General features: G+C 47.5%; 1 protein-coding gene and 1 long non-coding RNA gene across 2 annotated transcripts; both read left to right on the top strand.

Annotated features, from left to right (window-relative positions):
• Nucleotides 1–24,855: 24,855 nt before the first annotated feature.
• Nucleotides 24,856–46,188, top strand: tshz3b (teashirt zinc finger homeobox 3b). Its single transcript, XM_085907584.1, has 2 exons — nucleotides 24,856–24,926; nucleotides 41,214–46,188. The coding sequence occupies exons 1-2, from the start codon at nucleotides 24,887–24,889 to the stop codon at nucleotides 44,738–44,740; spliced, it is 3,567 nt and encodes a 1,188-aa protein (XP_085763710.1). The 5' UTR covers nucleotides 24,856–24,886; the 3' UTR covers nucleotides 44,741–46,188.
• A 1,948-nt stretch (nucleotides 46,189–48,136) lies between these two features.
• Nucleotides 48,137–65,356, top strand: LOC147059745 (uncharacterized). Its single transcript, XR_015065717.1, has 4 exons — nucleotides 48,137–48,177; nucleotides 62,523–62,671; nucleotides 64,919–64,987; nucleotides 65,152–65,356. It is a non-coding gene; the product is annotated as an uncharacterized LOC147059745 (long non-coding RNA).
• Nucleotides 65,357–72,089: the final 6,733 nt, after the last annotated feature.

Below are 72,089 nucleotides of genomic sequence, written 5' to 3'. Positions count from 1 at the left end.
TGTGTAATAATGAATTCCTGTGGCGAAGCGAGTGGGAAGACGGCGTGACCGTCACGCCGCTGCCTATTGAGCGCTCGCCTTCATTGGTTCCGGCCGGCCGCGTCGCTGAGGCCGCTATTGGCACCCGGATGGCGCTTTGGGTGGCGGGGTCGTAGCACGGCGACAGGGGACGCTCCTCTTTTGATTAATTGAGCCCCCCCCCGCTTGATTAATGCCCGGTCTTGGGCACTTTAAGAAGACATGCAAAGAAAATATGATGGGACCAATCTATCCGGCTATGAGTCTGTTGTGGGCTCAGCACACCAATCCGGCAAAAAGGAGGATGCATGAAGTCACACGAAACTCAAGATTAGCTTTAGCATCCCACGGGAAACACCCTAATCATACCTGAGTCTTCAATTCTGTCTGACTTTAGCGCTTTTTGCTAACTAGCATTAATTGCTGTCTGCCGAGTCATCATTTGACGCAGTCGCCGAAGACCCGGCGGTACCCGGTCCCGCCGCCCCCCCGCCTCAGGTGGGTCGGTCCCGGCGCGACAGCCTATCGCGGCGTGATTTATGGCGGCTAGCGGCGGCGGCTAATGACACCAACGCTCCACTCATTGATTTGTATGAATGCCCTCCCCTCTTCATCTATCACACTTTAATGGCGGACTTTGCAACGTATCATCATCGACTGGCTGCGTGGCAACGGTGGAGGTGAAGGGGGGGGGGATACAAGTTTCACGTTACCCTCAAGGGCCGACTACAAACACACACGCACACACACACACACACACACACACACACAAACACACACACACACACACACGCAGGTCCAAACCACAAGCTCCTCTGCTTCATGGAAATGATGCTTTGCTCAACAAAGCAGATAATAGCTTCACTCAGCAGCACTTGTCTATGTGGACCGTCAACACACGTGCACGTACACGCAGGCACACGTGCACACATGCTTGTGTCAATGTTCTCATTTGACGCTCATTCAAGAAAACGACTGTTACTACTGATAAAAAATAATGATCATTTTTTTTCACCATTTTCCTTTTTTGAAAATAGTTTTTCCATTTGCTTTTTTTATTTTATCTTTTAATCACACATTCTATTTGAGATATTTCCGTCATTTAAAGAAATATTCTGGCAATTTTAAATTTAAAAAAAAAATGTTTTTTTGTAAACTTCACTTTTTGAAACACATTACTCATTTGACCGTCCAGTATTTTTGCACTTTTCATCATTTGAACTCCAATGTTAATTCTTACACTCGGTTTTTCATTCACCTTTTTCAAGAATCGATTTTTTTTTCCATTTTCATCATTTCTAGCAAATTCCTAAACTACTTTCTGTAACCTACCTTTTCCCATTAAAATGCAAACAGAAATCCATGGACACAAAACATGCGGAAACAGACCAACACATGCACGCACCAACCCATAATGATAAACGGCTCCAGATTTGAAGATTCCCATTTGTAATTTTCTGAGTGAAGAGGCAGGACGCAGGCGATTGATCAAATTGGGCAGCAAGTTAACACTCAAGAGCCGACCCCCCCCCCCCCCCCCCCGCCCCCTACGCACACGCACGCACACACACACACACCAGGTTCTTTTTTTTTTTTGTTCTCTCAGTTTCTCTCTTTTTTTATCCAGTCCCTCTTGAATTATTCAAGCAGATTTATAAATGGTCACCTCAGTGGCAAAATGGCTGGCGACCCGAGATAGATAAAAACGAGTGGCTTTTGCTGCTTAACTGATATTCCACACACACAATGGCGTGTTTTCATTGGTCGGGGCACATACGACATTCATATTATTGGAAAGAAAGTCTTTGGACAACTTTCCTTTGTGTGGAGAAGAAAAGTCAAGTCAACAGATTTGCACCAGACGGTAAGTAAAAAGCGGGCCTCTCATTACGAGGGCCCGAACGTTGTTTGTCTGGGCCGCCGCCTTTTTTTCTCCGTCCGCTAGCCCGCCCGCCACCTTGTTAGTGATGTCCGCCGGCGCTAATTGGCAGCGTCTTGCTGCTCTCACGCTGGCAGAGGCTTAAATGACAAACGCTGCCACGCTCCTTCCACAACCTGAGAGGAAAAGCTGTGACGTCTCGTTATCGGGAGGGTCGGGAGGCAGCCTACAAGGTGGTGGTGGTGGTGGTGGTGGGGGGGGACACTGAAGGGCAATTTGTCCATTTAATCAGGAGCAGATTTTGGAATATTCGGCCCCCGAAGACACTTTCACTTAGCTGCATGAAATTTGCATGACATGTCCATCATGAATAGAACCACAAAAAAAGTCCCAGTAAGTCATGACCAAAAAGACACAGGAAGTCAGCCATTTTTTTTTAAACCAAAGTGGGCGGAGCATTGTGACAAAATGTTATGATTCGTGTCAGCAAATCATGCCTCAATTGCAGTCGCGGAAACATTTTGAAAATGTAATACATAGTGACGTGAAACCGTGTTGACAAAAAAAAAAAAAGCCATGTCAGGGAATTTCCCTAACCCTTAACCTAATTTTAACTTAACAAGGCCAATGGCACTAAATGGAGAACATTGCTGTCATTGTTTGCGCTTGGAGATCGAAGAGCATGTTTGATGACACTTTGCTTCTCTAAAGTTGCAAAATTTGAACCATGACGAGACCTCGGTTGAGTTTGGAGGCCTCGGACAAGCGAGGTCCACCGAGCCGTTTTGAAACTGCGAGTCAAAAGTCTGGAGTGGCCACGGACACGATGTTGTCCCCTCCCGACAATTTGACTTGTAGATGCGTGGGGGGCGGGGTCACGACGCGCCTCTGATTCAGGCAATTAGCCGGCGACTGGAGACCACGGCTGACATTTGGCCATCAACGTGGACGCCGTTGCCGGCTGCGCTAATTAGCCGAGATGGAGTGAGACGCATTTGCGTGAAGATGATCAAACCTTGGGAGGAGATGCGCGCCACCATTAGGAAGATAGAGGCGACTTACGTACTATTCCAAAGTTACTGTGTTTTTGTTTTGCGCCACGGTGAACGGGTTAGCTCCAAGATGGATTTAGGCTTCCTTCTTGGGCTGATGTTGTTCCTCCCGGGCCTGCGACCGAGGCACACGTGCGCTCGGGAGATAGCCCGGGATAAAATATGTATTGGTTTCCAGAAAGCAACGTCCCCCGAGCGCTTTTGGATGACAAAGCGCGGGCGATGCTGGAGATTTCAACGCAACGTTGTTAGCAAACACAAAGCGCCGGGCCGCCGCCGCCGCCACCGCCGCCTTGCCTTCTGGGCCAATCCCGTTTAGCGCACTCAAACATCCCCCTTATTCTTTTCTGCGGCTGATTTCTTCTTCTCCGTTTCACTTGCTCTTCTCCTCGGCCCGCTGACAGGCTGCCGGCGGGAAGAGAGCCGCATTAATTAAGACGGTGCCAGCTGTAATTTTCTGGGGAAGTAAATTTGCGCACAACTAAAGGTTACGGGGACCTTTTCACTGTCAGAATTTACTACAGCCTGTGAATGTTAATGCAGCTAATGAAGACATGCTCTCGCTGGCTGAACTTAAAAAACTAGCACTGCCACGAGGAGGAGGAGGAGGAGGAGGAAGAAGGCAGCGGGCCAAAGAAGACGAGGCAGGAGATGGACAAAAATGGAAGCTCAAGAGTTATACACAAGTGCATGGATGTGTTCCTTTCACCTGGCTAAAGACTATTTATCTGTTTGGAAGGACAAAGGACTGTAAAACACAGGTGTCAAATTCGAGGCCCGGGGGCCGGATCCGGCCCGCCTCAACATTTTATGTGGCCGTAAAGGCAACTCGTGTGTCAACTCAATGTTTCTTGTTACTATACCAAAATTGTAAATTGTCTTCCCTTTCAATAACAATGAGATATTGCAACCCCCAAAAAACTGTTGGCATTATTGGCCCCACGAGGTCTACGATGTGGCCCGAGTTTGACATGCTGTTGTAAGAGCTCGAGCAAGGAGAGATTAAAATGGAGCGACTGGAACGTGGACCAACAAGGGGGGGGGGGGGGGGGGGCGGAAGAGAAAACTATAACAAAAGGCAACGACGACACATTTGAATCATGGGAAAGAAAAGGCAACGAGAAAAGACAATATCAGCCAGTTGAAAACGGAAGCGGCAGAAACTTGATCGGGGAGCCTGGGACTGCACAAGGAGAAAATACCAGCAACGTAATAGCAGAATAAAAAGACAAGAGCAGATGGTAACAAAACAGAAGAAAAAGAAATAGCAATGACAACACCTGTTGGGAATACAAAGAAAGTGCAAAAAGAAGACACCAGCAGCTCTGCTTGGTGCATACACTAGGAAACAAAGAAAAGCACAAATACAAATATAAAAAGAAATAAACATAGCAGTTGGAAAAGGACTGTGCTGTTGTTTTTCCTCAAACTGGTAAAAGTGTTTTTGTTTTGCTTTTTTGTGCGTGTGTGTGCCTGCACGCTGCACGTTGAGGCCTTGAAAAAGCGCAGGACGTGGCAAAAATAATGTGGGCTGGGATGGGGTGGGCTGGCTGACGAAGGAGAAGGGCAGCGCGAGGAGCGCATCAATGACAAGGTCGCCCGGCAAAGTCCGACTTAACCTGAGGCCACAGAATAATTCCAAGCATCTTGCAATGGCAAGTAAACGCTTTACACACAAGAGAATCTTTCCCCACAATCATGCTCTGCTTTACACCCAAAACAAAGAAGCATTTCAATGTCATTTGATATCTTCCAACCTTTCTCAAACATTGGAAGCTACTGTCCACGGCACTGCACGGATTCAGGCTTGCATGCCAACAACGGCGAGTGCCTGCCAGGTGCAAAACCTCACGCGTCACCAAATTGCAAAAATACCTTTACAATTTGTCCACAAAAACAGGAAAAATGTCAAAAATACCATAGAAGAGCATTATTGTTTGTTATTGCATTATTGCTTTTGTACAAGCTAACTCACTAAGAATGGATCAACTCACTAACTTACAATAAAACTAATCAAACTAACCAAGTCATTGTAAAAACAAGTCCAACCAGCGTGCGTTTATGTCTCTCAATGCTCCACAATATACAGATAATAAATGTGATTGTGTGTGGTTGCTAGCGGGGGTCCGCAGAGATGCAGGATGAGACGCTATCTGCTTGCTATTCATCTATTCGGACTGCCAGGGGCCATTCAACACATTGTCATACTTTACCACACGCACCTTACAAAGACAAGCCTTCTGGCCTCACTTCAACTCTGTCATGTCTGATTGATATCAACCACTCGCAGCACGTTGCTTTCCTTCACTCAATTAGTCGGAACCAGCGAGTGGACAACAAAAAACAAAACGGTCTTTAAATATCTTCCCCTCCCATCCTGTAGGCGGCGCCATCCTCAAAACGAATGCGACCGTCGCACGGATCGTCGACCTACACTAGCAACAAAGTGAACGACGAAGCCACGGAGATGGCGGGCGGGGTGTCCTCAATAAACGGGCGGTCGCGAGGGATGTTGTTAGCGTTGACCAAGACGCGGCTAACCAATTCATCAGCACCGCGTTGATGAATACAGCCGCCGTGCGTTTATCGTGGCTACCACTGATCATTTGAGTCATTATTTTTGATGAATGCGTGCTGGAAGTCCTCCATGCAAAACCGCCGTGGGCACGTGTGCATTTATCGGAGAGCCTCACCTCGCCTCGGCGTGTCGATGTGCCCGCTCAGCAAAATAAAGTGCAACTGGCGATTAAGGGAAGAAAAAGGGGGGGGGGGGGGGGGGGCTAATTTGATGACCATCACCTCTCTGGATGCGTCCGTCTTCACCGAACAACCATGATGAATGACTTTATTTAGATGCTCAATTAGCTCCGCCAGTAGAAATGTGTTTTGGGGAGGCTGCCATTAAAATACGCAGAGCTACCGGCCAACCAACCGCAATGAAACCAACAAGTGACAAAATAAAGAAAAAAACAACAAGCTAACAGTAAAACAAAACATCGAAGGCAGCAAAGCCAGCAACTTGAGCGCTTGAAAGTAAAGCGAGTCCAAATGTGCAGCCGTCATCTTTCCGTGCACGTTGGCACTGCCACTCCAAGCGCCTCCCCTGCCTTATTTTGTGTGTGTGTGTGTCACATGAGATTTGCTGCAACAAGAGTGAAAACACAAGTGTCCTCTCTGGCTGTCGCTTCCTCTTTGTTCCTCGCCGCCCGGCAAAAAGACGACAAATGGCTGCCCTGGGACGCTACCTGTGATAAAATGCTGTGACAGCGGAAATGTTTGTGTGACAAGCACTCGGCCTTTTGGAGTCCATTAGCCGCCTCCTCTCATTTGGCGTGGCAGCTTATCGCGCAGGCAGGCACAAATCGCGCATGCTACACACGCCGCCACGCAACTTGGCTTTGTGTGAAAGGTAGAAAAAGGTCAGGATGCCGACAGGTGGCCATCTTTTCATTCGCCGCTCGCTCTCGTAGATTTCTTTGTGTGTGTTTTAGAGACAGTATGAATGCCCAAGACACACTGGGTTGGGCCGACGGTGCCGACGGTGCCGACGGTGCCGATTCACCCGGGCCGGGGCCGGGCCGCCTGTGGTGATGTTTGCCCCCCCCGCTCGGCCAAACGAGCCTAACCTTGAGGGACTCGTTTGACCGGCGCCCCCTCGGCCCCACCCTCGCGTGTGCGCCACCCACCCACACCCACCAACACGCTTTAGTGCAGCCAATGCGTTGAATAATTGATGTGGAGCTTTCTGATGCGTTTGTTTCGCTGCGTGAAGCAGAAGACAACTGTCACTGCGCGTCTGTGTGTGTGTGTTTGTCATAATCAGGGTGTGCTCCCCCCCCCCTTCCCTCCTCTCCCCTGACCCATCATAGAAAACATATCTTGTCCCCTCCAACATTCGTCAGAAGTTTGGTGGTCCCAGGGAAAGCGGCGACTGACAAACGCACAAAGCCATCGTGACCGCGTCGCCTTTAGGGAGACGAGCGGTGTGTGTATGTGTGTGATGGGGGCGCCATCCTGGCGACAATAAAAAAGGAGAGAAGTTTGTTTTTCACAAAGATGGAGAGATGCTGACACATCAGCCACTTTGGGATTTGACACACAAACAACGGTGCTTGTGTGTTTGTGTTTCTGCTTGTGTGTGTGCATGTGTGTGTGTGTGTGTGTATTTCTGCTTGTGGGTGCGCATGCGCCTGGGATTCAAATACATTTGACCGCACTCACATTTCGCCACCCACGGATTTGCATAATCATAGACTTTTTTCCGTTTCATTTTCGATTAAAAATGAAATGAAATTATGAAAAAAAATATTTGCAAAAATTATTTTTGATTGTATTTTATATTATTTTTTATTTACTTACAACTTTAGATAAAAAATTCAATAAAATTATTTTGGTGGGATAATTTCTCTGCCATTTTGCATCCCCTTTTTCATCCTAAAAAATATTGCATGTTTGTCAGCATTTTTGAAAGAATCGTGCGCGTGTTTGCATTTCTATGGCCGGAAATCAAAATGCAGAGAAGTCTCGCGGCGGGCCGAGCGACATGCCAAGCCGGGAGAGGGGGCGGTAGAGGCGGCGATAACAAACATTCATCAAAAGTCCGAGCGACGCGCACGAGGCCATTCATTCCCCAGAAACATCATCAATATTGGACGTTGTTTTATGGAGAAGCCACTTGATTTTGTCCCGGGTCTTGTGCGGCTGACCGGCGCCGATCAATTACCATTGACAAGATTTGTGCACGCCGAGCAGCCCGGGCACTTTGTTTCTCTCGGCCCGAGTTGCCTTGTCGCCGAGTGCTCCATCTTCTCGCTGACTGGTCGCCGCTGCCGCGACAACAAGCGGCTCAGAGAACATATTGCTCTCGTTACGTGGAGCCGACGCCTGATTGCTACCCGCTCCGCCTTTTTTCAAGGCCTGATGGTCAAGTCCAACCACCCGTCAGGATGGTAGAACAAAACGCCGTTTAGGGACTCGTGGCTAGCTTGCTGCTTCAAATTCCAGAATTGAATCTGGGTTTTTGTTCATCGAACCAGCGAGGTTTTCGAGACACAAACGGTCTTCTGGCCCATTTCGTCGTATGAGCCCAAAGGTGGTGGCGGCAAACTCAAGTCAACAGTAGTTCGCGGTTGTTGGATTCCTCCAAAAAGAGGCTTCAAGTTGAGTCAAACTAATCATAAAACCAGGAGTGTTGCATGTCATCGTTCCATCCCTGCTAGCTTAATGCTAACACATCATCAAAAACTCCATAGACATGCGGTTATTTAAGCACACAAATGGTGGAGCAACCCCAACAGACATCACAAGCACATTCTGTGAAAAACAATTAAGGACAATCGAGGGTACATTTTTGGAGGTTATTAAGTGTAAAAGTTGAGGTTTTGTTGTTTATGTGTGTAATATACCGCCCCCAGGTGGTCAAGGCAGGCACAACGAACTGAAGTGGAGAAATCGAGAGTTGCGCGCCGCGAGCGGGAGCGCTTTGAAGTTGAGCGCAAATACGCTTCCAGCTATGAATGGGATGTGAGCTGGCATTGTGCTAAAGTGAGCCGTGAGTCATAATGTGCATTTGTCTGCAGTGAAGCAGACAGATGGCACTGGGATAACATGGTGATCAAACAAGCAATAAAAAGCAGCTTTAACTCACTTTTATAGTGGAGGTGCGGCGCAAAAATGGCATAAAACACAATAAAATCAAAGGTTAGCCTGACGCCACGCCGTAAATATGCCGCTTCCTGTTTGTCATCGCCGCTTTTTAGCACTTTCATAGTCAACTTAGCGCTTTTGCTCATCGCTCCCCCCCCCCCCCCTCCCACGAAGACAGGTTAGGTTCGTTAAAGAGAAAATTGTTGATCGTGGTTGACTTTTTAGGGTTTTTGATGTTTGCTTGAGCACAGACGCTTTGTTTCCAAAGACATTCCATTCCGTTTCAAAAAGGATGTTAGCCTCGCGACGTTTACAAAAAGGTGTTTGTCAAATTCACGGAAAGTTGACGAATTCTCGGATGATGACGTCAAGCTTGTTTCGTTAGACTCCATTGTGAAAAGTCATCTATGTTGGTTGACATGTTTAAAAAACACGCCAGTGGTTTGTGGAAGGCTATAAATCATCCTTGATTGAAATATTCAATGTCTTAAATGTTCCCAAAGCGTGGATCTTGACAAAAAGCGCCACGTTACGCCCGCTGACGAGTGAAAAGGGTCAGCGAGCGTGGCGCGGCAATGCAGCTTGGCAGGTGATTTGTTGCCGCGGAGACTAATGAAGTGGTGGCAGCGCCACCCGGCTTCTTTTGCAAGATCAATTTGGCGGCGGCGGCGGCGCAGCACGCACCGCCGTTATGAATGATGGAAACCTCCGCGGGCCATCCATACTGAGAGCGCCACGCCGGGCATCACTATGCGGCCGTGTACCTCGCCACCGCCGCCGCCTCCCACCAATCCGTGAAGGCGGGATTCAACCATCCTTCTTGTTTGCAGGAAAATGCCCTCCCAGACAGTTAGCGCCACTGCGTCAACATTACACCGTCTTCAGTTTTTACAGCTAGCTAGCTAGCGAGCTAGACCATGTCATTGAAATTGTCATGAATATGTCTTTGATGTTTATGTTCAGGGAAAAGCCTAAACGCTCTTTGATTTGATTGATGGGCTGCTTGTTTGCAAGAAGCTACATAAACAGTAGCCTGGCCTTCCCCCATTAGCTGGCGTTGTTAGCGCGCACGCGCGCACTCACTTTGATGGACTAAAACGACAGCTCAAGAGGCTGCCGCTCAAGAGGAGCTTTTAAACTGTTCATGCATAATGCGCCAGATATTTTAGTCGTTGGTGGGATAATGAAAATGAGCTAAAGTGGCACCTCGCTTACTCTGCCCCTCCCATCTCCAAGTGAACTTTAGCCCCTTCCAGTGGCGCTTTTAGAGCATCTGGGTTTGTAATGAGGCACATGCAGATTTGAACGCTAATGGCGTGTTTGTCTGCATGATTAACAGCGACGACCACGACTTTTTTACGACTACGCTGAGGCTCCTTGACGTAAAAACCGACAAAAATATCGCGTAGTCCTACCTCGATTTACGACCTTCTCGACTTTTCCAAGTCACGAGCAATCGACGAAATGAATTGTGGTCTTTTTTGGAGAGGTTGGAACCCATACGTGAAAGAGAGCCATATACGATGATACTTCACGGGAACTTTGTCAAGTGTGATGTTTGGAAAAATGCGTACATAAGATTATTTGTAAAATGGAAACGTAGCTAAGTTGTGGTCTGCTTTTTTTGCAGGATTTTATCAACAATCAATTTTCTTTGAGGTTTATGGAAATGTGCTTGTATTTCCGAAATACCAAAAATGATATCTGCGCAAACATTTGTGAGCCTCATTAAAGACGACGATGGGAAATCACATTTTGTGCAAGGTTATCGTTTGTCTTCTGTATACATAAAGGTTGTTTTTTTTTAACTAATGCTGATCTTCACGGCAACACGCATCAACAAGGAGGAAAATAATTGGCGAGGTTTTTTTTGCATTCCGATGTGGCTCATCTGAATTTTGCGTCATCTGTAAAGCTGTCACATCCGCCGCGGCCTCCCGCCGAGGGCTCGCGAGGGAAAAGTGGGCCGCTGCCATGAATACTTGCTGGAGTTTTGTGCTTAGATTACAATACAGCCCAAAAAAAGGCAAAGGGGAGGAAAATTGAGCCAACACAGCGACGGTAAGAAGAAAAAAAGACAGAGCGCGCCGTGCTTTTACGGGTAACTATTCAGATTGATGGCTTGAAGACGGGCTGGGCCGGGCCAGGCCGGGACTCCCGCGCCTCTTCTTTTATGGAAATGTGTTCAATTGAGGGAGGAGGAGGAGGAGGATGGCCTTCCTCCAAACGGCTTCGCCACCGCGCCGCTTCATCCTTCTTCTCCCGCCGCCCGAGTGTTTTCATATTTCCTCACAAGAGCAAAGCGGGCTGCGATTGCGCCGGCTAACAAATGAGCTTGATGCAGATGGCGTTCTTGTTGACTGTATTCTAGCGGCGTAGAAACTTGGATTAACATTTATGAGATGACTTGCGCCAAGTGAGCGATGCAACAAAAGGGAATTGCTTTGGTTCCCAACAGGTGGACGTTGTTATTCAACTCTGGAAGCCTTCACGGCGCCTTTGGAATTCTATTTTGAAAGTCCAACTTGCAAGTTTTGCTTCAAGCTGCAACTGGATTTTCCCAGGCACGTGTTGGAGACGTTCACAAAAGCAACAAACAAACTACACGGGTTGAACCAATAAAGATGTTTTTGGAAAGTCGGATCAAAGTCGATTTTTTGTTTCCCGGAGGGCTTTAAGTGCGTAAATTGTCACAGTTGCCATTGGAAAACGGCGCCAAGGGCTGCGTTTTGCATACTCGGCGACACTTTGAATTATTCATTGTTAACAAGTGACATTTCTTTGGTGTGTGAGTTTTGGAAGACATTGATTTCGCCTTGACAGCGACTTGAGGAGATGCAGAGTGTGACTAAACGCCAGATCACACGGCCTAAAAGCGGAAGAGTGGCACACAAACAAGGCGGGATGGCGGGCGGCTGGCTGGCTGGCTGGCTGGCTGCGGTCCACATCCACTTCCCCGTGACGTCAAACAAGACGGAGAGCGCCATTGAGTGCTCGGAGTCCGTGTATTTTTATTTTGCCTTTATCTATTATTCAAGTCCCCATGATTAATTCAGGATATCAAATCAAGATGCAGGAAATCAATCACGGCCGGCTTTGGATCTGCCTCTGGTTAGACGCGGCTCGGGTCCAGGTCCCGGGTCTCGGCCCGTGGCGGCGGCGCTGGCGCGCACTTCTGTGGGGACACGCTGAAGCACTTAAGGATGCGAGCGGGGCCATGCGGACCTACTTAGGCCGCATCCGATTGAGCGGTCGGGATCATTTTATGCGTCGCGCTGAGAGAGGGAGCGAGCGAGCCCGCGGCCGGAGAAAAGCTCGCTTAACCCTTTGCGCGCACGACAGGGGAGCTGGCCTGGCGGGCCGCCATGATGACAAATAATAAAGCAAAATTTCACTATCCTGTGAACAGATTTGTGGCATTTCCATTGATTTGAATGGGGAAGGAGGATTTCAGTGTTTTGCGTCACCGGGCGCTCATGGAACAAATCGATTGTGTTTTGCCAGGTGGTTCTGATGTAAAAATGTGGCCGACTGTGGGAAACGAGCGGAATGGAAAAAAATTGGCACCCGGAAGCACAAGACGAAGCCACTTGTAGCCTGCGGAGCAGATGTTCCGAGACGGCCCTATATCACCATCTCGGCCGCCATGATGGGGAAACCCGCCGGATCAATAACGGCGCTCAAATAACAACGCCGGGCGGAGAATGGTCAAAGCAGACGCGGTAATGTGGCGGTAAAAACCTCAGTCAGCGAGCGGTAGGAGAGGCGACGATTTACGAGAGGAAACGCGGTTCTGTATTCTCCCGGCCGGCCGGCGGCGATCATTTGTAGTTGTTAAAGTGACACGGTGTTGGTGGGCCGGGCCGGCCAGGAATGTGGGGGCCAGGCCAGGCCCGACAATTAGTGCTGCGTAGATCACAAGGATGGGAGAGGGTGGGCGACGCGCACCAACAAACACTCGCACGCTCCAGGAAGGAGGTTAGCGTATGCAGATCATTTGGCTATACACGCCGGGCACAGGATGAAAGTAAGTTTAAAAATAAAATAAAAAAAAGAAAGACCACAAAACCATGTCAATTCAACATGGGTGTGTCGACTTTGGTCTTTCCCCTGGTTTGTCCACATTGTTTCATTGAATGTGATCCTTCAAAGCGTTTCTTGGAAGCAGTCATCATTTTGCCAATGGTAGACAACAGATCAATTCATACAAAAAGAACACAGAACTTACATTCTTATGCCACATTCTCTCAATTGTTTGCACAGTCCTTGTTGTCCTCTTCTTCTTCTTCTTCTGTTTCTTCTTCTACTACTTTTACTTCCACTACTTCATCTACTTCTTGTACTTCTTCTGCTTCTTCTTTTACAACTACTTCTACTACTTCATCCACTTCTACTACTTCATCCACTTCTTGTACTTCTTCTGTTTCTTCTTCTACTACTTTCTACTTCTTCCACTCCTACTACTTCTTTTACTACTTGTACTTGTACTACATCTACTTATTGTACTTCTTCTGCTTCTTCTTCTTCTACAACTTCTTCTTCTTCTCTACTTCTTTTTGTACTTCTTCTGTTTCTTCTTCTACTACTTTCTACTTCTTCCACTTCTACTACTTCTTCTTGTACCACTTCATCTACTTTTTCTACTTCTTCTGCTTCTTCTTCTACAACTTCTTCTTCTTCTCTACTTTTTCTATTTCTTCTTCTTCGACTACTACTTCTTCCACTTCTTCTTCTACGACTGCCTCACAAAAGCAAAACATTGGAGTCCAAGTCAGTCTTACTGTTGGTGATATGCCATGTTACTGATTCAATACAAAAAATAAGTCAGTGTTACTTTTTATCTTCTCCTGCTGATGATTAAAAAAAAAAACTAAAAAGCTGGAAAGCATTTTTTTCTGGTAAAAGATGCTCGAAGGAGCTTCTCGTGTGACTTTTGTCTATTTGTCTAAACTCTATAACTGAAAATATCATCAATAAATTCATTCTTTAAATTTGATATTTATTCAATCCACAAGGTGGTGAGATATACGTATATGGACAACAGAGGCCTGCCTTCCCGCCAAGAGCAGGAAATCCAATCGGCAGGCTTGGCAGGCTTGCTTCATTTGCGCAAGTTGACGTTCCCCCGCCGCTACTGCGGCCGCCAGTCCATACGCGATACCAGGCTGAATAATTGCAGTAATGAATGACCTGCGGGCAACCGTCGGCGTCCACCCTGCCCGTCCGTCGTGCTTTCTCCATCCTCACGGCCTTCCTCCGAAAATTCCGGCGTTACCTGCGTGGATTCTTAACGCACGCTCAGCTGTCCAAAGTGTCTCGGTTGACCTTTCCCTGGCTTCTCGGCGGGCGCCGTCATCTCGCCGTGTCGGACAAAGACAGGGAAGAAAAACACTTGCAAAAAAACATCTGTTTGTCTGTATGTTGACGATACTTTCTTCTTTTCTTTTATTCGCCGTAATTGAAAAATAATTCAGGCGGCGTCGGGAGGAATCAATAAAGAATTAATGAAAGGAGAAGGCGGCGTCATTAAAGGCAATAAAGAGGGAGATGCGATGATGAAGATGGCATCACGCACACACGGATTCCAGTGTGTGTGTGTGTGTGTGTGTGTGTGTTTTGTGAGGAGGCGTCCTTGAAATCACATTTTCTTGTTTTTTTTCCATTTCTTTGCAATGCGATTAAAACCAAAATATGTGCCTGTGTCAAAATTGCCATACTCACCATAGCAGCAAAGAATAAGAATAAGAATAATACAATCTAAAGAAATAAATAAACAACAATATTTTAAAAAAGCCGCATGCAATCGGAAATCCTCCAAATTGGAACGGGGCCTTTTCCAAATGTGAATCCAAGTGAAATCTGTTCCAAACGCAGGGTAAACCCACAGATGAGATCCGGCCGGCCGCTCGGTGACGTGGACTGTAATTGGAAGCTCCAGCCTCGTCACTCCCACCCAAATCTACTGCGCAAGTCGGCCCGACTCGCTTCTGGGGCCAGATTTTACGGCTACTTTGTCTCTGTTTTTATATGGCCGTCGACTGGAGTATGATAGGCAAACTGAGAAGACTTAATAACAGGAATCTATCGGAGCTCATATTCACTCCGCCATAAAGCTGCCAGAGGAGACAATAGCGGCCGAGGTTAATGGCCGACCGGGCCGGCGAGATGATTATTGATTAGCTAAAGGTTGAGCTAATCATTAGGCTTCATCCATTTTTACGCACTCCTCGCCGTGACCTTTACCACTCGCCCCGGATTTCTCCGTACGATGATTTGATCACCTTCTTCTTCGTCTCGTCGGAGGAGGGATGGGATGGGGCGGGGGGGGGGGTGATGTAAAACAAGATGGGGAATGCCATTGAAAAGGACATCAAACGTACAAATGGCGACTTTGTAAGAGGACATTGGAATTGCAAACATACACAATGCTACCTCGGTAAAAAACTGACCGACGAAGAATCCAACAAAGACAGATGGACAAATGGCATGGCCACCCAATCCACCAACTTATCGACTTAATGAATCCACCAACCGTCCTGGATGACTTACCTAAATTTCTGAAAGCTAAAACGCTCCTCCAAAAAACATTTTCCGGAGGTAATAAAAGCTTTTCAGGGTGGCTTTTTGGGAAGTGGGAAGGATGGCGAGAAGGGCAATCATAACATCTGTATCCAAAAGGTAACGTTTACGGACGATGCTATGTTGGCACGCGCCCGCCCCGCCGCTCCGCTCCGCTCTTCTGTGTGCACTGAGAGTGAAAGCAGTCAAAATGTGAAACATCCGCTCTGAGGAAAACCTTGACACGGTGACAAGGAAATGGCTCGCGTCTAACAGCTCTATTTATTGAATGTTCCTGGCAGCGGCGGCCCTTTAAGCAAACCCAGACGGGACGCACATCTGCGCCCAATCACACGCCTCTGATCCCCTCGCCATTTCCATTTTGTTTGCCGGGGGGGAGGGAGGGGGGGGAGATGCCATGTTTATTTGAAGTAACGCTCAACTACTGAATGGCTGCATGTCCAGGGAGAGAGAAAGAGAAAGAGAGAGAGAGAGACCTTTCAAGTCCAACTTTGGAATTGGTTGACTTCCAAGTCGCAAATTTTCCCGTAGGAAATAAACCGGTCAAAAAACAGATTGACAAATTTAAGTCCGATTTGAACACTCCTAACTGTCATACAAGGACCAAAGCTTGGTGCGAACGTCTAATGGAATACTCCAGGCAGAATGATTACATGCTAACAGGTGATATGCTAGCAAGATGACCTGGCTGTGACATCGTTCAACATTTGAATGGTCACATTGCTATCGACAGAAATTTAGTAAGAAATGGAGGTCAACTGAGGATTGTGCATCAAGCCTTATTTCTTATGAAAACAGATTCATCGCTAACATGCTAGAGAGTTGCTACGCTAACTAAAATGTGCTTCTATTCGTAAGTCAGGAGCTGCGTGCCGAGAAGAAAAATGCCAACTGAATTGATTGGCGCCTTGCACTATGATGTCACACTATGATGTCACGCCATGAGGTCATTTGAGCGCTTTACCCTTCCGAAGCAACGACTTTGAACTCCGCCGAATCTAGCGGCGAGTGTACACTGCGGATGATTGAACTCATCCGCCGTCGCTTCTAGGCCGACTAAACCAATTCCGACGAGCGAGCGAGTGAGCGAGCGGTCCCCGCAAACAGCCACCCCCGCCCGCCCGCCCTCCCTCCCTCCTGTCTTTTAAATATTTCATCCCGTTGTCTTGAGCGGCTTTTGAGGGAGGAGGGGGGGGTAGACCCCGACGCCAAAGTGGAGCACAGAAGACATGACGGCGTCTGAGGCGTCAGGTGGCGATGATAAGAAGTGAAAAGGTGGAGAAGACACGGGAGTGATAACTAATGTACTTCCTGTGTACTTCCTCCTCGCCTCCTGTCAAGCTGGCCCGCCGCCACACCCGCTCTACGTCAACACACACACACAAAACTACTGTCAACCAATCCAGTTTATGGCACATGCGTGTGTGTGTGTCAGGTGGATCACACAAGAATGAATGAAGCACTTAGCGGAAAGTGACGCGTCCGCCCTCAAATGTACGCGTGTTTGGTGTTTGGTGGCGGCTCCAGGCAGGCCAGAAGTCAGGCGTGCAAATCTTGGCGGGAACAAGAACAGGTGGACGGGATGAGATTCCGCACGATATTTCCACGCCCCGTTGTGATTTGGAACACGGCGGCAAAAACACGACACAAAAGAAACGTAATCAAAGACACGGTTTGGCTCTTAACCCGTCGCCTTGTCAGGCGGCTTCCCGTGTTTAGTTACGAGAGCGCAACGTGACATCGCCGGGTCAACTCTTTGCCTTTTCTAGAGGCTACGTTAGAAATGAGAATTGTAAAGAAAAATAATGGAAGTTGTCAATGCAACGTATTTCGTATGTTTCTCAATTGGTAATACATTTTGGAATATTCCATTAAGGTAAGAGTCACTTTGTAAAGTTTGTCTGCACTTGACTCGTTAGCCTCAGACGCCACGATGTCACTCTTATTTCACATTTTGGAGGAAATAAATAACTTGCCGTGATCGAAGGGAAAGGAAAAAAAATGAAAGGGTGGAAATATCGATTTCCTGTTTGGCCTCATTTAATGTGAAATTGCATCATTCATCACTTTCACAAAACCAATAGGAAGAAAAAAGACAAAAAGGCCCCAAAAAGACAAAAGACACCTTCCATACTTTCCAGTGAATTCAACTTTGATGCACTTTAGTTGAATTCATTCTTGCCACTGAGACACAAACTCATATTTGAAATGTTTTTTGTTTGTGCCTTGAATTTGAAACTCTTGAATTTGAAAGCCTGGCTTGAAATCCCAAACATGAAGCTTAAGAGTGGTGGTCTTGTTTTTGGGACAAACCCCAACTTTGAAAGCCTCATCCTAGCTCCATGCCAGAACACTCCATCTATTTTGACAGCCGACCACTGTATTAAAATCCGCAGCCTGGCTTGAAACCCTTGAAGCACTCACACATACACACACACACACACACACACACACACACACACACACACACACACACACACACACACACACACACACACACACACTTTTTGTTCCGCTTGCCAGCCTGCTCACTGAACCTCCCTGCGTTTGTTTGACCTTTCAACTCTGAGCTCCCTCCTCAGGGGAAAATCACTATGATACACACACACACATGCACTCACTCACACACACACATTTCTTCATGTTTCCAGTGAGTGGATTTTGCCTGGCTGGTGCCTGGTGATCATCCCTAGGAACAGATAAAAGGATGTATCCCATTCGCAATCCCTGCACATGCGTGCACACACACACACACAAACACACACACACACACACACACACACACACACACACACACAGCTTAACACTTCCTGATCCTCTGTGGGGAAGAGTGACACTTGAGAGGGAAAAGCCTGGGCCAACATCCTCTAAACCTGCGATGCGTTGTCAGGGCAATGCGCCGGTCAGCGTCCGCCCGCCGTCCGTCACGCCGCTTTCCGTTTTCACGGCCGTCATTCAGCGCCCCGAAATCCCAGCGGTCCGCCGTGGTTCTCCGCCCGGTGGTCCTGCGCGGTAATCTGCGGCGGCGAGCACCATATGTGCTCTTTTGCGCCCGTGTCAGCTCAGCTCATGTCTCCGCTAACCCTTCCTCCGTTTGCACGCTCGGGGGTTGACTTGAGATTTCCGGTCAAAGTTTTTTGCGTTTGGTATTTTCGGCAGGTTGCGCCGTTGTGGGGGTGAACATAGGTGAGGTCACTTTGCTTAGAGACCACGTGTCAGGACACACACCTCCCCCCAAATATCTCAAAATGGTGTTTTAAAAAAAAAAAAGAATAACAATGATGATAATAACATATTCAATGGATTTATTCCTACAAATATTCAGATGCTTTGATACAGGCTAATATTTATGGGAAAAAAAATCCCCAAATCACCATCACACATATCAAGCTGCATTTTGATCAAATCCACCAAAAACCATCAGCGTCACACCTGCTTTGAAAAATATTCATCAGATTGTGGGCACATATTGGAAAAAAAATGCCAGAGTTCCCAATTAATACCAAAGCACATAATTGGCAAATAATCAAGCTCAAACCCTATTTGTCATTGCGGGGCGGTCCAAATCGATGCCTCGGTTAGTCGCTTCAATCCCCGTTAAGGCTTTCCCGCTCGACTGGAATCCTAACTTGACCCTTAACCCTTGTTTAATGAAACCTGGTGAGCGTTCCTTTTGTTTGTCTGTCTGTCACCCAGAAATAGACTAATGAGCAAAATGGATGGCTGGCTGGCTGGCTAGCTGGCTGGCCGGCTGGCTGTATGGAAAAGGCAAACCGTAACTTGCGAGCCATCAGCCTCGCTCCACCACGTAAATGCAGACGCGGCTTTATTAATATAAAGGCACAGCGTAATTAAAATGACAGACGCATAGCAGCGAGGCGGCGCCGAGCGGCATCTCGTTTGATTCTAACAAGCGGGCTCCTAACGAACAAGTCATACATAGGAGCCAGCGCAATATTCCGTCCTATTTTGCACACATTTCATCCTCTTGGCCCGACTTCCTCGTTAGCATTAGCGCATGATGATGATGCGGCTATGAAGATAATGTCATTTGCAGTCGCGACCAAATGAGGAAAGCGCCTTATTTCATCTGGTCCAGGTGGTCCCTCCGAGACCCCCGGCCGGCGGAACAGCCTTGCCGATGTGTAACAGTAATGGAGAGCAGCAAAGAGGTCCTCCTTAATGGCTCCCGCGCATGCCAGGCTGGATCGCAGCCCTCTCATTAACGGCACTGGACACGCTACGCTGTGCATGTGTGCATGTGAGAGCGAGCAAGAGAAAGAGAGAGATTAGAGCTATGCATGTGAGAATTGGCAGCGATAACGCAAGATTTAGAGAATAAAAGATGGGATGTCTGTGTGTGCGCTTTTACATGTCAGAACCCGTAGGCCTGTTCTTAAAGTCTACACACCCCTGTAAAAAAAAAAGAGAAAACCTTTTCACCGTTATTGTGAATGAGTATTTTTGAAAATCCATCAAGATGAAATGAAGAAATAAACAGATGAGATATTATGCTTGCACAAATGTGCACACCCTTGAATAACGGGGATCTTCAGAAATAAAAAATAAAAAATCACGTACCACTTTTTGTCCCTCTGATTAAGCGCAAATAAAGTTCAGTTCAGTGTGTGTGTTTGTGTGCCAAGGAGACATCAACATTTGCCGTTGTAAATGACTACTTGAGTGATCTCATCTCCTCTTTTGGATGTACTGTGCGTGTGCATGTGTGTGTGCACGTGCACGCCACATGAACAGCGTCTGCATGGCTGAGTGATGTTTCCTTTTTTATTCATTTTTTCTCACGCTGTAAATGTTTCCTTTCTTCCTCGTTTGCATTACAGATGTTACGTCTCTGCCCCGCATGTGTACGCGCGTGGCCGCTTTGCCGTGCGCAGGTCGGAATTTCCCCCAGCAGTCGCCATCAGTAATAGCGGCTGTAATGAGCTGCAGCTGTCAGCATGTTTCCGCCGCACACACCGGGGCACATAAAACACACAATCCGACGAAGTCGTGAGTCACTCAGCGGTGCGCCGTCGCACTTTGCGCCGTGAAAAGTCTTCACGCTGGCATCACGAAGAGAACATTTGTTGTTGTAATATGCCAAAAGTAAAAGAGCGGCTTGTGCATTTTGAGCGACATTGAAAAACGCAGTGAGCTCTTCATACATGTCCGAAATACCAACTAAAGGCAAACCTTCCTAAGTGCCGGGCTTCTGCGTGAAATGGCGTCACCCGTTGCCGTTGGCCCTCTTGCGCCCTCTGCTGTCGACCAAAATTGACGTCAAAGCGCCAATTTGTTTTCACATCGCAATCATTCCATGTTGACGGTAGCTGGGTGTCTTCTTTGGGGTTTCCCGTGGATAAATGACGCCAACCATTGTTCATTTCGTCTTTTTATTTGAATAGACTTGGACACGGTGACGTGCATTTCCAAGTTTACTCGAGATGGCTTCAACGAAACCTCCAAGCTAGAATGCAAATTCTCACGGGCTTGAGTGAATTTCCGGCTGAAAGAAACTTTGTTTTTGTAAAGTCACATTTGAATGACAAAGATGATTTTTATGATCGCGTTTTTTTAAAATTTTTTGTCCATGCAAAATGAGTTACCCACAGTTAACTGGATCAGAAGCTCAAGTGTTCACTTCCATAACTTGCTCTCCTTCCTCTCCTTTGTTTTCTTCTTGCGACGTCTTCTGGCATCCAGGTCGCCTCAAAAAGACAAAGACAGAGGAAAATGAAGCCGCCCCAGACCGCCCATTTGGACTCGACATTGTCATTATCCGACAGATTTTGCTTGCCGGACGTATCGAGGAGGAAAATTGCCATCTTTGCACCACAGCAACGCCCCCTGTGGAGCATTTTTAGCGACATTTGCCAATGGTGCCTTGATCCGAGTGCTCCAATCTGACTCCATGATCAGTACAGACCAAAGCGAGCGCCATTGGCTCGCCACGGCCCAGCTGAGGCGGCGCTCGCTTGCGGTTGAGAGCGCCGCTGACCTCTGCTGACCTCTGCTGACCTCTGCCAATGGTTATCTGCCTTCACTCTAACTTTGTAGATGGCACTTTAATTTTGAGGCGCTGTGCACGGGACAGTGATGTATAGGCTGCATCAAGGAGGCCTTAAATGAGCCCGCTCCCTGGTGGCCACAGTGACCGACCGCAACATCACATGCGTGTGTGTGTGTGTGTGTGTCTCTGAGTGTGGCGACTTACTAATAGCGAAGCAAGAAAGAAACAGGGCTGGTCAGCACTTGCCCCGCCGACCCCGCCTGCGCCGCAGCCCGACCCGACCCGGCAGGAGGCGGTGAGGACGCGGCATCCATTTTGTCTTCTTGTGACTTTTTTCTCCCTTCCTTTTTTTTTTTTCTGTAAGCCCCCCCAATCAACCGCCGTTTTAACGAGGGGAATATATTCTCGACGTACAAATTGAGGTGCCAAAATAATCGGTTGCCCTATTAATAATTGTTTTCACTTGATTTTTTTGTTTACCTTAAAATTGTCTAAATCCTCAGATTGCTTAATTTTATTTTGATATTATCATCTTGGGTGTATGTGGGGGTGTCTGGAGGGGGGGGGGGGACAAATCAAAAAACCAAATACTTAACTTTAGGCAGCCTCACATAACCAATGACTTGTTTTTTGGTTTGGTTCATGTTTCGAATATCCTTGTAGATTTTCTTTCTTTTTCTGCTCGTCTGACAGTATTCATGACTAGTTTTGTGCTTATTTTCCGGCAAGAAGAAAAATATTACAAAATAAGTGAAATCATTTTGTGTCAACAATATGTTTTTTGTCATTCTTAACAATTTAGCTTCAAAATGCAGATCCACTTTACACACTCGCACACGTTTTTTTTTTGCAGATAAGCGCGCCACAGTTACGGCGAGGATTATATTTAAGACATTGAAAGTGAATTCAAGTATTTACCCCCCCTCCGCCCTTACCTATAAGACCCCCGCCCCTCCCTCCTAGCCGGATCCACGTTCAAGTTCTTCTCTCCGGTCTCGGCACGCATCTCGGCGCAGCAATGGGGCGCAACCAACCAACCTGCGGGTTCTCACGACACGACACGACACGACACGCATGTACGAGTCGCAACGTAAACATGGAAGACATCACATGCATCACCATGTGAGCTTAGAAAAACAGAAGTGAGCCAAAAGTGGACACACACACAAGCGCAAACTGCCTGCGCCAAACACTTTAAATGTGGATCATAACGCCAATTAAAATTCATTATTCTTGTCATCAATGTATCCGCAAATAGAAGACACCCACCCACTTTGTTTACGCGACATTTAAAAAAAATAATAAACTCAAAAAATTTCTAAGCAAATCATTTTACAGAAAAAGTTGGTAAACTGAAAGCCAAATAGGATTTAGGTGACATTCTGGGCTTTTTTTTTTTTTTTATTAAAAATTGTGACATGGGTAAAACACGTCTGGCGTTTTTTTAATGACGTTAAATTAAACTTTTTGCAAGGTGCTTTGACACTCTTCAAAAATGTTGCTTTTAATATTGAGCAGTGACGTTCGTTTACTTTCAAACTGCTACTTTTAAACAGAAGTAGCAATGTTTGTCATTTTATGGCGCTTTTCTCAATCATGTCAGATGTTTGATTTCAAAGTATTACCACACGCGGACAACTTTACTTTTGACTTTTCTTTTATTTATTTCATCTGTAGTAGTATCCATGGGCGCTCGAGTTTTAATCTATTTTATTCCCACGAATGACGTGCAGGAAATAAGTCGCCAACACAATTTGGAGCATTTATAAAGACGCACGTGTGGTCATTTATTTGTAACAAATTTAACTCATAACACGAAGTGAATCAAAACTTTTTAATGCACCTTTCTTTGTAAAATATTTGCATGCACGCGGAGACCAAATTTAGTGAACAATATGCTACGCTATAATTGGAATGTTTGACGTAGTTATATTTCATTTCAAATGAACAATTTCAACATACATAAATGTTGTCTTTACCTGCAAGTGGCCGCTGCGGCTTGTTGTTCCCGTTCAAATACAAAAAAAAAAAAAACGATCAAAAATAAAAACTTGTCCATTTTGATTGATTCACGAGTCTTTTGCCGGTGCGCGTGCGCGCACCGACTCGCTCTCTCCCTCTCTCGCCAAACAAGCCAACGTGCACGCGGACGTGTCAGTCACACTGCAGCAAACTGAAAGCGTTTTGTGTGTGAGACTGTGACGTGGGATTTCTACGAGGTGGGAGGGCGCATTGTAGTATCCTGCGCGCGCGCGCGCGCGCGCGTATGTCCGTACGTGTGTGTGCGCGTGTGTATACCCGCGTGCATGTGTGCGTGTGCGCGCCAGAGAGAGACACTGATGATGGATGCGCCAATGGAGAGACGGACAGATGCTTGGGCGGATCTAACGGCGCGCACTGCTGCAGACGCGCGCACACTCGCGGCGAGATCTGCGGGGAAAACATCTTCCACGGACGGATACTCGCGGCTGCCAGCCTCCGCTACGCGACCACCGCCTACGTTCTCCAGGAACGTGGTTCGATTCCCGCAGCACATCTGGCGCGGAGGACAAAGACCAAAGAAGAAAAAAGCACTCACCCTCGCTGTCCATGGCGAGGACGGGATTATACTTCATCCTGAACTTTTCCTGGCTGCAAAAGTGGGAATATTGAGGGAAGAGAACGCGCCCCCTCCCGCCCCCCTTCCCACCACGGACAACTTTTTATTCCTCGCGTAGCTCATTTAAATATCACCCCCTCCCCAATAAGAAGAGAAGAAAGAAGAATTGCCATAAAAGAAAAGTGCCACCTCTTTTTTCTCCCTCCCGCCTTCCTTTCAAGCAGGGAGACCCAATCAAGCGCGCATCTCATCGATTCATAAGAACTAAAAAAGAAAAGGGGCGCGTGCACGTGCGGGGGGGGGCGGCACTGATGGACCCCTTGTTCCTCACATAACCTCCCTCTTCAGCCTTATCATCATCTGGATTTGAGTTTTTGTCTGGGGGTTTGTGTAAAAAAATTTTTTTGGGGGGGCTTTGAACACCTGGAGGGACACACACACGCTCCTCGTGGTGGCTCCGTTCCAGTTCAAGTAAGTGCGCGTGCGCGTGGTGGTTGTTGTGATAAACGGCGGGGGTGGGGGGCGTGGGGGTTGAGTGACAGGGAGACGGGGGAGAGACAGAGCCGCGTTACGTGCCGCCCATCATCAGCCTCGTAGAGGTTCAAGTGCCGAGGAGGCTCCACGCGCCCCGTCCGCCCCCCGTTTTCTGTTTATTTTCTCCCCTTTTTGCGCACTTTTGACTGACGCCCGTCGTTTGATTGTGTCCCCTCAAGCGCGCCTGTTGCAGAAGATCACGCACGCACGCACGGACGGACGGACGCGCGCACACACGCTCACGGAGGGGAACCGTTTAACCTCCACTCTCCCCCGCCCCCCTCCCCCGGCACCGAAGCGGCGACACGCAGCCAAGCCGCGCCGATCGAGACATCAGCCAGCCCGGAGAAGCAAGAGAGGAAGGACGCCCCCACCCCTGGTTCTCCGCTACCTCCTTTTTTTTTTTTTTTTTTTTTTTTTTTTTTGTCGACCCGCACACGCTCCATCGATGCGGGAGTCCTGAGCGAACGAGCGAGCGCCAACGAAAGGGGGAAAAGTGTAGCCCACGGGAAGCCTCGCATCAGCGGGGCCGCAGAGGAAGCGCCTTCCCCGGGGTCGGACAAGCCGACATGCCGCGGAGGAAGCAGCAAGCGCCGCGGCGCGCCGCAGGTACGCACCGGCTCGCTGGCTTGCTTTCGCACGGTCGTTTGTGCGCGTGTGTGTGTGTGTGTGTGCGTGCGCGTGAGTGTCCCTTCCGCGACTATCATTGACTTACTTTTCAGGGAGATTGTGGGGAATCCGTTTGGACTTACTCATGTCTGATTTCTTTGAGTTGAATGAGGTCTTATTTTGAAATCAGTGGCATTTTTGGAGCTGAAACAGATTTTAAAAAGAAAAGAGGAAAAATGAGCTCATTTAGCCTTTTGTGGTTGGTGTTATTGCATCTTTCACTTTCCAGCAACTTTCAACTGTTTACAGATGAATTTTAAAAGAGCCAAATTGGCTAAGCAGCTCCGTGGTTGTCTTTGAAAGAGAGTTGACTTTGCACTGAATTCAAGTCTCAGTTCAAAACACACCTATTTGACCTCTCCAAAAACTCTCGCTTTGTATATTAGTGGAGCTGAAAATGATCCAAGCCGAGAAAAGTGCTTTCATCAATATAGAATAGCGTTAGATTTTTTCTTGGTGTTGCCATTTTCGGACAACTTTTGGACTTAATTAAAGCCACACATTGGCTTACAAGTACCAAAATGTTGCTGCCTTCATGGCTGTGCTGGTGTTTTTCTAACATTTGCGTTTACGGTGTGACTTTCGGACAACTTTGGACTCAAGCGGAAGTCACAGTCAGAAGAGAGCTTTGCTCGCAAACGAGGTGTTCTAACGAGAAGTTGGAAATGGGTTCGTTGCCGCTCAATGTGCTGAAGATTTGTCAACTTTGAGTGACACCATTTTGCCACTCTTGTTGTCTGCGGCTGCGGCAATGCCATCAAACGGCTTCGTCGGCGAGCGCCTTGACGTTTCTTTTGACGGGTCTCTTTTGGCTGCCTTTCCCACAACAAGAATGAAAAATAGATTCAAGTGCTCTTTGGTTCGGGAACATGAGCAGCAGCTGGAAAGATGAAGATTTACAACAACAAAAAAACATGAGAGGTAGTCGCCGTGTCACTTTCTCATCATTCTGGACAAGATTTGAAAAAAAAAAATGAACACAAATGAACTTTGACAAATTGTCACAAAATCTCTTTTTGGGCTCGTGAGGCACCTTTGACAAATTTGGTCAAAGCCGCCTGTTGCCCAAAAAAGGTTTACTTTTTAGTTTGTGAGCAGAAACACACATGCACACTCACACGCACGCAAGCATGCACACTCACACACAGGCACACTCGCACGCACACACACACACTCACACAAACACACACACACACACTTGACAGCAGATTTTTTTGTAAGTCATCGGTCACTTGTTTTTATAGTTTCTTGTGAATTTGTTTTCATTTTGCTACATTGCGTTCATTCTATTTTTTTTTTATTTCATATTATGCCAATCGTTTATTGCCAGCTTTCATACATTCCAGTTAATTAAAAATAATTAATGCATGAATTGTAATTTTTTACTCTCGGCCCACTCGCCCTACTTCCATCCATCTCGGCACATTCTATTTTTTTTTATGATGATTTTTTTTTTTTTTTTGGAGCTTGAATACAAACTGTAGTCTCCAAAACACACACGCACGCACGCACGCACACACACATGCGCACACGTAATTACATATGTGCAGCGGTGCATGTACACACGGCATGCTGCAGTGACTTTACACTACACATAAACAAGCATGCAACACTTTTGGCGCACGCACACACACACAGGCCGGCCGGCAGGCAGGCAGGCAGTTGCGAGAGTGCTAGAGTATTGAGTATTAGGCTAATCGCGAGGCGGAACGCTGGCTTGCTCCGTCGGAGAGACTTTGCTTCATATTTGATTTAATTGTCTGCCCTCTGACAGCCACATTCATCAATGGCCCTAATGGTCAATCACGCACACACCGAGCAGAGGGCCTCGCTTGATGGCAGCGTTTTAGGGCTAATGGACGCGACAGACGGACGGACGGACGCACGGACGGCCGGATGATCATTCTCCGGGCCATGAACATTTGATGAAGATCACTTGGACATTTGGGCGAGAAATGTGTCGAAAAGAGGACTTTTGATGCCAACTGAGCCGAGGCCTTTGACGTACAACAATCTTTCTCGGGTGGAAATTTGGAGGCGTAAAATAGCAGGAAATGCCTCCAAATGAATTTTGAACCATCGTGAGCCGCAACAAAGGCAGGCTAGGCTAACGGCGAGTCAATATACAAGCAAGCGCTAACCTGAGTGCGCCATGGCGGACTCAAATTGCAGACACCCACGTCACTCACCAGCTCATTAATAAATGCACATTTCATTCTTGCTATGACTCAAACAGTCCATGCAATGTTGGATTGTAAAACTATTTGATAGCCCTGTTTCGAACCCGACTAGCTCAACTAATATGGGACGCAGAAAAATGACCGTTTGAAATGAATCTGCTGGTAAGGTGGAGGTCATTTACATTCCATAAAGTAACCCTTTGGAGCCATATAGATGCTCTTCATGATATCACCGTCCATATGCATCCATATGCCTTTTGTTGTGTTTGTCGCTCCATCCGTCTGTCTGTCCAAGTCGGCCGGCTGTTTTAAAAGCACGTGGTCAGGAAGCGCAGAAAGCCAGCAGATTGATTGCGGGAGTTAGGTCAGGACGGCAAAGTGATTGTCCTTGATTGCACATTAGAAGGAGGCGGCGTATGATCAGCGTGGCGCCAGTCAACCATCACGCAGCTTTGACGGAGATGGGCTGGAAAATCAGGTTAAAGGTTGGCCCTAAAAACTCCGCCACGTTGCCTAGCAATTTTTTGACTCACAGGTAGGACCGGGCTTCGTTTGGCGAGGTCCCGTGTTCGCCATTGTTTGAGTCGGGGGGAAAAGAGACTAGCAGTTTTCCTAAAGTTAGTTTCCAGAACTGTTTGGGCCCCGTTGCATTTTTACAAGATCCTGCTGAGTCGAGTTTCCGGTGACTCGAGCTCGTCCTTCATGACACAAAGTCAAGAGTAGATTGAGTCGTGAGTTACCATCTCGCGGTCACTCGTTCAAAGTTTGTAAGTGGATGACTAGCGATGGGTTTGGACCTGGTTCTGATGCTGGTGGGATATTCGTGATGTGGGCGCATGGACGGACGTATGTGTGTGTGTGCGCTAAATCGCAGCGGCGAGAGATGAATCATGCTGCATGCGCCTTAGCAATGCAACTCGTATCAGACAGAGCGTTAAACACACACACACACACACACACGCACAAGTTGTGCGTCTTGATATAATGCCTGGTACACAAAGGCCTCCCCTTTCTTTCCCCGTTGTGCCAATGTAGTGTTTAATTTGCGCCCCGCGTCCACGTCGGGCGCCGCTAATGAAACACGTAAACATAATGAAGCTAATTAACCTTGTTTAAAGCAGCTTGGGATAATTATTGTCTTAATTAAGAGAGTAAAAATGCCTCGAAAAGCACCAGCGTTTTCTTTTTCTTTTTAACGAGCAGCCGTGCTGCTCGTGGTTGTCGTTAGCTGTGATGTCATTAAGAGCCACGCCGTGCATCCTTTGCTGATGATGACAAGCGATCCAAATGGCTCCATTTCTTCGCAATATTCTTCCTGCAATTAAATAGACTTTTTCAAGGCCGTAATCGACTCCAAAGTGTCTATCTTGATCGCGCTGTTTTTGTTGTCGTTTTGTTTTCCCTCGAGGTTGTGGTACTTTCGGAACTTTGGGGGCGGATGATGTGCTCCCTAAATTTGCTTCCTGGGAAACAAAAACAGACTGGACAGCAATACAAGAACTTTGGGTTCTGCAATTTTTGGAAAGGAGATCCAGGATGTTTCGGGTTAGGCTCTGCACGACTATTGGATTAAACGTTTTTTACTTTCCAAAGTTGAGCTCCAGGGAGTTTGTATTTTGGGAGCAGTCCAGGCTGGTGTTTGGAATTTTGAACAAATCTGACTCTGGAAGTGAAAAATTCAGCAGGTTCGTTATCTTTTGAAGAAATCTTCAAATGTGCTTCTGGGCTCAGATTTCAGGTTAGATGATTTGAATTCCAGGAATGAAAATAATTTTTCTCAAAATGACATGGCACATAAAAAAAAAAACTTTTAAGAGACATTTGGGGGTGGAGTCTGCAGTCCTGAGCCTCACACTGAAATGATGCCCTTCCTAGGAAATCACAATGTCCCGTCACTGGTGAGATTTTCTTTAGGTACCATTGTACAATTTGAGGAGGGAGGGAGGGAGGGACATTTGTTTAGGAAAGGTGGGTATGTGCCCCCCCCCCCCTTCCCGTCCTTCCTTCAGGATAAGTGGCTGAGGGTTGGTTTGGAAGCACGCTTCCCTTCCCTTCCTGCTCCCCTCTGCGTGGAATCCATTATGTTGACAGCTGTCAATTAGAGGCGCCTTGGTCTGCCTTGGTTCCACGTTCTCGCCGCCGCTTGACGCTGTCATTTGCTCTCCCGCGTTGGCCTCGGGCGCCGTCACCATCAGCGGCAACAGCCAACAGTCAATAGCTGACACATCAGCGCTCATTCCTTAAATTGGCTCACGAGATGGCACTCCGCTTGGCTTCTCCTCCCCCACGGACAGCGTTTGGCCAGAGGATGCCGCAATGTTTTGATGACTTCAATATTTATGGCCTTAACAAGGCGCAATTTTCACGATAGTTCATTTTTATTTTATTTTTGATTTTTTTTTTCTCTTACTTTAGTTATTTTGACCAATTTCAATTTTGAACAAACCCTTTGCTTTATTTACGATTTATTACTTTTAGTGTTAGCTCTAGTTTGATATGTATTGACTATTTATCGAGTGCAAGATAAAAAATAAAGTCAGTGCGTTGTGTAGAAAGGACAAAAGGACAATTTTGTAAAGACAAAAGACTTTCTTCTGTTCAGCACCACAGAAATAAACTTTTTTTTTTTTTAAATGACCCCCAAAGCTCATGTATGACTTTATGAACATTTCTGATATAATTGCAGTATTTACATTTTATTTTATTCTGTGGCCCAAATTGTTTCATTTCAATTTGAGTTCTTTTATTAGGTTTCTTTGTAACCTTGGTCAAGGTATAATGAAAGCGACGCCATATCTGATCAAAGTGGCCTTATGTTTTCAACGGTGTTCCAAAAAGTCTTTCATTTCATCAGAATGGGATCAAAAAGGTCCTTCAAAATTCAAAGGTGCTTTAAAAGTCTACTAAAAAGTCCTGGAATGTATTACATTGGAATAAAGTGGCTTAAACTGACCTCCTTAAATAAAAAAATAAAAAAAGAATGTTAAGAACGTCTTCCAATTCAAACAAGGTGTCTTCAAAAAGTCTTGGGTCACCATAATCAATCAGTCTTAGGTTTGAACAAAGTGACATTAAAAATGACCCTGGTCGTACTGAAAGGTTTTATCAAGGTGTCATTAAAAATAATAAGGTCTTTCACGTTCTTTAATTTGGTCAGTATCATTGAAAGAAACGTAATAAAAAACTTTAAAGTGTGCAGATAGGATTGACTTGAGCATTTTAGCATTCTTGTCATTCAAGTGTTTCAACAATATAGATACAATAAAATGCTCAAGTTTTTACATCCTTAATTGGAAGCAGTGTGTGCGATTGTGCGTGTGTGTACGTACATACGTTTGTGTGTGTGTGTGAAGCGAGCGTAATCAAAGTTAGCCCGGGCTGACATCCTTCTCAAGCTGACAGCAGCTTCCTCTCCTCACACACACACACACACACACACACTCGACAAACATTCTCCCTCCTCATTTTGTGTGGTGATGGCTTTCAGATGCTCGCCAGCGCAATCAAGAAAACGCAACCAAGAGGTGGCGCTCTCGTAGGATGCCAAAAGATGATGCGCTTTATGCCACGTGTCTGCGTCGTTCCTTAGTTCTTTATTTAGATTTGATTTTGACATTAAAATCCCTCCTCTGTCGTTTCTTTTTGGCAGTTTGAGATTCGGTTTGACACTTTTAAGCTAATTTTGGATTTTTGGCGGGATTTTTGGTCAAACCTACAGTACCATGGTCTAATGCTAGCTGAAAACAGAAAAAGCTAAAAACAAAGTCTCTGCTGAAAGGGGAGTCTACTTTTTCATTTGGTAGACTCGATGCTCGACATTTCACAAACACAAATGATCAAATGAACCAACAACTCTCTAGACAAGCACCGAATCAGTGAATAATGTTCTGTCTTCTGAATTCGGCCTCTGAAGTTCAACAAGAAATATTCTGTGATTTCCTTCATGAAAGCAGACTGTTTATCAAACATCTGCTTTTAATTTGTCACACCATGAGTGTTACAGTATTTTTGCGACATGAAATCCAAAAGGACTAAATCAAAGCACTCAAAGTAGCAAACACGAGGACAAAACCTTGCGTGACAACTACTGACGGGAACGGCGACAGCCAAACCCGAGAACGCACCCAAAGCGGGGAACTAAATACAAGCTGACGGACGAGGCAATGGGGAACACCTGGCCAAGACGCGACTGGCTGAGGAATGTGATTGGCTGATGCCAGAGCAGCCTTTACCTGCACAGGTGAAACTCACTAAAAGGACTCAAGACACAAATGTGAAAGAAAAACACATATCGTGACACGAAGCATCTTAAAACGGACACAAATTTGTGATCATCCTGTTTTGGTAGTCCACACTGGCGAGAGGAGCACGGCTGCTCGGTGTCGCTGGTGCAGATGTTTGCTACATCAGTTCAAGAGGGGCAAAACTGTGTCCGAGGACACGCACGTGTCGCCTCCCCCCTTTCTCCCCTCCGTTCGGTTTCATTAGCTGACTGGCAGGGTGGCACTTCTCAAGCTCATTAGCGGGCCAGGATTTATGGCGCGGCGGAGGAAAAGGAGGAAAAGGCATCTGTCAATAATTGCGGGGAGCGGCCACTCCCGTCTTTGCCGCCTTTGAAAGCTCATTAGTATGCGCTTATCAGCCACAAAGATCAAAAACATTACTCAGCCCCGCACACACGCTAGCTAGCGACGTTAATTAGCCACGGGCACCCTCGGAAATGCCGCTGCACACGCGGCTTCTTGTGGCTGGGTGCTCAGGTTTGGTTGTCTACGGGTGCGCTTCAGGGCCTTTTCAGTGGTGCCTTTCTTACAAAGGTGTGTCAGGTTGGGTGTAGGGAGGCAACATTTAGAAAACACGTCAGCTGGGATAGCTAACATCGCTAGACAGATAGCTAGCTAGCTCGAGAGACAGACAGACAGATAGATATGTCTACTTTCTCTCTTGCTATCTATCTCTCGATATGTATATATTAGAGTTGCAACTATCAATCCCGTTCTTGAGATTAATACCTTCTTTAGTCATAAAGAAGGCGTCAGCATAGAATATACTAATAATACTCAGACTCCATACTATTCATTAAAAAGTATAGAAGTAACTAAGTGGGCGTTAGGTGCTCCATCTTAGTTTGACGGCTTCTCATTGGACAGGAAAGGGTAGCCTACTCAGGGGTTTAGTCAGGTTGCGTGAAACCATTTTGTCTTTTATTTGCTGGCCGGAAGCAAACGTATTCTTTTTGTTCATCTTGGTCTGGTGACTGGTGCTGTGATCCTTCATTTCCTCTCTTTGTCTTGACCCTGACTATCGTGGCTTCCTGCCTGTGTGTACACACATCCACCGAGTCTGTGTTCGGCGTGTCTTTGTGCGTGCTCGTCGGTAGCTCGGGTTACAGCTCTGTAGCCGTCCAGTCGAAATAATAGTGCGCTGATGAATGGCAGCGTCGCATTCATATCCATCAACGGGCCCTTTTTTTTTTGAGGAGCATCCATTTTGTGTTGAATCTGGGGGGGAAATGTGTGTGTGTGCGTGTGTGTGTGCACCAGGGTTATAAGTTTTCTCTGTAGTGAGTTTTTATTGCATTTTGACTTTTAGTTTCGGGGGGAGATGCTTCATTTTAGTTTGTTTGGGTTAGGGTTAAGGTTCGGGTTAGTTTGAGGTTGGGGGAATGCTTCATTTTAGTTTGTTTGTGTTTTGTAGGTTTGGTCATGGTTTATTTATTTTTGCCTGCATATTGTACATTTTTAAATATTAGTTGAGTGCAAGATTCCGACCACTGTTTGACTTTCCTTATTATTTACGGCCGTGCAGTAATACCAAAATAAATACGTTTAAAAATCAACCCCAAAAAACGTATGAAAGTCGCATTTCTGAAACGGCACCCCAGCAAGTTTAGTTCAGATTCAGAAAGTCGCTCGGGTACCATGTTTGTAAACGTCAGTGTTATTTACCGCCCTTCATAAAATATTGATAGATTTGACGGATGTTTGGAATGAACCGAAATCTGCGGAAAACTACAATTTCTGTAAAAACAAGTATCCAGAAGAAGTCATTCTGGCCCAATAAATCAGCAAGCTATAAACCCCCCAGATTTTATTGCAGCCATGAAACTTTAAATCACATTTCAGCACAATGGCAAAATGGAGTTAGCCCACTCCACTTCCCAGTGGCTCCCATTTTCAGTGTGGGAATATATATATATATATTCCTTCAAGTAAGCTCTGAACCATTTCAGAAGTGTTCCATTCATTCCCAGCCAACTTTCCAGCCTGTCCGATGATGGTCGTTTCAGCGCTAATATTGTCCTGCTCGCAAATTGTAAGCAAGCTAGCATTACATGACAGGACAATGTCAAGAATGTCACGAGTCCATTTGTGAGTGCCTTCCTAAGCCTTTTCCATGAATGCAAAGTATCTTTGTATGCAGATACATATGAGCTGCAATCCATTTCCACGCCTGTACCATGTTGCTACATCTCAGCAGATGGATTTTTTTTCCCCATGTCGTACAGATGTGCTGATTTACGTGTGCTGGCGCTCATCCATCATCAACGGGTTGCTAGGCGATCACGGGCGGCAGCTGTTTGCATTTGACGGCGACAGAGGGGCCGTCAGTCAAGGCTTTTTCACCCGCGCCCCGATAATTAATCAAACGGCGGGAGAAAGATAATTAAAAAGATAGGCGGGTTAAGGCGGGCCGTTTGGGTTTGTGGCAGCTCTGCCGCGCGTGTGACACCTGCAACCGTCGAGACTCACGGGGACGGAAGGACGGAAGGACGGACGGACGGACGGACGGACGGCAGGCAGGCAGGCGGGCGGGCGGGCGTGAGTGCTGATAAAAGAGCTTGCACTCACTCACATGCAGGCTCCTTCATTAGCGGCGCACGAGGAGAGAAAAGCAGCCCGAGCGGCCAGAACTTGTTCACTGTTGACCGCCCACTCCATCAAAGCCAGCGCTTTAATGTCAAGCGCGCCGAGGCCGCTTTCGTCCGCACGTTTTTGTGCTCTTGTGTGAAATGGGATTCAGCGCACTTGTGTGAACAAGGAAGAGAAAAGAAAAATGCAATGTTTTGGATTCAAGTTAGGTTGCTGAGGATTTGTTGTAGATGCTTTGATCTTGGGATTCCACCTGAAGGCTCCAAAACAGGTTGAGCATTTCAAACCGTGTCAGGCCGGTATTAAAGTTGGCTTTCCGTCCTGGATTAGGGTTCTAAGATTATTTTGGGCTCGAAACCTGGATCGGGGTTCCCGAGTTTTAAACGGAGCTCGGCGTGTCAAAGCTTGAAAATGATGTAAAAGGCTCCATTTAAATGAAAATGTCGCGTTATGTGTTGATTGTCCGTTCGATTGTCCGATAATTGTCATTTGCTTTTCATTTGTGGTTTCACGCTCCCGTAAAATTTCACTCTGGCAATCTGGTTGATGGTTTTCTTTGCATAAAAAGATGAAGTCTCATTTTCATCCCAAAATACTCGAGGAGAAATAAAAGTAACGCAGCAAGTCAATCCATCAATAGCCAAAGGGTAACGAATTGCAATGTGGATTGATCTTCTCTCAGAAAAGGCTCGCACATTGGAAAGAGCGCCGCTTCTGTCTTCAATCGGGTCAGAATGCACACCTTCTTTCCCTGCCGAGTCGTGTCGTGTGTGTGTGTGTGTGTGTGTGTGTGTGCGTGTAGAACCCGGAGCGAGCCCGGGGGCTGAATGAGTGCAGCAGAGAAAAGGTACAAAGCTAAAAAAACAAAAGTAAAAGCCGACTGATGTTGGGCGTCTGCCTCGAAAGTTGCTGCGCTTGCCGCTGGCCTCACAGGCACGTGTGTAAAGGGCTTGTGTGGCTTTAACATGCGGTGAAGGCAAAATGTAGATTCTCGCCACCCACGTCACTCGCCTCTTAAAGTCACAGATACGACATCTTTCTTTCAGCTGATGAATTGACTTTGATTCCTTTTCTTTTTGTGTTGCGCCAATGTGGCAGAGGGGGCAAGTTGCTGTAAAGCTTTGGCTGTTGTGTACCACAAAAGCAGCTTAGCTGCATGCTAATCAGCCTTTGTTTGGATTTGACACGCAAAGAGATTGTGTGGCGTGAAATGTTTGCAAACAGCTGTTGTCGAAAAAGAGATTTCACTTGATGCCAAACAGGGTACAGTCATCGACCCTCCGTCATCCTCTATAATCCTGCTTTTTATGGCTATAGAAAGTGGTGGACATTTTTGGCCGCCAATATTGATGTGTATTGTGGCACTAAGTTTGTTCGTTTCGGGGGGGGAGGGGATCAGTATTTGGTTAGTATACACACTGGGAGATCCGTATACAGGTTGTACAATCATTTGCTAAATTCTACATGTTGAAATGTGGATAAGGTCATATTAAATACTTTTGCGGAGGTGTTTGAGATGTGTCACAAAAGTTAGGCAAGGTCCATTCTATGCTGCAAAATAAACACAAATCATTTCCGTTACCCATGAAACACACTTTGGAGAATTGTTGGCGCCCACGCTTTTTTAAAAGAAGCGGATGTCTCGTAAATTCAGCTCTCATGTTATCTTTTCGCACACGTGTAAGACATTTGAAGAAATCGCTCAACATCCTGTCGGCCGTGGCGTGCGTGGCCTTTTGGTCTTCCGCCACATTTGTTTCAAATGAGTGTCAAGTGACGGCCGGCGGCCGGCCTTCAAGCTAACATGCTAATGTTTGGAATATCACCATCTCTCTAGCTATCTAGCTCGCTAGCTGGCATTGAGCGTAGCTTTAGCGTAAAAAGTACAACGGCATTGGTGACACGCGTGGCAAGGAATGAGGAATTATGGACTAATATCACTCGCTAAGGTTTTTTTCCCTTTGCTGTAACATTACACACACACACAAACATTCTGCTGGCAAGCTCTACTTGCAAGTTCAAAGTAGGAAAGAATACATCATTTACAACAAGCAATAAACCAACAAGGACTGCTGGAGGGAGCAAAACAGGTGGAGAGTAAAACCTGATGAAACAAAACTAAAGCAAAACTCCGATCATGATCCTATATTGGCACTTTTTTTGGGGGACATTCTCTGGCTGTGTGTTGGCTTCTTCCACTCCCACCGTCCTAGCAGCTGGACACTCACTTCTTTAGACGTGTACAAACGCTGCCAGGGGTGTGTTGACTTTTGTGACGTGCGTGTGTTAGCAGATGTGCCCAAAGTCAGTGGTTTACTGTTGCTCCTGAGTTGTTTTGCTTGTAGTTACCGTGACGACCGAGGGTTCCGTCACGGGTTAGCGACTGGGCTTTATTTTCACCACACTTTGGACATCTAATATGATGTCATAAACAAAAGCGTAACCATCAGTAATAATAGGTATTACCATGACGACCTTTTTCTTTCATTTGACCATTTTGAAATTATATTTATCGATTAGATGACATACATCTTATGTAGAAAAGCCTTGCAGTTTTCTTTTTATTTTCATTTTCATCATCAATTATAACTTCTTGCAGATTTGATTTGTATTTGTTCATTGAATGATATTTTTAACGTGTTTAGTTTGATGCTTTTATTTCCTTTAACTCGTTTGGCTTTTCTTTTGTGGAGTTTAATTTTCATTTTATTTGAACTTTGATGAGTAGTTCTATGAAAAGCTATAGATGTCAATTTTTACATAACATATTTCTCTATATAGTTGATCTTTCTATCGATTTTATTTTACTTTGTTTTGTTTGACTTCTTTTTATTTCCCATTTTGCTTTTCTATTCATTTTCTGTTGCTGTATTTTTGGCCAATACGGTGTGATGACTGGCCAGAGGAATTTTTGAACTGTTGGATTTTTTGCCAAACGAGTAACCTTGTGCACGCAAACATATCACACGTAAAAGGAAACTATTGATCCTAAAAATACCACTGTGTGTGTGTGTGTGTGTGTGTGTGTGTGTGTGTGTGTGTGTGTGTGTGTGTGTGTGTGTGTGTGTGTGTGTGTGTGTGTGTGTGTGTGTGTGTGTGTGTGTGTGTGCGTGCGTGTGTGTGTGTGTGTGTGTGTGTGCGTGTGCTTGGCATTGGCTTTTTTTTTTATGAGTTTAATAAATCACCTTTGTTGTCAATCAAGCAGCGGTGAATAATTGGATGCGTCTGCGGCCCGGCGTGATGGATTATAAATCATTCCAGATTAAATTAAAAGATAATGCGCAATTTTAATGGTTTGTGTTTTGCATTCTAAATTGCCTCCAAGCGCCCCGGCCTTTATTGCCTCCCACCCTCCCGTATTTCCTCCGTAATGTTGCGCACCTTTTTTTTTTTTTAATTTGTAAAATCTATTTATTTTATTGCTCCCAATCTTCACTTGGCTGCCTCTATTTTGCCATTTGTATCTGTAATATATGCACATAATCGCACATTTGATGAGATGGCGATAATCTGAGTGGAAGCAGAGACCTCCGTCAATCTCGTATGAATCCAATCATTAATAGTAATATGTCCTCCTTGACGTAAATTTGTACTCTTCATTTGGTGCAAATCTCGTGCGACTTTACCGTCTGAACTCTGTGGTTTTCGTGATGGGAAATTCTTTCCGAATTTTACGCCAGTACCTTTGTAAATGTTCTTCGTATGTCATCTTTTAATCAATGCAAGAGAAATATAAAAGAAAATGTGGACAAGATTACGTCCAAATTTGATTGAAATGACTTTGGGATAATTAGCATGCTAACATGTTAGCAAACCCTCCACCTCAAATTCCAAGGTGTCATTCGTTTTTGTTTGTTTTTGTCAACAAAAGGTCATACAAAAACAGCTTGTGATGCCAAGCAAGTTTTCCTTGGCGGAGGTAGCGTGAGCAAAGTCGTAAAGCGCGATTTCCCGTCCATTAGCGTGTGGAAGGCGAGCGCGGCGTTCCCGTAATGGCCTCCGCTGCTTGCTTGACGGGCCCGTAAAGTGATCCTGTCACTTTATTTACGTGCCGCGCTGATTTACTGGGAGGCAGGCAGGCGGGCGCGCTCCCGAGATGGGATGACATCTTTTGATCAGCACTGTCCAAACAGATCACCATACGCCGAGTGCGTGTCAGGATGTGTGCTGGGTGTGTGCTGCGTGTGTGTGTGTGTGTGTGTGTGTGTGTGTGTGTGTGCGTGTGTGTCCACACTTCCTGTTTGGCTGCATGTTGTTGTTGGGAGTGTTTAGGCACAAAAAAAGTGCTTTGGTCAGAAAATGCCTCAAAAGACAAGCGGTTGTTAATTGTTATGATGTCAGCCGTCACCATGACAACCAACAGTGGCTATCAAAAGTCTACACACCCCTGTTCAGGCTTCTAAAAGCAAAAGAGGGAAAAGAGTTGGCGATATCACACATGCGCACACACACACACCGATAGCTGACTAATTTGTCAAATGACAACGATTAAGCGTTATCGATTCTCGCGTTCAATGAAGTTCATCATCACGAGGAGGGGACGGCGTTCAAGGATCTGGTTAAATGGCAGACTTGCCTGTTCAATTATTATTATTATTGATATTATTCTTATTTTGTTGCGGTGAAACTGACGCTGATCATTGCTGCATCATTGTAGCTTGTCCCGATTGATGATTATGACATTATTATTGATGTCTTTTCAAACGATTTGCTGGCTTTTTGAAATAACAATCAAATTACTCTTGTTATTTTTCATTCCTATTCATTCCTCTGATTTAACAGTTGGTTCATGGATTTATTGTTGGTAAGAAATAAGAGCGACATTTTTTATTTTGTTTTATAAACGGATGACTTCTATTTACAGTTGTCATACAGTAAAAATAGAGAAGATATTGTTGACGTTTAGCCAAAGGAGGCTCGCAAGCCGCGTTCCCTCCTGTAGATAAAAGTCATTCTTCGCTCAGCACGACACTTTTGCTGCTAATTAAAACAGAACCCGCATGCTGGCCCGAGTGTGCATATTCCTCGTAGTGTGTGTGTGTGTCTGTGTGCGTATGTGTTGAAATGACCGCACTGTCCGAGGTCATAGCGGTGTGAGGCTCACAACATGGACGTCGGCCACAAGCCTCGGGGATCACGTTTTTGCGTGCGTGTGTAGCCTCGAAGTTGACTTAGGTCTGAAACCGGCATCCATCCTCATTTCCCCTTCCTATATTTGAAAGATTTTCCCCTAGACACGAATAGAGAAAGATGCTCAAGTCTTTGCTTTCTACCATTTGCAAGCAGCATAACAGCTAAGTTGCTGACACAGCAAGTTTGCTACAAAGCATTTCTCAGCGGTGCACTTCATCCAACTTTTCCAATGATTGTCATCTACTTATCTTGCCCCAATATTAAGTCCCATGTTTTCAGCCCAATTTGTCCTATCGTGTCCCTCAAAGTTCCAGTTCATGATGTCCCACGAGGTCCCATCATGACTCGGGACGATCCTCTTGTCATTTGGCCGAGCAGAGAGCACCTCGCACGGGGAGGTGATCAGCGTGAGTGCAAGTTCTCAAGCACACTTCCTCAATGACTTTCATCACAGATTAGCCACAAAATGACACATTCGGCATCCAGCTGTGTTTTCAGGCCTCGGTGGAGGTCATCATCAATCTCTTCTGGATGTTGGCCTCGTGTTGACCATTTGGCCGTTGAGCTGTCACGCCAGCAGCTGCTTGTCGGCAAGCGAACGCCACAAGCAAATGACGCACACTCGTCATTTCATTGAAGCCGTACGTTTGTTTGGACCGCTCGCCACGGCAGGTGCTCGCGCGTCGGCCTCGCCGGCTTCGGCCTCGCCGGCTTCCCGCTCGTCTCCGGTAAACAGCTGTCGTTCGGCAACAGATGGCCGACGGGTCCGCCGAAACACGGGAGATACCAACGAGGGAGTTAAATATTGCATCAGAACACAGATTCTGCAAAATAGCCACAACTGATTTTTACATGATGCTAATGCAATGCTAACAGCAGCTAACAGGGGCGGCACATTTGTCTCGCTGTTTTTTCGTGTGCTAGGTGTGGAAGAGCGGCTTCGTCTTTGAGATTCAACTTTGTAAAGCACTTTTGATGTTGCACCGCTTGAGGTTTGAGATCAGCGCAGATTTTGCTCTGAAAATCTTGGCTTGTTGTGTCCCTTGCGGGGGAGGCGAGATGCTAACAAAGTTGGATGATGGGCAGGTTAGGGTGAGTCGGTAGTAGAACGTGACTTTTTTCGTCTTCTTCACTCAGCTACAGAATAGCTTTGTCGTCGTAACGTTAGTCACCACGCTCGTGTCGTTTCTTAGCTGGCTCAGTGGCGCTGAGCTTTCCAGCGATAAAATGGATTGTGCGTTGTGCTTTTGAATCATCTTGTGATCTTCCATCCCTCCGATAGATTCCCACGTTCATCGGCGTGCTTTCATTCGTCTTGATTTTTCCTTGCCGCGCTTCTTAAACGGAAGCTATTTTCTTCTAAATTGAAAGCCCGAAGCGCACGCGCGCTCCCTGGCTGGCTGGCCCGCCGGCTAAACTGTAAATAATAACGCCAGAGTTTTTCTAATCTCTGGTAATTGAAGCAAATGGCTTTTTGCGTGGCGGCGGCGGCGGAGGCACGGAGATTTGTCGCACGTAACATTCATTTTTATTTACGAGGCGAGCTGAGCGGCGGGCGTAATGAGTGAGGAGGCACGCTTAATTGAAACGGCGAGGGTGTCTGTTCGGGAAAGCATTAGAGGCGGCCCACGTATTAATTGACAGACAGGAAGTGCCGTCTCCGAGGTTGATACAAGTAATTTATTACTTCTGAAACCGCCGCCGCCGCCGCAACGTGCTTCATTAATTTCAAATTTAGTTTTAATTTCAAGCTGTTGCCCCTTGAGAGGAAGAAGAAGAAGGTGGCGAGTGATGTTTGATCACCCCCCCCCTCCCCCCGCCATCTACCCCTGCTTCTCTTGCCGCCCGCTAATGCTCTCCAGCGCAGAACAAAGACGGGATTCCGAGTGTCTGCAAGCCTTTTGTCACCAGGAATAGTCTGCCAGAAAAATAGGGGATGAACTTGACCTTGTTTGCCAGAAGAAAAAAACAAGACCGTTTTCTGTGGTACAACATATGCCAAGCTTCATTTCGAACTCATGTTCCTTTCTGCTTCCTCCTAGCGTACGTCCCCGAAGACGAGAAGGAAGCGGCGCTGCTGGATGACGACCCGGAGGGGGAGGACTCAGCGCAGGAAGCCGAGGAACCCGCCGCCAAGTTCCTTTGCCGGGACGGGAATGACGGACCGGGGTCCGGACACGACCTCGGCGACTCACCCACCGCCGCCGACTTCTCCGGCCAAGAGATGGACAGCGAGTCTCACCAGAGCGAATCCAGTGACGGAATGTCGGACTTTGAGAGCCCGCCGCTCAAAATGGACGAGGACATTCTCCTTTTTAAAGACCCGGCCAGTGTTCTGTCGCTGTCCTCCGCAGCCATGACGGCGGCGGACATCGCCGCCACCCCGGGCAGCGGCGATGAAGCCGTGCTTTCGGCCTCCGTTCTTTCCAGCTCCAGCTCGGTGGCTGACAGTCTGGAGAAGATGAAGGCCATCTACACCTCTTTCTTGACCAACTCCTACTGGTCTAGCCTAAACCTAAACCTGAGCCAGCCGCCACAGGAGAAGCCCCCTCGCAGCCACAGTAGCAGCAGTAGCAGCAGCAGTAGCAGCAGCTGCGGTAGCGGCGGATACGACTGGCACCAGACAGCCATCGCCAAAACCCTTCAGCAGGCCTCACAGAACCACCAGAACCGGCTGGCCTTGACCCAGCACCCCTCGGCGGCCCTGTCGGCGCCGTCTGCCGAGCCGAGCCTCTTTAGCACCGTGCAGCTCTACCGCCAGAGCTCCAAACTCTACGGCTCCATCTTCACCGGTGCCAGCAGGTTCCGCTGCAAAGACTGCAGCGGCGCCTACGACACCCTGGTGGAGCTCACGGTTCACATGAACGAGACCGGACACTACCGGGACGACAACCACGAGGTGGACAGCGAGGGCACCAAGCGCTGGTCTAAACCTAGGAAGCGCTCCTTGCTCGAGATGGAAGGAAAGGAGGATGCGCAGAAGGTTCTCAAGTGCATGTACTGCGGACACTCCTTTGAGTCCCTCCAGGATTTAAGTGTTCACATGATTAAGACCAAACACTACCAAAAAGTGCCTCTGAAGGAGCCCGTGACTCCGGTGGCAGCTAAGATCATCTCGGCTCGGAAAAGAGCCCCCGTGGAGCTGGACGTCCCCAGCTCGCCGGACTCCAACGGAGGGACCACGCCCAAACCGGCCTGCCTGGCCGATGCCAACGAGCTTCTCCAGAGGACGGCCCACCCCTACATCACGCCCAACAACCGCTACGGGCACCAGAACGGCGCCAGCTATGCCTGGCAGTTTGAGTCACGGAAGTCACAAATCCTCAAGTGCATGGAGTGCGGCAGCTCGCATGACACCCTGCAGGAGCTCACCGCCCATATGATGGTGACCGGACACTTTATCAAAGTCACCAACTCTGCAATCAAGAGGGGCAAACCTATCATGGAGACGCCCAGCCCGGCATCCACGCCGACCGTAGAAGAGAAAGTCCAGTCGGTTCCCTTGGCCGCCACCACCTTTTCGCCGCCGCCCGCCCCGGCTCCTCCTCCCCCTCCCACCAGCGTCTCGCCTGCCGCCATGGCAGTGGAGATCAAAAAGGAGGAGAAAGAAGAGGAATGTACGAAAGAATCCTTTGTTAACGCAAACTCAAACAAGATGTCGGGAATTGAAGAGGAAACAGAGGAGAAGTTTGACATCTCGTCAAAGTACACGTATCTGACAGAGGAGGATCTGGACGCAAGTCCCAAAGGAGGTCTGGACATCCTCAAGTCCTTGGAGAACACGGTGACCTCCGCCATCAACAAAGCCCAGAACGGAGCTCCGAGCTGGGGGGGCTACCCGAGCATCCACGCCGCCTACCAGCTCCCCAACATCATGAAGCTCTCTCTCGGGAACCCGGGAAAGAACTCTCCAGTCAAGTACATGTTCCCCGGGCCGGAGATCCTGTCGCCCGGCGGCAAAAACCAGACGCTGGTCTCTCCTCCCAATTGCCAAACATCGCCGCTTTCCAAAAACAACTTTCACGCCATGGAGGAGCTTGTAAAGAAGGTGACGGAGAAAGTGGCAAAAGTGGAGGAGAAGATGAGGGAACCGCCAGGCATGGCGAGGTGTTCCCCCATGAGAACCACGCCGTCACCGTGCCAAAGTGAGGCAGATGACTCTCTGAGAGGGGACTCTCCCAAGGACGCCAAAACAGGAGGCTGCAAAAGTTTCCCCGAGAATGTGACAAGCGGAGCGAACCACAAGGAGACTAACGGAGACGGCGGTGAGAGGGAACCCGCGGAGAACGGTGTGGCCTCGCCTCAGCCCGGATCCCTCTGCGGCAGCACGGCCATCATCACCGACCATCCGCCCCCGGAGCAGCCCTTTGTCAACCCGCTGAGCGCCCTGCAGTCGGTCATGAACGCCCACCTGGGCAAGGCCGCCAAGCCCGCCCTGCCTTCTCTGGACCCCATGAGTATGCTTTTCAAGATGAGCAACAGCCTAGCCGAGAAGGCAGCGGTAGCGGCATCCACGCCGCCCGCCCAGGCGAAGAAATCCGCCAGCGACCACCACCTGGATCGCTACTTCTACCAGCCGAACCTCAGCGGCAACGACCAACCCATGGATCTCACCAAAGGCAAGCACGCCGACAAAAGCGTGTCGCCTTCCCCCACGGTGGCCATGACCAAAGCCTCTGCCGCCGTAGCCTCCTTCATGTCCTCATCCCCACTGAAAGAGAATGCCCTGTCTGACATCTCTGACATGCTGAGGAACCTCACCGAGAGCCAGGCCATCTCCAAGGCCTCCACGCCCACCAGCTTGTCGGAGCGCTCCGACGTGGAGGGCGCCACCCAGGATGAAGCGGAAGAGGTGTCGCCGGCTCAGAAGCGCAAAGGCCGCCAGTCCAACTGGAACCCGCAGCACCTCCTCATCCTGCAGGCCCAGTTCGCCTCCAGCCTGAGGCAAACCGCCGACGGCAAGTACATGATGTCGGACCTGAGCCCGCAGGAGAGGATGCACATCTCCCGCTTCACCGGCCTCTCCATGACCACCATCTCCCACTGGCTGGCCAACGTCAAGTACCAGCTGCGCAGGACCGGCGGCACCAAGTTCCTGAAGAACCTGGACTCGGGCCACCCGGTGTTCTTCTGCAGCGACTGCGCCTCGCAGATCCGCTCCCCGTCCACCTACGTCAGCCACCTGGAAGCGCACCTCGGCTTCAGGCTGCGGGACCTGGCCAAGCTCTCCGGAGAGCAGCTCCTGGGTCAGATCTCCCAGCACCGCCTCCACAAAGGACTCTCCGACAAACTCCTGGCCCATTTGCATCCGTCCGGCCGCCCTTTGCCCTCATCCCTGCCGTCCTTTCCCGTGACCCTGCCCTCGTCCTTGCCCGCCCCCGATTCGGCGGCTGCGGCGGCCTCCCCCAACGGCGATGAGGACGAGGGTGGCGCTGCGGCGGCGCATCAGTGCAAACTGTGCAACCGGACTTTTGCTAGCAAGCACGCCGTCAAACTGCACCTCAGCAAGACTCACGGGAAGTCCCCAGAGGACCACCTCATGTACGTTTGCGAACTAGACAAACAGTAGCGCCGATCGCGTGACTTTACCCGACTTGACCGTACTTGGATTCAGGACAGGCTGCCAAGTGAAGGACAGCTGAGAGATTTTTTTTGGGGTCTCGATTTCCTGTGTCGGAGGAGCAGAACGTGATGCAAACCTCTAAATATGAGCCCCGAGACACAAGATAGAAAGGTGGATGGAAAAATACAAAAAAAATCCTACAAATGTTGTAGTGTAAATGAAGTTGCTTTTTATTTCCACATAACCACGTGTGGTAAAATTAATTGCATGCATCAAAAAAAAAAAAAACATGACATCTGCTGATTTTTTGGGGGGATATTTTCTTTCAATCATCTCTTGTTTTTACTCGTACGTATGTACCCACGAGGTTGACGGCTGCACTGAAAAGTCACAAAAAATAACCATCAACCGACCAGAATAACGTGGGCAAATAATAGTGTGAGCAAAGATATGAGACGTAAAAATCGAAATGACTGGAGTTGTTGTTTGTCATTTGTGAAAGTTGTGCTAAGCTTTAATTGTAATGCTTCGACTGTATCATTTTCCAATGGCGATGAACACACCATTCTCTGACTTTCTTCTCATCAAATTGTATAATTATTCAGATTTATTTCCCCCCCCTCTTGTAAAATTTTCCAAAATGTCGGACTTTTAAGTCAAAATGTTTGGATTTTTCTGTCATGAAAATTGTAAAATTCCAACTTTTTCCATCTCATAAAATGATGACCATTGTTGTAAAGCTGATATTTTTTGTCTTGATATTTTGGCCTTCTTCTTTGTCAGAAAATCCCAAATGTTTTTCAAGTTTTATGATTGCGCTTATTTTGTCATCAAAATCCAAAAAGAATTCTCTCTCAGCATCCCGCCTTGTAAAAACTGTGACTTTTGTTTTACTGCAGTGAAGTATTTTTATTCTTTCATAATTGGACTTGTTGTTTTCAGTGTGGCCCGATGGCTCCGTGTACACAAAAGCACTTCACATGCTAACTTTTACCTTCTTTGAATGCCGAAAAGGGAGAAAAAAATGTTTCTTTTTGTATTTTTAATTATTACTCATTGTCACCCATTTGTCTTCATGGTTAAAAGACGGGGAAAAAAAACATTGTGTGATTGTTCAGGGACCTCCTTTTCTTCAGGTCTGTGTAAAATATGTAAATATATATAAATATATAAAACATGACGTATTAATTCCTGTTTAAATTATACATCCTTCCTATATTTTTTAATTTAAAGAAAAGAAACAGAAGAAGAATGACTGCTGGTGCACAGTAAACAAAGACATTAATGACATTGTTTTGCACAAGACTTGTTTTTTATACGTGTGTTATTTAATCAAATGATGGAAAAAAAAAAGGGAAGGAAAAAAACTTTTTTAAAACGGCATCATTCTGACTGGAAGTAAAAGTCGTGCTCAAAGGGTTGAAAAGTCTTTTTAATCACCTTACACATGGAAAAAAATTGGGGGCGGGGGGTAGACGTCACTTTATGTCATTTTCTTATTTATAAGCATTTTGGTTGACTCGGCCATGTGGCCACAATGCAGCTTTATCTTTGTGGATTCGAGGAGGGGGGGGGGGGGGGGGGTGATGTGACCGGTAACCATGGTTACGCTGCGTTCACAACCCTCCTCATTAATTGGCGTGTAAATACAAAGTGTAAAATACGAAGCATGTAAAGAGCACACGCACACGCGCGCTGTCCTTTTCTTTCTCTCTCAATGTTGTTGTACTTGACAATGGAAACATTCACATTGTTATTATTACCATCATTATGAGAACATTGTTTTCTACTGCAGCATTAAAAAAAAAAATGAACCTGTTTTTTTGCACCTATGGTTTGTGACTGCTTTGTTGTTGACACATCCAAACACACACAACAGCAACTGTCAACAAGGTTTAAAAAAAAAAAAAGATACTAAATATTTTTTTACAAATTACACAGGTGCAAAATGGCACAAAAAGATGTTTAATAGTGTGCCGTTTTAGTTGATACAATTTTTTTCTTAAAATCAAAGACATATGCTGTATAATATTGTTGATAATACTGTAGATGAACTGCAAAACATACAGAAAGCCTGGACACACACAAACACACTAACACGTAGAGCCAGTTGTGTGCAAGGACTTCATTTGCAGTGACAAGGTGTGACAGTGTGTGAAAATGTCAGGCGTCATATTTAAAGCTCTCATTAGCCTCAAAGAAAGCAGGCCCTAAATTCAACTCTATTTCTCTCTCATGCGCCCAAACGCTTTAAAATGTGAAATAAAAGCGAGCATCCTTACCAGAGTTGCGTCCAGGCCGCTTCAGATGTGTTTTGTTCCTTTAAGGTAGCTGGAACACATTTTGCACACATCAACCCATCCAAAAAATCATTCTGGACAGACATGAATGGCAGCAAGAATAGAATCAAATAGAAAAGAATCAAACAGTTGGCGCAGCATTACTAATTGATCATTTTTGTAACATTCAAAAGCAAACGCACAAAGAAAATGACAAAAATCTAACATGCTTCCTCTTCTTATTATTGGCTGTAGAAGAAGAGGGAGAAAAATGTTTGGGCATTAACATCTTGATTGTGTCTTTTTTTTTTTGGAGCAGCATGCATGGAAACACATGGCTTTCTTTTGTAGCCACACAATGCCGCACTCAAAGGCTGGACCGACCGACCGACCGACCGACCGGCTGGGTTGCACATCCAGATAGCTTCATCCCAGGTGTGTGTGTGTGTGTGTGTGTGTGTGTGTGTGTGTGTGTGTGTGTGTGTGTGTGTGTGTGTGTGTGTGTGTGTAAGTGGTGATGCTGGGAATACAAGGCACTCACAATGGAAGCAGACAGCATGACTAAATAAAAGTCAGCTCTACAAGCCGCTGCACAAAAGACACGAGAAGCGTCCATTTCGCTACGTCCTGATTGGCTCACCTGCACACACACACGCACGTGCGTGCCCACAGGAAGCAGGACATTTGGAATGGTCTCCGACAATCGCGTTGAGAAGCCTGCACATTCCAATTGCTGTGATGTCAAACATGTCAATGAATGGAATGTTCCTATTTTCATCAGGTGAGTTCTTTTATTTTCAAGTTTCAATGTGAAATGGAACTACGCATTTCCAGAACTGTCGGATGGATTAAAATGAATCAATATTATTGTCAATATCTTACCTCCCACTTTGCCCGTCCGTTAGTTTCATAATTTGTGTATTTTATTTTGTTGACTTTGTTTTGATTCGCTGTTGTGTCAAGTTTTATGCGCGTCTACTTGCTATGTTTTGGCTTCCACCTGATTCTGTCAGCCATTTTCTTTGAGTCGACCAATCAGCTTGCGCCTTGTCCAGGTGTGCCTCGTCGTCTCGTCAGGTTGCTTGTATTTATGTCTCCTCATCTCTTGTCGTCTCAAAGCCGAAAATGGAGCTGGACGTTTGGAATGGTGGCGGAACAATTCCGGTGAGAAGCAGAACACGCAAAGAAGAAATGTTTGTTGTTTATATTATTTAGAGTATCCAGTATCCTGTTTGCATACAACTATTTGTTGCTAAGCATTGCACCACTGATGCTAGTTTTGTTGCGGTTGGCGTCGTCGATTAGCATTAGATGAGCAGATTAAAAAAAAAAAAAAAGTCCATGTCCTCTCTGGATTGTGCTCCTTTTCTTTCCTTCTGGTGCTGAAAGATGCTAATGTGTTGTTTTAATGTGCATTTGAAAGGTGCTTGGGGTCCAGTTAACATTTGAGGAGACTGAAGCGGAGAGGATTTGTGCTGATTGTTGTTTCTAGCTTCACTTTGGGATGAATTTGATAAGTAAAGACAGCAGGAAGTCAGTGATGACCTTTGTAGCGGTCCTGTCAAGCCCATCCCGATTACTGATTCAAACCAGAACCCAAACTAAACTTGGAACCCTCAATCTTAATATTACCCAGACCTCAAAATCTGGCTTTAAAAAACAAAAACAAAAAAAGAGAAAGTTAAACTTGAAAAAGATCAAATTAATGATGAAATGAAATAATAAACAAAATTAATAAAAAGTACCTTAATTAAAATAATGAATTATTTGATGACTAAAAGTCATATTTGATGTGAAAAAAAATATTTGGTGTGAATTAAAAAAAAAAAAAAGTCTTTAATGTAATGAAAAAAAAACAAACGATGCTAGCCAGCAACTGCACGTGACAGACGTAGCGAAGTGCCTCAAGTTTTTCATTTTGCCATCTGCGTTAGGGTCAACTTGAGTTTTTCTGCTGATGTGCAGTCTTCCGCGTTTTCCTCACTGTTTGTCACTCCACTAATGAACATCACGTCACTGACATTTTGGCGAGGGCTAATGAAATGGAGGCGACGAGGCCTGACCCCACCCCATCACATGACGACGCGCCTCAATTTGCATCAAGCGACAAAGCAGGAAGTGTCGCTCGCACCTTATCAGCCGCTCCCGGCTCGGCACACCTGTGATGCTATTCCGCTTTAACTGCCCGTGCTAACGTTAGCGTGGCTAATGATGTCTGCCGAGTCTGCGAGAGCGGGCCTCTCGGCGTGGCCTTATCAAAACGAAATTACAATATGTGCTGATGTGGCGTTTCAGCGCCTCCCCCTTCATCCTCCTCCTTTCTTGAAATATGACAACCTTTCCCGCAGCAAATCGTATAAATCTGTGCTGAGGAATGTGCAAAAACAGCACAAAGGAGGGTGGGAGGGGGAATTGGGTCGCTTTTTTCAATTGAGTCTGATCCAATTAAGAGCAGGCAATTAGCGTTTAATGTCATCAATTACCGCACGGTTGTGTTGGGCTCATCACAGAGCGACCTCCGTGAACACGCAGCGCACACGCCAAACAACAACCGGGAAATAAGCAAAGAAATTGGAATCGTGTCGTTAATCACCATCTAGTGAGTCCATTTTGGAGGATTACGGTGCATCATATGAATGCTTGATTTTGAACCGATTTATGCCGGCCTCACAATTTCTTTGTTCAGCCCCAAAATCTGCCTGAAAGTTTTCCGGTGGCGAGTGAGTGAGTGAGTGAGTGAGTGAGTGAGTGAGTGAGTGAGTGAGTGAGTGAGTGAGTGAGTGAGTGAGTGAGTGAGTGAGTGAGTGAGTGAGTGAGTGAGTGAGTGAGTGAGTGAGTGAGTGCAGGCTGGCCGCATCATTGAGCGTGTAGGGGGGCGGAGCTTTAGGGGTTTGATGACCTCTTCACATCCCAGATCGTTCACCTCTTTTTCCATCTTGACAAGGCAATCAAATCCGACCAGCAGTGTAATTAAATGATAAGTTGAGATTTGTAAGCAAGCGGCGTGACCAAAACGGTTATTAGCACTAATGCAATGTCAGGTAGGTGTGGACGTGGATGTGGACGTGGACAGAGGGCACGCTGAGGAGCAAAGCTGCCATCTCTCAGGCGACTGGGATGCATCTGATGTTTATATGCAAATGTCTTTTGGATGCAAATGAGTCGCAAATCTATGGAGACACATTGATGGCACCTTGTAGGTCATGTCAACGCCATGGCGTTGGATTTGGCTTCGATTTGAATCATGTGGGGGGTCCCCCCCCCCCCCCCCCCAATCTTTTAATTGGAGAATTTGTTTCATTGCATTCATTTATTTTCAAGCTATTCGCTTGACTTTATTATACATTGCTGTTTGGCTTGATGTTTTTGTTTTCTTCTGCATGATTTGATTTGATTGACTTTTTAACTTGAAGCAATGTGTTTCCTTGCATATAATTTCTGGGTCCTTTTTAACTGTGGGCTAATGTGAGTGACACAAAAAAGCCCAAGAAAAAACAGTCAGCGGCTGTCAGGAATGCTGTCGTGTCGGAATCCGCCAAGCGGCGGGAATCTTTTGTCGCTGTGTTGTCTCGCCGCTTTCCTGCCTTGAAATGATGGTCCTCTCGCCTTAAGGAAATAAACTTCCCGGCGGGATGCGGGCAGAGTCGAGCTTTCAGATGCACAAAAACCCTCTCGGACTTGGTCACAAAATAGCGTCAGAAGAGATGAGATGCGGTAAAAACAAAGTGACAAATTGAGACACTCCCGCCGTAACTTTGAGTTCTTACTGGCGACGAGCGTCCCCGTGAGAACGGAGCTCCATTAATCAGCTCGTTAAAAGCGAGCGGGTAGAACTTGTGTAAAGGTCAGCGCTCCGCTTTTGAAATTTCCACGCAGGTGTAAAATGGCAGAGATCCGAGGGGGACGACTTTTGGGAAACGAAGGGGCGAAGGTGAGAATTTTTAATCACGTCTTGCGTTTCCAAAGGGAAGAATTGCTGCTGAGAAGTCGGCGTGAAAGACACGGCAGGTAACGTACGTACATTTTGACTTCAAAGTTCGCCAAGAAGAAGGAAGCGCCAATTAGGATCAGCATGGTAGACTGGCGTCAGAGTGTGATGTAATGTTGTGACATCAAGACCATGTGACTTTACGGAATGCTAAACGAAGCGGAGATCCAAACCCTGAAGTGAAACCAGAACCGGGCTTGAAACTTTGCTGGAAGTGCTCATTTGTCCGTTCCGCTCTGATCCGCCGCGTGACGGATCGAGCGCAGACAGTTTTGTCAGAGCTCTCGTCCTCGTCTCCGTGTCGTTAATGTAACGCTCGGCGACGTGGCCAATTACGGCTCAAATAGCGGCTCGCGTAGTCACGTCATCTCCTAATGTGTCAATCCCGCGGCTCTTCTGTCGCCTCGGGGCCTTTGCTGGCTGGCGCTGTTTTTCTTTTTTTTTTTTTTTTCCCCACGCTGTGGCCGGCACCAGCACCATTCATTCATTCACTCACTCGGTACCCACTACGGATACTTGTTGGGCAAAGTGGTGATCCTGGTTTGAAACCCTTTCTGTTGTTGGAGTCGCTGGATGTGTGTCCTCCTTCCATCAGTCTCCCCTTGTTGAAATTGGTGCAGCGTAAAATTTGATTGGCAGTCGTCTCTCATGCCGTCACTTGCCATCTACTCAGAAGATTCCGGGGCCGTGCAAATGAGCAGACAGCCAGGGCGCCGCCCGAGGCCGTGCGTCCGCCGTGCTTGGCTGCGGGAAGCGCCATGTGCCCGAGTTTGAAGGTGAACTCCACAATCGGGCCGGTGGATGCAAATGAGGCTGAGCGAGCGCGTGCTATGCCTGTTAGCATTGACGCTAGCATGGACCAGTCACTAAGCAAGCCGTGAATATAGGAAGTAGCTTTAGCTTCGCATTGGCAGGAGGGACAAGAATTTAATCGTCGGAATAATATCGAACCATTTAGCACGTGCGGTACACTGCACACACTGGCACAGGCTGACAAACGTTAAGTCAACTATATAAAGTCCCCGGCATGTCAGCCGCCAGGCATCCGTCAAACGTCACATTTGGTGGCGTCGGGAAGCAGCTTGAGCCCGTCTGCGTCCACGCAGGCTTTCAATCAGGCCCGTCACTCAATCTGTCGCTCGCTCGCTCGCTCGGCGTGTCTCCCGGCAGCCGATGGAATTTGTCGATGACGCTCGCAGGTGGCCCGACGGACAGCTGCTGATTGAGCCTCTTCCGAGGACATTGGAAGCGTTGGCCTTTTGCCTTCATGTGAAGTTTGTGTGTCGAAACGTCAACGGGGGCCAAGGGACCGGCCGACCCGGCCCGAGGGGACTGCTTGAAAGAAAGAGAGAGAGAAACAAGGCCGCGCCGGCAAATTGATTTGGATTTTCCTCCAAATCACTCAAAGTGTTGAACGCTAATGTGAGCTGATCTCAGAGCAGCTCCCGGCGCGCCGATGTGACACGGAAACTGACACACTACAACGTTGACACACACCGCCGAGACGGAGAGAGAGAGAGCTTGTCAGTCCGCACGTCACTGCTCGTCACTGTCACACACACACACGCTCAGAAAAGCGGCGAGGATTTAATCCACACATCAGCCCGGCAGGCTTGGCGCACTGACACACGGAACACCTTAAAGAGGGCAAAAGTACAAAAACAATTAGCAGCCCTTCATGAGCCCCACACACTGGGGGATGAAAAAAAAAAAAGAGGCAAAACTCACAAATGAAGAGGCTTAGTGACATTTGCATTTTGGTGTCCTCTGATCGGGACTTCAAAGTTTTGCCATGAGGTTGAATTGTGCCACGTTTGGAATAATTGCGGCCATGGTTAACTTTGTCTCGCTGGTGTATCGCTGTTGATTAAGGCTCGCTGACTGGCTAACCTTTTTAAACATGCATTGTTGTATTCAATGTTTCAAACACGGCTGCTGTTTTAATTAGCACCCATCGACTCTTAAGCGGAGGGAACAATCGCATCAATCGTCTCTCAGCTTGCTGTACAACTTGCTTTTCGGGGGACTGGCCCCAACGTTACCCCGCCGTCGTCACCGCGGCGGTGGCGCATGTCAGCTCGTTAGCCGCCGTGGCGCCGCCGTCACGTGCTCTGACCTCGCCGACAGGCCCATTAGCCGCCGAGATGGGGGGGGGGGGGCGAGTCGAGGGGAGGCGTCGACACAGAACGCCGCTGACAGGGGTGACACGGATCAGACCCGACGGCGACACAATGCTGTTAGCTCGTCAAATCAACTCAAACGTGGCTCCGGTTTTTATATTTAATAGACACGTTTCAATGGCATTTATGTGTCATGATGGACGGCTTATGTCACTCTGTCGCACGCAATCAAGTGGACCATATGGTATGGTGTGCAAAAGTATTGGGACACCAATGGGAGGAGTAAATGGGAAGTGCACTTTAGACAAATGTGTTAAGAGACATGCAGGGAGTGACACGTACAAAGGTATTGGGACACCCACCAGAAAGAAGTGGCTTACGTGAAGAAAAAGCAAAAGTATAGAGAATTGAGACACCTACAAAAAATTTGGGACAACTATAGGAAAGGGGTGTGGGAGGGTGACTGATGTGATGGAGCAAAAGTATTGGGACAGATACAGGAGGTGGAATGCACCAAGAAATCAAGCAAAAATTCACGTGTCCCAATATATTTGTCAGCGGTGAGTGGGGGACGAGCAGACACGCACCTTTGCGCAGATTTCAAATGCCGAAGATAATGATGCGACGTAGCCATAATGCACTGGCTGCTCCGGGCTATGTGAGACGAGATGATCTCAATTGCACCTTCCTGACACCATCAACGCTTCCGTAGCACGCACACACGCAAACACACACGGTTCATGGCAGGTAATAGCGATGAAATGAGCACAAGCTAATCAGAGCAGCAGCTAAACGTCACATTTCATCTCTGCATTGCTCGGGAGCTGGGATGCATCCAGCTTTTGGGTACCATAGCACAAATGTTTACGTCACGTGCGTCGTGTGGACACAAACGGTTGACTTTATTATTTCTCTGGAAACATTTTGCCACAAACTCCTTCATAATTAATAGGCCCGATGAATTCGATGATATAAACTCTTCCGAAAAAGACGCTTCAAACTGCCCCTACTAGCTTCATGCTAACGCAATGTGTAAAATGACATAGACAGGCTAATACTTAGCAAGAAGGGACACAAACTGTGCAAGAACACGCACAATATCACAGGCACATATTCTTTATCCTCTGCGAAAATAGTTTACAATCAATTGTGACCTTTTCCGCCACAGGAAAAGTGCATGATTTGCTGAACAAGCGTCTCTGCTGCAGCAAGATGGGAAAACCTCCACGTTTTCTGTCACTTTTCACTTCCTGTCGCTGTTCAAATACTTGTGGCACGACAACCGCCATAAAAGTGATGTGCGGCCACGTTTGACGAGCACTCGAGTGTCTGCGAACGAGCTGAGGGCCTGTCACCTCGTGATTCATGTCGCACTCCGAGCAGCGGCCCGCCAACACATCAGCTATGTGTGTGTGTGTGTGTGCTGGCTAATGAAGACAGCAGCCAGGTAGAGTGATGGCATAGAGGTGCTAATTCATAATTGACATAATGGATGAAATCTGTATGTCACACCTGGTGATCGCAATCTGATTAGCCACGCTCACCTTTTGTGAGAAGAATGGAAATACGTACACATGGTACAATCAAAGCCTTAATGAATAGCACGTGTCATATGATGCACGCACACACAACACACACATAACAGGCTTTAACAGATGAATAACCGTTTTGTCATGAAAATATTCTTCATATGTTCATCACGACATTGTGCATCCCTTACTGGCGCTAACAAACATACTAAGGAGGTTGGTCGCATTACTGTTGTTGTTGCCCGCAGTCTCGTCGGCTTGCGCTAAGTGAGTTAGCGCCAGGCCGCTAGCTGTGTAATAAAGACTGTAATGTACACGCCACTTGGCTGCATCTGGCTCCGTGAATCTTCTGCTGGTGTCGCCTGGCCGGACCGGAGCCAGCCATCCATCCAAAATTGTGGCACAAACACGCCACTAACATGTTTGTGGGCTTATATTAGCCATTTGTCATCCAGATACACCATTTCAAATGCTGGCTTGAAAATAACCCAATTTGGGTTGAACTGGACAAAGCCAACGTCGACTTGACCCAACTTTGGGTTGCTTTGCAAACCATAACCCAATTTGTTGGCTTGTTTTGGATCAAAATTGGCTTCTTTTTTTTTAAGCCAACAAGAGTGGTGGAGACACGGTGAGGCACTTTTGTGACTGTCAAAGAAGTGAATGTCTTTTATCAAGATGATCCTTGCGGCTTAATCAAATTTGTCGGCTTTGTCCTCGACAAAAACCTAAACGTGCACGTGAGTGTGTGTGTGTGTGTGTCTTTAAGGCGGTGATGTAAGGACTGTGAGTGTGTGTAGAAAAGGTCACGCAAAGTTCAGCATCTGTCGAGGAATGAGCGATGGCCGCACGGACGCTCTTGTGTTGCCGGGCCTTGTTCTCGTTCTTCTCGCCGCTTGCCTGTCGGCCCCGCGCCGCGCTGGACTGAGCCCTGATGGATTGGCAGCTGCTGAAAAGAAATAGAACCCCCCCCCCCCCCCCGCTCCCCTCCCCTTGCGGGTGCCCCCTGAGGTTTGCTTCACAGCTCTGATGCTACACACAGCATCGTATGCCCTCTTCCCATCCCAGTGAGCAAAAAAAGATATCAGTTTTTGCTCTAAACTTGCAAAACATTCATTCCCTGTGGAACTTGTTTGTGTGTTTAATCTCCGGACATCCCGTCAGTAGCAGCCCATTTTGTAGGAGGCGGAGGTCTTGTTGTACCTGGACGCACACAAAAGACCAGCGCGCTGCAGGGAGGATGGAAAAACACCCTAAAAAAAAACCATCAAAGACTGACAACCATGTTCCTTTTTGTTTTGTGGAAGCCCCCCGCCATATATACACACACATGCACACGCACATCCTCTCCTCCACTTCCCTTACTGGGGTAAAAGGATCTTCATCAGTAAGCAAGACACAATTTGGACCTGATGAGCCCATTCAATCACTGTTGCTAACCAAAGCAGCAGCAGCAGCAGCAGCATTTGAGGGATGTAAGTTCGGCAACCAGTCCGTCTATTTTTGTGGCTATGTGTCTTTAATAGAGTACAGTAAAGATGCCTGGCTAAGTGTGTAATTGGGTCAATTTCCACCATATTGCAAAAATGAACTATTTCAATAATCAACGGTGCACACAAGTGGTGCGCCGGTGCGCATGAGGACTGGAAATGGAATATTGCGCTCCAGTTCAGGACCGTCACCACGAAAAAGTTCAGCCAGCCTCAAGTCAGTTGCATAGACAATTCTTTGTTTTGGCTCGTTTGAGAGTCACGGCAACGTTTGTGCACCGCTGCTTATGATAACAAAGGGAAATGTGTCATAGGTAGTTTGGAACTGGCTACCACCAGGCGCACTCGTCTCTTTTGCTCTTTTTGTTGTTATCTGAGCACAGACGCCATTTTCCTACGTTTCATCCTCCACCGATGAAGAGCAAACAAACAAACAAACAAATGAGCCTCTCTGACTAATGGACCATAATTACTTTTTTGTCAGCTGGACCGACTCGCACCATCCAAGCGTGGAATGACAACAATCTATGTGTGTGTGTGTGTGTGTGTGTGTGTGTGTGTGTGTGTGTGCCTGGTGGATGTGGTGACAGAAGGGCAGCAGTGCAAAGTGATGGTAAGCAGTGAGAGATGCTGATGACGATGTTTATGATGATGATAGCCATCTGTGCCGGACGCCAGGTGTACATCCGTAGCCCCACTATGTCCCCTGCCCTTCCTCAGAAATACCTACTCTTTTTTATGTCTATCTATCTATCTATCTATCTATATCTATCTATCTATCTATCTATCTATCTAATTCTTCTCATCTTTATATTTCTTCTCATCTTTATATTTCTTCTCATGTCTCTCTCTTCTCATTTCATCTCATGTCTCTCCATCCATCCATCCATCCATCCAAACATCCAAAGAGCTTATGGGGGGCCCCCGGGCGAGACGGGCTAAAGGGGAGGCTGACGTTCAGATTGATCGGCCCCGAAAAGAGGCGATATTGGAGCGACATCCATATCAATAAAGCCCCTCGGCCTCGTCTCCTCCGCCTTTTGTTTCTCTGGCGAGGAGCGCTGGGAAAAAAATCCATAGACAATTGATGGCGTCTGGGCAAACGGCTCTATCGGAGTATATCAAATCAAGGTATCGGAGAAGGGAAAGTTTGCGGCGTGAATTAGAGACTGTTGTTGCTCTAAGTTAAGCAGAGTGGCCATCGGAGACGAGCGAATGCTTCACGTCTCGTGTTCAATCAATAATTCATATTGTAATCCAAGCAGCCTATCCGGCCATGCCCGATTAGGCCGGAGCCCGTGTGAGATGGCAAATCCCAAACCCTGCCGCACGTGTTTTAATGACGCTGGCATGTTGACATTTGCAAGTCATACATAAAATAGTTTGCTAAATATGATGCGTGACCCTTTGGTAAAGTGGTGTCGTTTTTCCGTCTTTCTTCTTGCCCCAAAATTAAGAACCGAATCTGCATTGTCAAATCTTGAAAATGTTTCAAATCTGCGTCTCGTCCTCTCCCACTTTGGCGACAGCATTGCGCTTCCATCGAAGACCATAAAATCATCTTAAGGGGAGGTGCTGCCACTTAAAAGGTGCTTCCTTTACTCACGTACGTATACGTTTCACATGCACATTTAGCATTTGTAGCCTCTCCGGACATTTGGAAGCGGCGGAAACAATGCGCCGTTTGTAATTGATCATTATGTTCCGCTGCTACCAAAAAAGATGTTTTATTTATATGTCTATTTCTTTTTTTTCACTGGCCTTGTTTCTCTTCGGTAATTATTCCTTTGCAATCACTGCGACTGTCTAATTGCAGTCCTCGCCGCTAATTTATGCGAGCCTTTGTTTTCTTCTAGAGGCGCACTTTTTTTTTTTTTTTTTTTAAATAGGAAAAAAAACACACACACACACACACACACACACTCAGCACATCAAACGATTTGTGATATGTTAAGAATATAGCCACGGAGCACGGGCTTTAAAAAGAAATTCCTGATTATTTTCATATGATAATAAGTCAAGAGTAAAGCAGGGAAATCAAAAGGGAAGTCATATAATGATGTATTGGCACAAATATGGCACTTATTGTTTTGTTTTGGTCCTCCCCCTCTCATGGGCGGCACATTAGCATATTGTGTGTGTGCTTTTATTTGCCTTAAGCCGGAGTTATGTAGGACAGCTTGCTGACCATCATTCACAAGCTGCCGCCGTGGCACGCACATTGTTTTTAATGTAAATGATGTTTGCTGTGATGGGGAGCCATTAAAGGCGCGCAGAAACATAAATACACGCCGGCAGAGGAAGCCGGCGCCGCCACGTTTACTTTATGCGTGAGGACAGGTAAAAAGCACACAAATCCACAGCGGACGCCGGCTGTAATTGAATGTGACTCCCTCTGTACACTAGCCGTAGCGGCGGGACCGTGGCGGCTAATTGGAATATACAGCTCCCTAAATTGCAGATGAACTCGGCTGTCGGGCCCGCTGCCGTGCTAACTAAGGTGGCGTTTGAGGATGAGCGACGGGACGCTTCAGCATAGTAGCTAGCGTGCGTCTTGTGTTTGGCTAGATTCGGCGCTAGCTGTGGAAAGTAGTCACATGTTTCAGATGCTTTTATTTGCTGCTTGCCACAGTGAGATGGGTGAGGTTGTTTTTATACCCTGAAGAAACTCAAATGACCTCTAATCACCATCATAAATGAAATCGTACCATAAGGTAACAAACCTGCTCTAAAATGTCATGAATAGTGACAGCCAGCTTTTGCTGTTGTTGTTCTTTTGTGCTCTTTCATGAAGCGTTCAGCTGGACCGATTGCGTTGGGACGGCTGAACAAAGTCGAGCCCCACGTGACATTTGTAACAAAGAGTGATCAGAGCGCTAACAAGGCTTCTGGCCGGAGGGGCCCGGGGTAATGCCACCTCCATCCATCTTGAGCGGAGGACCACTCGCGGGTCAATCGGAGATCACCGGCGGGCCGGGGGAGAGCACGGCCCCGGGTCCGTCCGGTGTCCTCGCGGGCCGCCTGGGCCTAAATCTTCCATCCGTGCTCGGCGGCTCCTCAAGTAAACATTAGACGGAGGATTGAGAAGAGAGGTGAGATGGGGTCAGCTGATGAAAAACAAAGAAGGCGGCCAGCGGCTGAGTAATGAGCGCCGCCGTTGCCCCCGGAACAATCAGGACTTTCTGGCTGATGTATCTATCGGGCCCTCTGCGGGAGAGATGCTCTAATAAGACCATTTGGTGGCCGCCTTCGACGCAAATACCTCCTGCGGGGAAACCAAGGAAAAAGCCAGTGGGCTCGCTCTCTTCCTACCTTTTATGTCGTTGTGCTCTGTTTCACTATGCTCACACATTTTGCAAAATCTGTTGATTTCTCTGTGTGTATAGATATATATAGATATATATAAAATGTTGAAACTTTTTTCATGATTGAAAGTTTTTCAAATGATTGATCATCAATTATAAAATCATTTGCAGCCCTCAAGTGATCCTTTTTTTGTTTCTTCCTGACTGAGAGGCCAAGTTCCAAGCACGACTCCATCTCTGCCGTCCAAGATTCCACTGGTAGGAGCTTTTCTTGCTGCTCCCAACATATCAATGTGCAAATATCCTCAATTTGGGCGCCATCCCCATGCAAATGAAGGCCGCTCATCTTTTGTGCCGGCTCTTGCGCTCTTTGCAACACAAAAGCTGTCACGGAGGCCCACGCCAGCCATTTTTCTCCCAAACGCAAAAGAAAACCGGACGACACACCAATCAAAACCTCTGCGATACAATCGGAAAGCGGTCGTCTCATGTGACAGGTGATGAGGGTTGTTTTGTTTTTTTGCACCCGAGGCTGTTTTAAGTGTCGTGCCCGAGCGGAACGCCTTGAAAGGTACGCCGACGCGCCGACACAAAGCTGGGCTGCAAATTGAAAAGCTGATTATGCTGATGGCAGGGAAACATCACACAGCAGGAGGATTAACGTATAGCGGCGGTGCACGAGCGTGCGTGCATGTGGGTGGGTGGGTGGGTGATAAAGAGCGCCAGAGTGGCAAGCGTAGACGAGGAGCTTGGCGTCGACTGCCAATATGTTGCTGGGTGGTAAACGGGGGCCCGGGGGTCTCAGGGGAGGGCTGCAGCAGACGGGAGAGGAAAACAATTTCTGCTGCCAATAAGCAAGCGTCCGGCGCCCATGCAAAAATATCGGAATATTTGCAGCTGCTTTCCGCTCGTCAAAGTGACAGTGACGGAGCCGCTGTCGGCGCCTCCCTGTTCATGTCACGCTCCGTCTCGGCCCGTCGTCTGCGTCTGTGCGCCGTTGATCTTTGCCACCACCCCAGCCAGATGCCAGCCTGCCCCTCGGCCCACCTTCCCACGGTCTGTGGGTGTCCATCAAATTCGCCGCGGGACAACGTTTGAATCATCGCTCGCTCGTCAACCTCAGATTAGATATACTTGTGGTATTTAAGCTTTAAATAAAATGACTTGTGAAGATATAAACACTAAAGCTCCACCAGATAGACATGATGCGGGAAAGAAATGAATGTGGCTCACTCGTAGCGTGTGTTGTTCAACAAACAAATAATTGGGGGTTGACTGACGTCTTGTTGTCATGGTGAACCAACCCAGCGCACACCAACGGACGCCCGCTTAAGAATGTTTGTGTCTGCGTGACCTGCTGTTGATCCTCTCGACCCAGACATGCTCCCACTTAAAAGGTCAGAGGTTACACACTCAACACACACACACACACACACACACACACACTTGAGGGCCAAAAGTAGAAAATCAGGAAGGAAGGAAGGAAGGAAGGAAGGAAGGAAGGAACGAAGGAAGGAACGAAGGAAGGAACGAACGAAGGAAGGAAGGAAGGAAGGAAGGAAGGAAGGAACGAAGGAAGGAACGAACGAAGGAACGAACGAAGGAACGAACGAAGGAACGAACGTGTATTTTTAGCCATGCCGTGTATTTTTAGCCATGCCAGTTATAAGCCGCCCTCGTCTCAGCGTGAGCGGCCGTCTTTCAATTAAAGCTTAACGGGCCTCACGCAGGTCAGAGTTGACCCCCTGCCGTTCAAGATATCTCACCTGTAACGGCGGGCGGGGGCACGCCGGGGGTGTGAGCGGGCGGCGCCAATGCCTTTCCTCTCACAAGGTTAGCCGTCTGAAATTCGCCTGCTCGGTATTGGGGCTCATTTAGGTCATCTACTCGGTACGGAACCGGGACTGGCACAAAAAGGGCCACTTGAATCCAGAATATCTCACTTCCGTTCTTTTGAAGCAAGATGGCCGAGTTCCCGCTAGCTCGGTCGGACTTTGGTCCTTTTGGGCCAGATTTCACGTCAGGCGCTCAATTCGGGCCGTAAATTCCGAGCGCGGCTGTCTCCCCGACAAGAAATACGGGCCGCATTTGTTCCGCGGCTCCACTCCCCGGGTCTCAGCTCGGCCATTGCGCCCGCTCTCCTCCTCGGCGTCTCCGCCGCGCGCGCGGCCTAATTAAACTGCTTAATCAGTTAACGAGTGCGGCGAACACACTTAGCGGGGAATTAAGCGCGGCAAGATGGAGGGGAGACGAGCGGCGGAACTGCTGAGGAGACGTTTTGTCGCTCTCGGGCGGGACATAAAAAGGTGGATGGCGCGCGTGGCGGAGAGGAGGCCATAAAGGCGGCGGCGGCGGCGGAGGGTGGCGGACGCTCCGCCGCTGCCGCCGCCCCGCCGGGGCTGGGCCAGCCAATGGAGACGCGGCGTTAAATGGGAAGCGGGACGTCTGGGCGAAGAGGCAAATTAAAAGCACTTTGCTGTGATAAGCAGAGGGGAGGCAGGGGAGCAAAAAAAACAATCTGGAGATGCGTCTTGGAGGAAGCGCACTCCTTTATTGTCCTCAGGTGGATGCGGATCAGTCGCACTTAATAGAGCGCCGCCGCAAATTTACGGGCCGGGCTTTTTGGGAAGCAAAAATACAAAACAGCTTTAATGCGTCATAATGTCAGGCGCAATGGCTTTTATGTTTTCCCAAATGCATTCTTCTTTTGGCTCTTCTGTCCCCATGCCGGCTCGCTCGCTGGCCGGGTCCTCCTAAACTGGAAATGGATTCTATTTATTGTCGTTCTTCCGGGTCATTTCATTCTCACTGGGATTGTTTGGGTTGTCTTGGAAGCATTTTTTCATTCGGATAAGATTCATAATGTCCCTGTATACTGAGGTTGTTGAGAAATGTTTTCTCTATTTTTAATATACCAATATATTTTTTGTTTTTGGAAGCATTTCGAAGTAGCCCAAATCAATGCATAGCGACAAATGAGGATGTTCAAAACGAAAGCCTTTTTTGTAGGTTGCCTTGAAATGAGTGTGATTTTGATTTCTGGTCTGTGTTTCCCCTCACGCCCGCCACTCAGATAGATCCAGACAGGCTTCCTGCCTGACTTCCTGGACGCCGACCAAAAGGGGCTCTCATTATGCAGGCGAGCTGCACGGCAAACAGCGAAAGCGATAAAAGCAGGAGGCACTTTGCGACGGTGGGGGTGGAACAGCATCTGTTGGCCTCCAAGGTATGATAGTGAGCAGCGCACACACACACACTCAAACACATCATTTAAATTGGCCAACAGATTTTAGGACAGCAACATTTGCTTTTTTGCTGATTCGGAAAACATCCGCACAGATGAGGTGGATTTTGATATCTCCTTGCGTGCGTGCGTGCGTGGGTGCGTGTGCGTGTGCGTGTTTGTGTGTGCACACGTGCAAGTGTCTGTCTGTCAGGTGTTTGTGGACACAATGAAGAAGGACTGTTTTTTTTCTGACACCTGTCTCACTGGGCCATGAAAGTGTCACCTGTCCAAGGACAAAACATGCACGCACACACAAACACACGCAGACATACGCATGGCTGGACCTGCATCATGTGACGGGATGACAGCAAGCTGCAGCTCTGGACTGTCTCTTTTCCCCAGTGTGTGTGCGCGTGCGTGAGATTGTGTGTGAATACATATTGATGGCGTGATTGACAATATCCGTGGGGCCAGATTTTACGGAACGACCTCGATGGTCTTTTAACCGCCCGGAAAACCTCCTGTGCGCCATCGCGGGGCGCTAATGACAACAAGGGATCAAACACAAACACCATGTCACGCCACGCCGCCCTGTCAAAACGAGACGCTCGTTCGCATCCCGTCAGAGCAGAGTGAGAAGTCGCTGGCCTCGGTTTATGAACAAACCTTGAATCGTATCATAAAAGACATTAATAGTGAAGCCAAACACACACACAGACAGACTGCAAATTCAAATATTGAATTCGCAAGTGGCTGACTTGTTTATCTCAGTGGTGGCTTACGAGCGCCGCACGGGCCTTTTACAGCCAGTAGGTAGACGTGCCCGGCAGATGTGCGCCGAGCTGAGGAATATTCACACAGACGCGGGCTCAATTCAAAATCCAAATGCAACCCTCTGCGTGGTTATCAGAAAGCAACATCTTGAAGCACTGCTTTTATCCATCTACCAAGAAGTTGGGCCGAGCTTTTGACCCCAAGCCTTTTGATTGGTCACAATATCTTTGCTGACTCGCGGCCGTTTACGCAATTCACCAATGGCAGCCCAGCCCGATCGGCCCACCCCAGCTCGGAGCTGAATGCATCTTAATATCGATTGATTTTTTTTTTCCAACAAAAAAGCGTAACGAGCACAAACGCTCGGACAACTTTGGCGTCCGGCGCAAATGGAGAGCAACGACCGGGCCGGGCCCTCGGAGACTACGCCGGGCGAATTAAAAGCCTTAATTGCCATTGTTGCCTAGGAGACCTTTGGGTTCCCTAAATGATGGCCCGGCGTCGTCATCAGTCAATATTATGACACGATGAATAATTTAATTTTTACGCGGGCAATCGATGAGGCCTGACAACAACGTTTGAGCAAATCCGAGCTTTTATTTGTCCTCTAAAAGTGTCGTGGGGCTAAATGATACCGACCCTTTGCATCCCGGAGCGCGGCCATCAATAAAGCATGTTTATGCGGCGCTTGCAAAACCATCACTTTTGGACTTTTTGAGGGAGGGCAGGAGAGGAAAGGAGGAAAAAAAAACAAATAAATACAAGGGGAAGAAGAGCCGGCGGCTGCTTGCTAAGTGCAGCGCGCTAGCACTAAATCTCGGGAGTTAAAGTTTTACTGGGGCGTTATAGGCAAAAATGCCTCGTCAGCCATCTGCCAGCACCTCTCACGGCGGCCGTATTTCCTGCCGCCGTTCAGCGTCCCGCGGGGCAAAACGCCGCACCGCCTCACGGGGCCGCGCCGTGCCGCGTCATTACGGCCTCCTCGCAGATGTGGCTGGCTGGCGGAGGCACCACGCTTCATAAAATAAAAAAAACACAATCGGAACGTGATGAAGACATACGCGAGCGACGCACAAAAGAGCAAAAACGTCGCAACAAGCGGAAATCTTTTTCGCAAAGGTCAAAATGCCAAAGACACCGACGGGTCGGCCTCAAGATGCTAGCTTGGCCGTCGATTCCTATGGTCACAATTTATCCGTTTATTTATCAGGCGGCAGGTTGACTTCCTGTGTTGAAGCGGCGGGTCGGCCGGAGTAGCATACTTTATCTGGCCGCTTTTTACACGGCGGCCGGCCAAATATGAATAGCGGAACGTTATCGCTGCCACGCGTTATAAAAACATTCATCACGCCGCACTGCGGGTATTTATCATGTCAGCGGGGGAAAAAGATGGCGCCGGCCAGATCCCATTTACCATTTTGTGGTCAGCGTGTCACCCACCCCCGACTTTTTTTTTTTTTCTTTCTTTTTTAGCCTCCATCTTGGATGTGAATGAAGTGGCCGGTGTCCTAATAGGATGGAAATATGAAGAAGAATAGCGAGGTGAGATCTACAATATATATTAAGTCTGATGCGCAGACTGATAAATGTGGAGGAATTACTCAATTCTTCCTCTTTTAATAATTCTGTCAACCGCGCCCGCCGTTTGACCATTACGCCAGCAAAGTCATTTTTTTTCCCCTTTTTTCTTTTTTTTGCGGGAATAGGTAACATCATCAGTCATGATAATCATTTCATTAATCTCGGCCTGCCGAGTCACGTGCAAGCAGATACGGTCGCTGCGAGGTGGCTCGCTGATGCATGGTCGCCTGCGTCGGCTCACTGGTCGCACGCGGACTTCACAAGAGCGAAAAAGCCAGAAGAAATGTGGATGCTTTTTTTCTCAATCACATAGGAAAAGAACATTTGTAATAAAACAACCCAAAAAAGTTCAGTCATTCACTGCCAACCCAGTTCATATCTTTGACGTCAATGGCACTGAATGACTTAAATGGAAGTCAGCGCCTATGATGAAGTTCAGCCGTTCTAGATGCTTCCTTCTTGTGACGCCAGTTCAACAAAGAACACAGCGAGCAAAGAGTCTGATCTCACCTACTCGGAGACACTTCTGTGCGTTCATTTCCCGTTCCTCTTTGATTTGATAAATACAAGGGGACTTCATCAAGTTTAAAAATAACAAACAAATGCGCAAATAAAGGCGAGGTCCGTGGAGAACTCATTAGAGGCCTCGCGGAACGCCGAGAGAGACTCCATAATTACCCCCGTCGAAATAAAACATGCAAAGCTCCGCTTCGGATTTGCTTCCCTTTTCGGAATCCGCCGCTGAACTCGGGTCGTACCAAGTTGCGCTCGGAAAAAAGTTTAGCCGAGTTGAATTGGAAGCGCAGACCGGCCCACTTCCACGTGTCTTGTGATCGGGAAATATATACTATATATTTAGGTGGACCTTTTCATTTTTTGCTTTTCTTTTTTTTTTTTCCTCATCAAGTAGGAGGGTGAATTTGATCCCCAAACACCAGAATCACAAATAAATCAACAAAATAAAAATACAATTTGAATAAAAAACTTCACATGACCCCCTAACCCTGGCTAACACAAACCCTAACCCTAAACCCCTTAACCCGAACCCTAAAACAAATAATACAATTTCACTAAAAATCAATACAAAATTTAAAAAGTGTAGACCTTGAATGTATTACGTGTCGTCCAGGCCGCGTTGACCTGCAGCCCGTGTCACGGTTATCCAGTCGCAGCGGCCGCTCTTGTTTTTTCCCCGTTGATTTCCTTGCTTTTATTTTTTGGCGATTAATGAAAACACAGTGAAATCAGGCAAAGCGCTGACAAGGCGAGCTCCATCCTGGGGCCGCAGAGCCAATCCTCTCCGGGCCCCTTTAAGATAGCAGCTAATGTGCTCCGAGGAGGAGGGAGGGAGGGAGGGGGGCACTCAGATTTGATCCCCTTGTCTTTTTTTCCCCTCCCCTCCGTGCTTGCAAACATGAGGAGAAAATAGTGTGGCAAAAAAAAAAAAGAAGTGAGTTAATCTAAATCTAAGCTGCGGACAAAGAGCAAGCAGAGAGGAAAAAAGGACGGATGGAAATGCACATCAACTTCTTTGCATGCGGCGGCCATATTTCCCTCTGAAAATGACACTTTAATTAAACAAATTACGGCTGGAAGGACCTTCAAGTGCGCGATAAGGCCGCGGGCGGGGAGATAGCGGCCTTATAGGAAGTGTTTATCAGGGGACGCGGAGGGCTTAAACCTTTAATAGGTAATGCCCAGATAAGTAAGCCTTTTGTGGCGTTAGCGCCGCACACACATTGCACGCGGCGCCGCGCGGCTTACGCCACAGCGCTCCAGAAAAGCTGGATCAAAGCAACACCAACGCCCCAAAAATAAAATAGTGTCCCCCAGCTAAACTCTCCGCTCGCCTTGATTCTTCAGACCTGAGCCAGCATCCTTCAGCCTGCGTTGATTTTATTTTTCGTTAAGACTCGTGGCTAAGAAGCACCACCGCACGTTGGGGAACTTGTTTGTTTTCTTCTTCTTGAGTCCTGGAACAAAATGCATGCATAATACACCTTGAAGAAGTTCCCAGCGGGAGAAATAAAGCTGCAAAGGGTTTTGTGAATTCATGGCAGATTTCACACCAAATGGCGACTTGTGTTTCCGACAACGATCGTCGACGTGTCGGGCCACTTTTGCGCCGATCGGTCCAAAGTGTATACTTTGTAACTGAATTCATCGTACTGGCGTGATCTGACATCTCCACGGCGATGGCATCACTCCCTCCCAAACAGGAAGCGATGATGTCATCGGCGGAGGTGTGGAGCACGTTTGCATGTGTTTTGCGTTAGCCGAGCCATGTGGCGCTCAAAGACGTCATCTCGCTCGCGTCTCGAGTTAACGGCTCCCCTGGGGGAGCGCTGTGAATGTTGTACACGCTTAGATCACTTCCTGTGTACGTCCCAACCCCCGCGGTGTGCGCCTGGGTGGGGACCACCGACATCAAAGGTCGCCCAGGAATGGCCCCCCATCGGCCCTTTGTCTACTTACAAGCATGTGACTTTATTTTTCAAGATATTTACACGCTATGCGTCAATGAAGGTCCACGTGACCGAGTGAGCTCATACGTGAACACAAAACACATAAGCGGCGACATCTGTGAGCAACGCTTGAAAGAAAAACACTGATGTTAGTGATGCAAACATGCACACATCGTCAGACAAGCAACACAAAAGAATCCAAATGACAAGCGCTCGCGTTTGTGTACAAACAAAGCCAGCTTGTCGAACATGAGCGGGAAGACTGATGTGAACAAGGCGGCCCCGCAGGACAACGCGGAGCCTCCGACAGACCTTCAGACGGATGAGATTAAAACTCCTCGCTGCTGCCTGAGCACTGTTGGATTGCGTATTGCTACGCTTACACGCACAGTTTCATGCAAAGGTTCAAGTACATGCTAGCTGTGCTGACGCTAGCTATGCTAACTGGTCAAGAGAACATCCGAACAGACCCACCAAAAAGTTGAGAGGAGGAAGTTCTGTTGGATGGATGGATGGATGGATGGATGGATGGATGGATGGATGGATGGATGGATGGATGGATGGATGGATGGATGGATGGATGGATGGATGGATGGAGGGGGGATTGAAAGAAAAGATCCACACAGGATCAGGCAAAAAGAATTCCAGCCGCTGCGACTGCTCGGTCGGGTTGTTAAATATTCAATCGGTGCGAACGTTGCGGGAGGTCACGTGACCAAATACGACCGCGTATCGCTTTCTAATCAGCGTCCGCTCTCGTCAATAACGGCCATGCCAATGTTGTCGTCGCTCTCTCCTTCCCGACTAATCACGGCAAACGTTTGAAGGGTGAGCGTGCGCTGTTGTGAGCGTGGCGGCTCCATTGATTCGCACTTCCAGCTCTTGTTCGGGCCGACGAATTAGCCCTCTAATCTTGTAGAGACTTACTTGTTGGCTACCAATCTCACAAATTAGACTCCTTGAAAGTGCACGACAACACACAGCAAAATGGACTCCACACAATCCCGCAACACACACACACACACACACACACACACACACAATTATAAAAGTAGTAAATAGAAAGAATCTGTTTCAAAGCATGATAACAACGTTATGTCCCTTCCAATGCGGCTAATCTATGACGACGAGTTACGAAAACTCAAGCTAATGAATGAGCCCGAATTTGAAGAGCAAAGCATTTTGGATACCTTTGGCAAAACATGCATCCAAAGAAGCAGGTTGAATTGTTAGCACGTTGCTAACGACGCTTGACAGCGGATCAGGGGCGCTCGCTTCACCAATGTCAGCCATTTCTAATCATCTCCTTTCCCTGGACTTGGTCATCTCAGCGGGTATTCTGCGGTCGGGGTAGACGAGGACGAGGATGGCGACGAGCCAAGCAGAAAGTCATTTTTCACTTGAAATGCCAAGTGGTGATGTAGCATAATATCCCGTCAGAAATTAACCATCTTTTTCCGCCACCGCTGCCGCCTGTCAGCCAGTGAAGATGGAGGGTGAAGCGGCTCACGGCTGCTAGTACGGCATCGTACGACATCACACCAACACAACCTTTCGTATGCTCGGGTCACTTTAACACATTCACTGCCATTGACGCTTATAGACGTCAAAATTGTGGTTATTATACGCATTCAAAATGGTTATAATAGAGAATCTTGGTGAGGTTTTGAAAGATTGTTAAGTGGAGTCCCGTTCATATGTTTAGCCACGGTAGTCCACAATGATGGGCAGTGCATCAGATTGTGGAGGCGGAACCCTGCCATTTTCAAACTTTCCCCTCTCTACCACCAGCGGGAGCGCCATTCATCTTCCCAGCATGCATCGGGAGCGGCGCTGGCATTTTGGGCACGACGTAGTGATCATTCTCCCTGCTCCGATCCAAAACTCAAAGTGCATCAGAGGTTTTAACCTTCAACTTTCAGCCAAGTCCTATGTTACAATGGCAAAAGTCATGACAGTCAACTGAACAATCACGATATTTATTCTCCGTATTACCTCAATGAAATGCAAAACCCTCACGAAGCTTCGTTGGTGCTTCACCGGCTATCGCTAAGTTAAGCGGCAATGTTGATGTAGCTTTGTGCTGTCTTTGATGTTGTGGTTGTTCTGTTTTTTGTTACTAAAGCTTTAGCTTTAGCTTCAAGCCTTTAACCAAGCGAGTCCCAAGTCCTAAAATTGTCAATCTCAGTCAAATCATGCGACTGGAGTTTCCCAGCTCCGCCCGGCAACGACTTGGCCACTTTCGGGCCTTTTTTGATTGTCACGGAAGCGGCAAGCGGATCGATGCGGGCTTCTTCCATCCATTCCGCCATGTTAACGACAGCCATAAGTCAGCGGGCTGGCGGCGAGCTAGTGGAGGGGCATCATATCTCCTGCCCCCCCCCCCCTCTCCTCTTGAGGTGTGACCTTTCTGTCTCCACGCTGACAGCTCCTACAGAAAAAGGTGTCAATTAATGACATTTAGAACATTTCATATCACTCCCAATAACTCGCGAGCCTTTTACAACAACTCCTTTATCGGTGCCGAGGACTCTCGGGTAAAGGGGGGAGGGCGCTTGGCGGAGACCACAGCATGTCATTGATGTCGACTCTCAACACCTTCTGGCTGAACTGGAGGTGTTGGAAAGGCCAGTGTGAAAGGCCGTGCACTCTCTGTCGTTTGGCTGAATAAAGAGCGTAACGCGGTCGCGGACGCGGCGGCACGCTAGCGGCACGCTAGCGGCAAAAGAGCCTGCTTTTGCTCCCACTTTGACAATCTGGCTTGTAAAGTGCTTAATTCACACAGTCTAAGAGCAAACTTTTGGGGCCGTATCGTTTGTTGTGCGCTAGCGCGGCGGTTACCTGCGCGCCATAACAGCCGGCGGGCGACATAACCTTTCACGTCGGCGTACACAAGTAATTGAAGCCCTTGACCTCGTCGAGCGGCACCGGCTTGTAAGTACAAACCTGACATTTTGATACCGCTCCGGGGGTTGGCGGTGGCGGGGATCCCTCACACCCGTTTATTTTCATATTTCAATAATCCATTAAGGCGGTCGCAGGGAGCAAACAGTGAGCGCGCCCGAGCGAGAGAGCGAACCAAGCGGGCGGGCGGGCGGGCTGGCGGGCGGGCCGCCGCCGCCGCCATGTGGGAAGTGTGAATGATTAAGATTGTCAAGCTCAAATAATGCACTGGCAAGACAGACCATAAATCAGCTTTTGTGACATTTTGCGAGCCGGCGGCGGAGGTTTTATGCTTGAAAGCAGCCATGCAATCACACACAAACAGCTCCCTGCCCCAAATGCCACTCATTCATTATTAATATATGCTATATTTATTTATTTCCCGCTCACTCGCACTAGGCGCGTAACCTTTTCTCGCACCAACATACCGGACTTTATAATTACGTGGCGGCCCAGGAAGGTCAGCCCAGGACGGCCAATGAATTTTGGCGCGGCTAGCGTTAGCCAACGACAGATATTGACCGCGGCGAGGGCCCGGGGAGCCGCGGCGTGACCTCCACGGCCGGCTTTATTCCAGTGGCTTCACGCTCCACGGTTCTCCGCCTCTGCCATCCTCATTATCGCCGCCGCCCGGCCCCCTTCTTTAACATTCATACTTTAATCACCGCTCGCCGTCATCCTCCCACCAGCGGGAAAATTTACGGCGCCATCAGCCACATTTGCATGTCACTTTGCGATTGAGGTCGTCCCGAAAAGGCGGCTTTTAAGTCGTTAACCACCCCCCCACCCCCCCGATCTCATCTGCCCGACAAGAGCGATAAAGTTCATTTCAGATTAGGTGATTGACTCGTACCAACCTGCCAACATAGACGAGAAAAAGCTTACTCGCCCTCTCGCAAGCCAGTGCTAGTGCTAATGCTAATTTTGGCGTTTTGAAAAGGAAGGATATGTACTGCGTATTTGAAATGTTTCTGTATCTTATCAGTCAACATACGTATGTTGCTTCACCGTTTGTGGTCAGATATCCATTGCTTAAGGGTTACAACGCATACATGCTACATGCTACTCATGCACTTTATGCTAGTGTTTACGTGTTAGTATTCAGATGAAAACAAGTTTGCATATTAAATGTAGAATTCTCAGTTTCATGTGTAAAGAAAGTAAATTATGACCCGTCGCTACCATAAAGTTTGCGCTGCAAAACCTCAAATATTGTTGAAATAAATCGAGTCTCCCGTCTCTCCCGTATTACCTTCTTGTCGCTATGCTACGCTAGGCTAACAGTTTGATTATTCCTCTCGAAATTTTGGCTTTTGTCCAAGGCGTGCACAAATGACAATGCCGGTGACCCTGAAATGAGGCCGTGTTGCATTCCAGGCCCGCAGGACATCGGAGCACTCCGTCACCGCGGTGTTTTGATACGCAGCCGCCATCTGCGTGAAATATTAATGCAGCCGGCAGATTTGGGGTGTCGAGCGGCGTGTCACTCATTTGCCTTTTAATCATGCGGCAGCTCGAGGAAGGGAAAAATAACTCTTCTTTCCTGGCTGGCTGTCAACGTGTCGGCAAAAAGTCACGAGGCGTCATTGACAGCTGCTCCTTTGGTTCGTCGCAGGCTGCCTTTCGCCTCCGTTCAGCCCAAAACAAGGAACGTT

The sequence above is a fragment of the Syngnathus leptorhynchus genome, chromosome 3 (genome assembly GCF_054491065.1).
Source record: "Syngnathus leptorhynchus isolate UIUO chromosome 3, UIUO_Slep, whole genome shotgun sequence".
NCBI lineage: Eukaryota > Metazoa > Chordata > Actinopteri > Syngnathiformes > Syngnathidae > Syngnathus > Syngnathus leptorhynchus.
Note: the sequence above shows the minus strand (reverse complement) of the source record. Positions and strands in the feature narration are given on the sequence as shown.

Bases quoted from the DNA above. Each gene is read 5' to 3' on its own strand.
- tshz3b (XM_085907584.1), top strand. From the start codon at position 24,887: ATGCCGCGGAGGAAGCAGCAAGCGCCGCGGCGCGCCGCAG. The intron at 24,927-41,213 runs GTACGCACCGGC...GCTTCCTCCTAG, and splicing joins AGCGCCGCGGCGCGCCGCAG to CGTACGTCCCCGAAGACGAG.